The following is a 63,748-nucleotide window of genomic DNA, read 5'->3' on the forward strand; positions in this document are numbered from 1 at the left end:
CCAGCCATATCGAAAACTCCCTGAGCCACAGAAAGACTGAATTACTGCCACGCACAGCCCCCACAAACACCTTGAAAACTACTAGTTCCCATAGGCGTGTACTATCTATGACAGCCTCAGCAGTTAGCTACCAAAAGCTGGCAGACATGTTTACATTTGGTTCGTTTTATCAGTGTTATTTAGATGGAAAACGTGAGCTAAATGCTGTAGCTCGATAACTAGCTAACGTTAGCATAGAGGTAGTAATCTAGCTCTTTCACTTACCCAGTTCACTTCCATGTCAGTGATTTTTTTAAAGTGCAAAAACAGCGAGTAACGTTCTGTTTCCGTGCGCTTAACTCGGGTCGGAATTCCCCCCTATTACTTTTGTAATACAGTATAGCCTAAAGTTAAGTCTATTTTATAAACTAATGTAAAATTCATCCTTAAAACGTGACCCACCATATCTTTTCTGTCTTATGTTCTAAAATTTGAAATTGTGTTTTTTTTTACAGTGGATAAAAGTAAAGACTCTGACATTTAAAATGGCATATCATACACTGTAGTTGGAGGAAACAAGGGGAAGTAATGATGCTTTAAAAGTTGATACATTTATAATCTCATTTAGGATACAATAATCGTTAAAAAATGTTGCTGTGATTTTCACACTTGCTCTACATTAATCCTTGGGTAACATATATACAGAAAGGCATACTTTCACCTAAAGGCACTCTCTGAACATTGTCACATTAACAAACATAAAATCGCGTATTGTTGTATAATAAAGAACCTTTCGCATTGAACAGCTACAGTACTGAACAGCTAAAGTACAGTACAGCTACAGTACTTTAGACTCTAAAGCTTTACACCAACCCATCTCTTCACTTTGGAACACGTGACTGTGGCCATGCGCTAAATCGGTGAGGTAGTGCTTAAAAAAAACAAAGGAAAGATTTCAAACATAAAATACTTTATTAACTAGGTAGTAGCCTACAATAACAGTACCAGTCAAAAGTTTGGACACACCTACTCATTCCAGGGTTTTTCCTTATTTTTACTATTTTGTACATTGTAGAATAATAGTGAAAACATCAAAACTATGAAATCATTTACATTTACATTTAAGTCATTTAGCAGACGCTCTTATCCAGAGCGACTTACAAATTGGTGCATTCACCTTAAGATATCCAGTGGAACAACCACTTTACAATAGTGCATCTAAATCTTTTAAGGGAGGGGGGGGGGGGTACTTTATCCTAACCTAGGTATTCCTTAAAGAGGTGGGGTTTCAGGTGTCTCCGAAAGGTGGTGATTGACTCCGCTGACCTGGCGTCGTGAGGGAGTTTGTTCCACCATTGGGGTGCCAGAGCAGCGAACAGTTTTGACTGGGCTGAGCGGGAACTATACTTCCTCAGAGGTAGGGAGGCGAGCAGGCCAGAGGGGGATGAACGCAGTGCCCTTGTTTGGGGTAGGGCCTGATCAGAGCCTGAAGGTACGGAGGTGCCGTTCCCCTCACAGCTCCGTAGGCAAGCACCATGGTCTTGTAGCGGATGCGAGCTTCAACTGGAAGCCAGTGGAGAGAGCGGAGAAGCGGGGTGACGTGAGAGAACTTGGGAAGGTTGAACACCAGACGGGCTGCGGCGTTCTGGATGAGTTGTAGGGGTTTAATGGCACAGGCAGGGAGCCCAGCCAACAGCGAGTTGCAGTAATCCAGACGGGAGATGACAAGTGCCTGGATTAGGACCTGCGCCGCTTCCTGTGTGAGGCAGGGTCGTACTTTGCGAATGTTGTAGAGCATGAACCTACAGGAACGGGCCACCGCCTTGGTGTTGGTTGAGAACGACAGGCTGTTGTCCAGGATCACGCCAAGGTTCTTAGCGCTCTGGGAGGAGGACACAATGGAGTTGTCAACCGTGATGGCGAGATCATGGAACGGGCAGTCCTTCCCCGGGAGGAAGAGCAGCTCCGAAATAACACATATAGAATCATGTAGTAGCCAAAAAAGTGTTAAAACAGAGTTGTATTTATATTTGAGATTCTTCAAAGTAGGCACACTTTGCCTTGATGACAGCTTTGCACACGCTTGGCATTCTCTCAACAAGCTTCATGAGGTAGTCACCTGGAATGCATTTCAATTAACAGGTGTGCCTTGTTAAAAGTTAATTAGTGGAATTTCTTTCCTTCTTATTGCGTTTGAGCCAATCAGTTGTGTTGTGACAAAGTAAGGGTGGTATACAGAAGATAGCCCTATTTGGTAAATGACCAAGTCCATATTATGGAAAGAACAACTGAAATAAGCAAAGAGAAACTACAGTCCATCATTACTATAAAGCATGAAGGTCGGTCAATCCGGAACATTTCAAGAACTTTGAAAGTTTCTTCAAGTGCAGTCACAAAAACGATCAAGCACTATGATGAAACTGGCTCTCATGAGGACCGCCAGTAGGAAAGGAAGACCCAGGGTTACCTCTGCTTCAGAGGATATCTTCAATACAGTTACCAGCCTCAGAAATTGCAGCCCAAATAAATGCTTCAAAGTGAAACAGGCTTTCATGGTCGAATTGCTGCAAAGTAACCACTACTAAAGGGCACCAATAAGAAGAAGAGTACTTGCTTGGGCCAAGAAACACGAGCAATGGACAATAGACTGGTGGAGATTTGTCCTTTGGTTTGATGAGTCCAAATTTGAGATTTTTATTTATTAAGCACTCGCACCACAGTGGCTATTTTCAGAAGCTAGCTAGTTAAACCTCTACCGACCCCCCCTCCCGGATCCGGGATCCTCCTCATCAGAAACGCTGACTAGGGAATATCATATAATATAATTTCATGAAATCACAAGTCCAATACAGCAAATGAAAGATAAACATCTTGAGAACCCAGCCAACATGTCCGATTCTTTTAATGTTTTACAGCGAAAACACAACATATATTTATGTTAGCTCACCACCATATCCAAAAAAACACAGCCATTTTTTCACAGCAAAGATAGCTTTCACAAAACCCACAAATAGAGATAAAAATAATCACTAACCTTTGAACAACTTCATCAGATGACAGTCTTATAACATCATGTTATACAATACATTTATGTTTTGTTCGAAAATGTGCATATTTATAGCTACAAATCCTGGTTTTACATTGGTGCCATGATCATAAATGGCTCCAAAACAGCCGGAATAATTACAGAGAGCAACGTGAAATACAGAAATACTTATCATAAAACATTTATGAAAAATACATGTTGTACACATAGTTAAAGATATACATCTTGTGAATCCAGCCAACATGTCCGATTTTTTAAATGTTTTACAGCGAAAACACAACATATATTTATGTTAGCTCACCACAATAGCCCAAAACACAACGCCATTCTTTCACCGCAAAGATAGCTTTCACAAAACCCACAAATAGAGATAAAAATAATCACTAACCTTTGAACAACTTCATCAGATGACAGTCTTATAACATCATGTTATACAATACATTTATGTTTTGTTCGAAAATGTGCGTATTTATAGCTACAAATCCTGGTTTTACATTGTGAACATGGCGCCAAAATGCTCCAAATTGTCCAACATGGCGCCAAAATGCTCCAAATTAAATTTTAGAGAGTCACGTAATCTAACAGAAAAACTCATCATAAACTTTGCTGAAAAATACATGTTGGACATATAATTGAAGATACACTGGTTCTTAATGCAACCGCTGTGTTAGATTTAAAAAAAATACTTTAGTAAAAAGCACAGCATACAATAATCTGAGACAGTGCTCAGCCATTCTCCGCCATGTTGGAGTCAACATATTTGTAACGAGTATTACCGAAGGTGGCTTCCCTTCCTGTTCGAGTGGCGCTCGGCGGTCGTCGTCGCCGGTCTACTAGCTGCCACCGATCCCTTTTTCCTTTTCGTTTGGTTTTGACTAATTGATTTCACCTGTTTATTGTTTGGTTGTTAGGGTGGTGCTATTTAAGTTTGTTTAGCCCGTTTCTGTTTGTGCGGGCTTGTCTTTCTGTTTTGTATGAGGTTGTTCATTTTATGTTGGGGTTTTCCACAGTCTGGATTTGTTTTCCAGTGTGTACTTTATTCCAGTCGGATTTTTACGCCAAATGTTTTTGACGTTACCAGTTGTTCATCTGGTTGGACATTAAAGAGTGGTTTCCCCATTACCTTTGCTCTCTGCGCCTGACTCCTTACAAGTGTCCTCATTGAGCGTAACAGAAGCCCGCACCTACATATGGAGCCAGCAGGAGCAGCGACCACCCCTCTCCCCACGATGGAGGAGAGAGTCCTTCATCACACGTCCATCCTCCATCGCATCGGATCAGCTATGGATCTTATGATGGAGAGGATGGATCGTTGGGAGAGGAGTGGTCTCCCTACTACCCCACCTACCCTCCCTCCAGCAACTATACCATCTCCTCCAGCGGGATCCGGTACCAGCGCCTTGCGTATTACGCCTCCAAGTCAGTACGATGGAGTGGCGGCGGGGTGCCAGGGATTTCTGCTACAATTAGATCTGTAACTGGCTACCGTCCGACCAGCTCCCTCGGACGAAGAGAGAGTGAGTGTCCTCGTCTCCTGCCTGACGGGTAGAGCCCTAGAGTGGGCCAATGCGGTCTGGAACGGGCCCGACTCAGCGAGGGGCCACTACCCGGAGTTCACCCGCCATTTTCGGGCCGTGTTCGATCACCCTCCAGATGGCCGAGCGGCGGGTGAGAGATTGTTCTATCTACGACAGGGGACGAGGAGCGCGCAGGACTTCGCGCTGGATTTCCGGACCTTGGCCGCTGGAGCAGGGTGGAACGACAGGGCCCTGATAGACCATTACAGGTGTAGCCTGAGAGAGGACGTCCGCAGAGAGCTGGCTTGACGGGACACTACGCTCAGTTTGGATGAACTAATAGACATGTCTATCCGGTTAGACCATCTGCTAGCTGCTCGCGGACGTTCTGAAAGGGTCCTGTCCGTTCCACCTCCTGACCCTCCTGCTCCCATCCCGATGGAGCTAGGAGGGGCAGCATCTAGGGAGATCGGAGGAGGCTCCTCCTGTACCAGTTGTGGCCGAAGAGGGCACACTTCCGGTCGGTGCTGGAGGAGTCCATCTGGGAATCGAGAGGGCAGGCAGAACACTCCTCTGTCACCTCAGGTGAGTCAGCACCACACTCTCCCAGAGCTTCCTGTTGGTCACATGTTTTTGTTAATATGTTTCCTTAAATTTTTTCCCTCTCTCCAGCATAAGGCGCTAGTCGATTCAGGCGCAGCTGGGAACTTTATAGATCGCGGACTCGCTCAGAAGTTGAGGATTCCGTTAGTTAAGGTAGACCCCCTTTCCCTGTGCACTCCTTAGATAGTCGACCATTAGGGTCAGGGCTGGTCAGGGAGGCCACAATTCCTTTGGAGATGATTACGCAGGGGAATCATAAGGAACGGATTAGTCTGTTTCTTATCGATTCACCTGCGTTTCCGGTGGTGCTGGGGATTCCCTGGCTGGCTATTCACAATCCGACGATTTCGTGGAAACAGGGAGCTCTACAGGGGTGGTCTGGTGAGTGTTCAGGCAGGTGTGTAGGAGTTTCCATCGGTGCGACAACGGTGGAGAGTCCAGACCAGGTTTCCACCGTGCGCATTCCCGCTGAGTATGCCGATTTGGCTATCGCTTTCAGTAAAAAGAAGGCGACCCAATTACCACCCCATCGACAGGGGGATTGCGTGATAAACCTCCAGGTAAACGCTGCACTACCCAAGAGTCATGTGTATCCTTTGTCCCAGGAGGAGACGTTGGCTATGGAGACATATGTCACGGAAGCTCTGGGACAGGGATTCATTTGGCCCTCCATGTCACCCGTCTCCTCGAGTTTCTTTTTTGTGAAGAAAAAGGATGGTGGGTTGCGTCCGTGTATTGATTATCGAGGTCTCAATTCCATCACGGTGGGTTTTAGTTACCCACTACCTCTCATGGAATCATTCCACGGAGCACGGTTCTTCACGAAACTGGATCTCAGGAGCGCGTATAATCTGGTGCGTATTCGGGAGGGAGATGAGTGGAAAACCGCGTTTAGTACTACATCGGGCCATTATGAGTACCTCGTCATGCCGTACGGGGTAAAGAATGCTCCAGCTGTCTTTCAATCCTTTGTTGACGAGATTCTCAGAGACCTGCACGGACAGGGTGTGGTGGTGTATATTGACGATATTTTGATCTACTCCGCTACACGCGCCGCGCATGTGTCTCTGGTGCGCAAGGTTCTTGGGCGACTGCTGGAGCATGACCTGTACGTGAAGGCGGAGAAATGTGAGTTTTCTAAACAAGCCGTTTCCTTCCTGGGTTATCGCATTTCCAGCTCGGGGGTGGATATAGAGGGTGACCGCGTAAAAGCCGTGCGTAATTGGCCGACTCCGACCACGGTAAAAGAGGTGCAGCGGTTCTTAGGGTTTGCCAATTACTACCGGAAGTTTATCCGGGGTTTTGGTCAGGTAGCAGCTCCTATTACCTCGCTGCTGAAGGGGGGGCCGGTGCGTTTGCAGTGGTCGGCAGAGGCGGACAGAGCCTTCCGTAGGTTGAAGGTGCTGTTTACCGAGGCGCCAGTGTTGGCGCATCCGGACCCTTCTTTGGCGTTCATAGTAGAGGTGGACGCATCCGAGGCTGGGGTTGGAGCGGTGCTCTCACAGCGCTCGGGTGTGCCACCAAAACTCCGCCCCTGTGCTTTTTTTTCCAAAAAACTTGGGCCAGCGGAGCGGAATTATGATGTGGGGGATAGGGAGTTGTTGGCTATGGTTAAAGCCCTGAAGGTGTGGAGACACTGGCTTGAGGGGGCTAAGCACCCTTTCCTCATCTGGACTGACCACCGTAACCTGGAGTATATCCGATCAGCTAAGAGACTGAATCCGCGTCAGGCAAGGTGGGCCATGTATTTCACCAGATTTCGTTTTACGATCTCGTATCGACCAGGTTCCCTCAACACTAAGGCCGACGCGCTGTCTCGCCTCTATGACTCAGAGGACCGGTCCATCGATCCTACTCCCATCATTCCGGCGGCAAAGTTGGTGGCACCAATAGTATGGGAGGTGGACGCGGACATCGAGCGGGCGTTAAGGGAGGAACCTGCGCCTCCACAGTGCCCGGAGGGGCGTAGGTATGTACCGCTCGCTGTTCGTGATCAATTGATTCGATGGGCTCATGGTATACTCTCGTCAGGTCACCCGGGTATTTCGAGGACAGTGCGAGGTCTTAGGGGGAAGTACTGGTGGCCCACCTTGGAGAGGGATGTGCGATTCTATGTCTCTTCCTGTTCGGTGTGCGCTCAGAGTAAGGCTCCTACGCACCTGCCTCGAGGGAAGTTACAACCCCTCCCCGTTCCACAACGGCCGTGGTCCCATCTTTCGGTGGATTTTCTGACTGACTTACCTCCATCTCAGGCAAACACTACGATCCTGGTCGTTGTGGATCGGTTCTCTAAGTCCTGCCGTCTTATCCCGTTGCCCGGTCTCCCTACGGCCCTGCAGACTGTGGAGGCATTATTTACCCATGTCTTCCCGCACTACGGGGTGCCCGAGGATATTGTTTCTGATCGGGGTCCCCAGTTCACTTCCAGAATATGGAAGGCGTTTATGGAGCATTTGGGGGTCTCGGTCAGCCTTACCTCGGGGTATCACCCGGAGAGTAATGGGCAGGTGGAGAGAGTGAACCAGGAGGTAGGTAGGTTTCTGCGGTCGTATTGCCAGGACCGGCCAGGGGAGTGGTCAAGATACATCCCCTGGGCAGAGATTGCTCAGAACTCACTAAGCCACTCCTCTACCAACATGTCACCATTTGAGTGTGTGTTGGGGTACCAGCCGGTTCTGGCACCATGGCATCAGAGTCAGACCGAGGCTCCTGTGGTGGAGGAGTGGGTACAGCGCTCTGAGGAGACTTGGAGAGCCGTCCAGGAGTCTCTGCGTCAGGCGAGTAGACGGCAGAAGAAGAGCGCTGACCGTCACCGCAGTGAGGCCCCCGTGTTTGCACCGGGGGATAGGGTCTGGCTCTCGACCCGAAACCTGCCCCTCCGCCTGCCCTGCCGGAAGCTGGGTCCGCAGTGTGTAGGGCCATTTAAAGTCCTGAGGAGAATAAATGAGGTGTGTTACCGATTGTTACTTCCTTCGTATTATCGTATTAACCCCTCATTTCATGTGTCTCTCCTCAGGCCGGTGGTAGCTGGTCCCATGCAGGAAGGTGAGGTGCCGGAGGTCCCTCTGCCCCCTCTGGATATAGAGGGGTCCCCGGCGTACAGGATAAGGTCCATTCTGGATTCCAGACGCCGGGTGAGGGGCCTGCAGTACCTCGTGGACTGGGAGGGGTACGGTCCGGAGGAGAGGTGCTGGGTCCCGGTGGGGGATATATTGGATCCATCTATGCTGAGAGAGTTCCATCGCCTCCATCCGGATCGCCATGCGCCTCGGCCCCCGGGTCGTCCTCGAGGCCGGCGTCGGCGCGCTGCGGGAGCTGCGCGTCAGGAGGGGGGTACTGTAACGAGTATTACCGAAGGTGGCTTCCCTTCCTGTTCGAGTGGCGCTCGGCGGTCGTCGTCGCCGTCGTCGCCGCCACCGATCCCTTTTTCCTTTTCGTTTGGTTTTGACTAATTGATTTCACCTGTTTATTGTTTGGTTGTTTGGTTGTTAGGGTGGTGCTATTTAAGTTCGTTTAGCCCGTTTCTGTTTGTGCGGGCTTGTCTTTCTGTTTTGTATGAGGTTGTTCATTTTATGTTGGGGTTTTCCACAGTCTGGATTTGTTTTCCAGTGTGTACTTTATTCCAGTCGGATTTTTACGCCAAATGTTTTTGACGTTACCAGTTGTTCATCTGGTTGGACATTACAGAGTGGTTTCCCCATTACCTTTGCTCTCTGCGCCTGACTCCTTACAATTGTCCTCATTGAGCGTAACAATATTCAACAAAAATACGAAATAACATCATAAATATTCTCTTACCTTTGATGAACTTTCATCAGAATGCAGTGCCAGGAATCCTTGTTCCACAACGGTAAGTACAGTACCTGTAACCAACTGTCTAACTACCTAGCTATATACACTACATGACCAAAAGTATATGGACACCTGCTCGTCGAACATCTCATTTCAAAATCATGGGCATTATTATGAAGTTGGTCCCCTCTTTGCTGCTACAGCATAACAATCTCCACTCTTCTGGGAAGGTTTTCCAGTAGATGTTGGAACATTGCTGCAGGGACTTGCTTCCATTCAGCCACAAGAGCATTAGTGAGGTCGACCACTGATGTTGGGCGATTAGGTCTGGCTCGTAGTCGGCGTGCCAATTCATTCACAAAGTGTTCGTTGGGGTGGAGGTCAGGGCAAACTGTTGCCACAAAGTTGGAAGCACAGAATTGTCTAGAATGTCGTCTTAAGATTTCCCTTCATTGGAACTAGCCCGAACTATGAAACACAGCCCCAGACCATTATTCCTCCTCCACCAAACTTTAAAGTTGACACAATGCATTGGGGCAGGCAGCGTTATCCTGGCATCCGCAAACCTAGATTCGTCCGTCGGACGGATAAGATGGTGAAGCGTGATTTATTACTCCAGAGAACGCATTTCCACTGCTCCAGAGTCCAATGGCGGTGAGCTTTACAACACTCCAGCCGACACTTGGAATTGCGCATGGTGATTTTAGGCTTGTGTGCGGCTGCTCGGCCATGGAAACCCATTTCAGGAATCTCCCATTTTAACTGTAGACTCTTACCGGTGTATGAATGATGATGATTCACTGCTTTAGCCACAGAAGACAGAGCTGTGCCGATACAAGCAGCTGTATTCAGGACAACACTGGTATTGAAAGCTGCAGCTACACTTTACATAGTGCATGATGAAAATATGAGTAAATCCAATGGCTCTTTCAAATATCCGCGGTAGCAGAGAGCAGGATGTTCCATTTGACAGAGAAGCCCTTGAGTGACAGAATGGACTCTCTTTCTTGTGAATGTCCCATCCCCCTCATTATCTGTACCAGTGTGTCAATATAAGTAACATAATCAAAAAATCCCCATCCAAATCTGTCAATTTAAGGTAGAGATATGTTTTTTTTGCATGGGCTGTGTCTCAATCCACCGCATTTGCCTATTGCGGCTTTCCACATCTGCGGGGGAAGGTGGCCGAGCTACAAGCGGTGTTTGTCAGACCATATGACCACTCTACGGAAAAAAGAGACTCTGACGAACACAATGGTGATGTTTTGCTCCACGACCCCCACAAGTGTCACGGGACACGTCTGAAGTCGGTACCGTCGTCGTGCCAACGTCTGCCCGAACCGTTTGGGCTACAAACTAACGTGAGCCTGCTTTCAGGACCCGCTTTTGTTCCCACGTTCGTGTGAACTGCATTCACGGTAAATGCTGCATACTGTATGTCGGCTCAATTACCTTTAAATGTCAAGCACGTTGTAGTCGCAGATCTACAGTTGATTGGAATTAATCTCGGCCTTAATCTGTGTCTGGGAAACTGCCCCTGTGTGTGCTAGACTGTTAGTGATCACTTTAAAAAAAAAACTCTAAATGGTTACATTTGATACTTACTGAACTTTACACTGTTAAAATATCTACCTCAGGTGTTCCAAACATTCTAGGCTAAGAGATGCTGTATCTCTATTCCCGCTCTTGAATACTCCTCAGAACCAGGTAACTTTTACCACGCCACAGTTTCACCACACCACAGAAAAGTTTAGCGATTGTTGTTTCTGAATAAAAAAAATAAAAATAAAAAAAGTTTTTAAATGTGCCTTGTTTATCATAGCGGTATCAGGTACATGTCCCAAAACTGACCAGACTCTAGTGAAAGCCTCCATTCATTTGTCAACATAAACGAATGTCCTTAACAAGAAGTATGTGTCGAGAATAAAAACAATTGAAACGTAATCAAATTCAACCCTTTATTTGCAGGAGTTGCAGGTTGACATTGTCTAACTTTTTTCCAGTGTGTACATTAAGTCTGTAGTGAGGCCTTGTCCAGATCAAAAGGCTAAAATTTATACAACTGGCCTTCGCGGAAAACACCACGAAACCTGGGTTGCGTTCAGGATGGTGAAACTTACTAGACGGATTCCACAGATTCCATCTGAACGTTCCAAAGCATTGAGCCCTCCTGAACGCAGCCATGTTTCTGGTGTGTGATAGGCCTGACCACAGCCAGGGATGGGGCCCAGTTCCAAACATACACAGGGCATATAGGGGATTGAACGGCGAGAAGAGGGGTGAGGGATCGGTTTGGAATCGAGCCATCGAATACATCTTCATCTAGAAAAAGGAAAACATGGCTGGCGGCAAACCTTTTTGAAAACCCCTGGAGAACATCCATCTAGCATACAAATCAACCACTCACTACCTACTCTATAGTCTACAAATCATAGGTATTGCACATCAACTGAAAATAAAACAAAAATAAATGTATATACACATAGGTTGACTCAACATCGTTTCCACGTCATTTCAATGAAATGATGTTGCACCAACGTGGAAAAGACGTTGAATTGACGTCTGTGCGTACGTACAATACTAGCAGTCCTCTAACATTGATAATTGTACATTTCCAAATAAATCAATCAAACGAAAACTTTATTCACATCTGTTTCTTTAAGACCGTACGCTGTGGACTGTTATGTCAATCAGAAACTCATATAGGCGAGGTAGTTCATAGTAACCAAGTCCTCTAACAGAGACGGCACAGAGAGAGGAGCTAAGGCTTGACTAAGCTAACAAAACACTCTTGAGTGCCTCAACAGCAGAGCGAGATAGAGAGGGGTTAAAAACACAGACAACTGTAAGAGCACTTAAATCAAATCAAATGAATAGGGCTAGGGGTCCTGCCTGGTCATGTAACCTGAGGAAAGACTCCTGGCCCCACCAATAAAACATAAGCAGCCAATTTGTCCCAAATTGGTCCCTTACCGTTACCCATGGCCCCGACCCGTTGATGTTTGCAGAACTGTACAGGTGTTTATACTTATCCATAACTACTAGATCTGCAAACATCGAAGGGTGAGGGACAAGTAGGAGGGTCGGGGAGCAAATTGTAACTGGTTGAAGAAGTAAAGCAACAAAGAGGGGAAAGTGTCTAAAGTATTTGGGCCAGGTTATTTATTGCCTTCCCATACTCCCATATCGGTTCATTAACATTTGATAACAAAGCGATGTCCAGATCCAACACCCAGAAACGTTACAATTACAGTCATATAATAAATAAAGAGATGTTCCACTAATAGAAAAAAAGTTGTAGCCATGACTACAGAACACTACAGCTACGGGTGTCGAAATATGTTCAATGGTTTTTAGGATTCATATAAATAGAGATGAACACTAAATACTAGAAAATGAAATATGTGTTTGTAAGGAAACACTTTCTAATAGAGAAAAGGGGGAAAAAGCTCCATCCACTGTGAGATCCAAAAGACTATAACTTACAGCATAGAAATACTGTACACAGCTTGGAGGGACAGAAGCTGACACAAGAAAATAAATAAATAAATATAATAATTTACAGCATGTACACAATCGGCAATACAGAATATAGTATTAGGAGACAGAGAAATTAAAAGAAGCTGTACATAATTTTAAAAAAACATGTTTTTAACAAAGGACCCTTAAGTGTCTCATACTATGTATACTATGACAGGATGTGTGTGTGTGTGTGTGTGTGTGTGTGTGTGTGTGTGTGTGTGTGTGTGTGTGTGTGTGTGTGTGTGTGTGTGTGTGTGTGTGTGTGTGTGTGTGTGTGTGTGTGTGTGTGTGTGTGTGTGTGTGTGTGTGCGTGTGTGTGCGTGTGTTATCTGCAGCAGGCCAGTGCTCCCAGGGAGGTGTGGCTGTCCAGGCTGATGTCCGTGTCAGAGGTCATGGTGGGGTCACTTGGCTCAGTCGACATGGAGGATACGTCATTGGCCGAGGAGGAGGATGAGGCGGGCTGAGGGGAGCTGTCAATCACTGCTGCACCTGTGCTGCGAGAAACACACAGGATGACTGATACACCTGTACTAGGTACTAGCACGCGCATTTACAAACACACACACTGTCCTGTAAGATACACCTGTGTGGCACACACCATAGGGTGCCGGAAGAGCCCCTCTGAGTCTGTAAGGGGTGCAGCAACCCCCTTCTACAGTATCCAACTACATAATTCACCTCCCTCCTATGAGTTCACCTCCCTCCTGCATGCTCTCTTTCAGTAACAGCCTTTTACTTGTGGTGTTTTTCCAAGTAAAATGTAATACAATAACAGCAGAGACCAGCTCACATAAGTACAATAAAAAAAATCAGAAACAGTCTGTTAACTAACCTAAAGGAGGAGGTTGTCCTCTGATCACTCCATTCTGCTTGGTCCACTCGTCCCACTCATACACCTCTTTCCAGATCAGGTCTAGGAAGAGAGGGAAGGGAGGGAGGGAGAGAGAGAGAGAGAGAGAGATTTGCCCTCATGACAAGTATCAAAACACAGAAATCATCACCGGGGGAAGATCATAAACACCCATTGGAAGGGGGGGGGGGGGGGGGTCAGTATCAGTATGACCTCATCCTATTGGACCCTGAGCCATGCAAACCGGTGACAGTGATATTTACACCCAGCCTTTGAACCTGGCCAGCTCTGCAGCATCACGTTTCACACCATAACATAACATGGGAAAGTCGTTAACCAGTCAAATGTCAACATTACAGTGAAAATGTTGTCGTGAAAAGTGAAAGCTCCTCTGGTACAATGGAACCAAAAATGAAGTCCTAAAAGTGCAAACTCCAAAATCGAGCATATACGTTCAAGTATTTCAAAGTTGTTGACATATATGTATGTGACCCATGTCTAGTGAAAAGCGATAGTTGTAGTAACGTCTCTAACCTTTCCACTCCTCCACCGTATGCTCTCGCTCATCCAGCTGCTTGTCAGTGATCTTTGGAGGGGGCTGAGAGGGAAAAAAAAGCAAAAGAAAGACAAGAAAGAGAGAAGAGAGGGAAGAAAGGTTCATCCCTACATCAAACCATTGACCGTAGTTCACCCTTCTGACTAGGAGTGTCAACCGTTTCAGTCCAATTTCCAAGTTTCCCCTACAATAGATCATACCACTTGTTAAACACTTACTGCCTCCACTTCTGCTGGGTCGTACCACACGTTGATATAGGGGTGTTTCAGGGCCTCGTCCACCGAGATCCTCTTAGACGAGTCGATCACCAACATCTTAGACAGCAGGTCTCTGGCCTGGCTCGCTGGGAATGGAGAGAAAATATAGTTCAGACCAGCACAAGCATACACACAAACCCTACCCACACACATTCTCAGTCTCCAGTACCTTTCAACTTGTTGTGTTCTGAGTCTGCAGGGAAGAGGACGTCAGGGAAGAGCTTGTCGAAGCTGTATCCTGCGTAGCGCGGTCGGTTCTCAACATACGTCCTTACTGATTGGTTGAGCTTCATCAGGAAGTCCTGGGGCGGAGTCCCGAGCTGCTCTATCACTTTGTTCCACTGGTCAATGTCTAAGCAGGTGGAGTTAGGGAAAGAGTACACACAGATTTCTCCACAAACACACACTTTTACTTTGTTAGAGAACTACTTTTCCAGAACTATCTCTATTTTCTAGAACTATCTGTATGTACTGGCAGAAACTGAGGGGATTATTGGGGAGGGAGGATGGCTGTACTTGGATATGGTGGATATGATGGTGGGTGGAGTGCAAAAGCGGTGCTCTATAGAGCTGTGCATGATGGTATAAACATGGTAAAAACACACAGACAGGATAAAATGATATTACGGTAAAAGAGGAAAGGATACGGTCAGTGCCTGGGAACAACACACTACCTCTGACCATCTCAGCCACAATACAGCCCACTGACCACACGTCCACTACACGATGATCGGAGAGATGACATGCGAGCACAATGGAGAAAAAAAAAAAATAAGAACAGAGGAAGGAAATGAGAGAGTAGAAAATGTATGGATTACAAAAAAAATGGATATCACAAATAAATCAGATGAACGAAACAGAAAATGGCAAGAGTGATACATCTGATGAATGAAGGAGAAGCATCGAATGAGTAAATTGGGTAAATGAGAGTGAGAATGGATGCAGCAGGAAGCATCTGCAAGTCTCGAGCGCCGGAGCCCTCTGTCAAACGGGAAGGAAAAAGCAGGAAATCAGGACGTGCAATTCATTCTCCATCTCGGGAAACTGAGAGACTGGAGAGAAATGGCTCCACGGAGGTGGAAAACTGTTTTATTACTCAAGGAGATGATTCACAGCCAGAAGCACTAAGGATACAGTCCCTTCCTGGGAACAGGATTTTGTGACGGACCATTTCTGCCAGAATACACCCCACAGACCATATGTCCACTGTTTACAACATGGAGAAGAGGAGGGGAGGGGGGTGGAGACACAGAAACAAGCTAATTAGATTTGAGCAGTTAATAAAGAGACCATTGTTTCTGCGGTGGTGGTAAATGCATACAATCGTTATGGGTAGAATAAATATTTGATTGATTGATCGACAGGTACTGACCGTTGGCCTGGTAGCCCATCCCCAGTATGACCTCTGGTGCTCTGTAGTATCTGGTCACTACGTAGGGCGTCATCAGTAAACCTGTAGCCGCTGTCCGAGCCAAGCCAAAGTCCAAGATCTTTAATGTACAGTCTGACTTCACCACAATGTTACTGGGCTTCAGATCCTAGAGGAGGGACAAAGAGAGATCATAATTATCAACGTTGTCATCATCATCATCAATAGCAGCAGCATACTTTAAGGCCCAGACACATACACAGGACACTCTCTCTCTCTCTCTCTTTCTCTCTAGCTCTCTCAGGACCTGAGCCCTAGGTCCATGCCTCAGGACTACCTGGCCTGATGGCTCCTTGCTGTCCCCAGTCCACCTGGTCGTGCTGCTGCTCCAGTTTCAACTGTTCCGCCTGCGGTTATGGAACCCTGACCTGTTCACCAGACGTGCTACCTTGTCCCAGACCTGCTGTTTTCAACTCTCTAGAGACAGCAGGAGCGGTAGAGATACTCTGAATGATTGACCTGTTGCACCCTCTACAACCACTGATTATTATTATTTGACCCTGCTGGTTATCTATGAACATTTTAACATCTTGGCCATGTTCTGTTATAATCTCCACCCGGCTTAGCCAGAAGAGGACAGGCCAACCCTCATAGCCTGGTTCCTCTCTAGGTTTCTTCCTAGGTTCTGGCCTTTCTAGGGAGTTTTTCCTAGCCACTGTGCTTCTACATCTGCATTGCTTGCTGTTTTGGGTTTTAGGCTGGGTTTCTGTATAGCACTTTGTGACATCAGCTGATGTAAGAAGGGCTTTATAAATACATTTGATTGATTGATTGATTGATGGTAAAGGAACATAATGCTCCCCAAACAATGAGAGAGACAGATGGGGACATTAGTGAAGCTACGTAGGAGTATAGGAGTGGCGTCAACATAATATATTATAAAACCGTCAGCATCCATATTCCTCATCATATTAACAACAGTAATGAGTCACACCATTTTAACTACAATAGTATGGTGAGTCATCTTTCACAGATTTGCATGTATGCTAGCAGCTTAGTAGTATGACATACAAACCAGTTACAGTGTTATAGAATCAAGATTAATCTCAGAATGATCTCGATGGTCATTGGGATTTTACCATTCTTGTCTAAGGTGTACAGTTGAAGTCAGAAGTTTACATACACGTATGTTGGAGTCATTAAAACTCGTTTTTCAACCACTCTACAAATTTCTTTTTAACAAACTATAGTTTTGGCAAGTCGGTTAGGACATCTACTTTGTGCATGACACAAGTAATTTTTCCAACAATTGTTTACAAACAGATTATTTCACTTATAATTCACTGTATCACAATTCCAGTGAGTCAGAAGTTCACGTACACTAAGTTGACTGTGCCTTTAAACAGCTTGGAAAATTCCAGAAAATGATGTCATGGCTTTAGAAGCTTCTGATAGGCTAATTGACATAATTTGAGTCAATTGGAGGTGTACCTGTGGATGTATTTCAAGGCCTACCTTCAAACTCAGTGCCTCTTTGCTTGACATCATGGGAAAATCAAAAGAAATCAGCCAAGACCTCAGTAGAAAATGGTAGTCCTCCACAAGTCTGGTTCATCCTTGGGAGCAATTTCCAAGGTACCATGTTCATCTGTACAAACAATAGTACGCAAGTATAAACACCATGGGACCACGCAGCCGTCATACCGCTCAGGAAGGAGACGCGTTCTGTCTCCTAGAGATGAACGTACTTTGGTGCGAAAAGTGCAAATCAATCCCAGAACAACAGCAAAGGACCTTGTGAAGATGCTGGAGGAAACAGGTACAAAAGTATCTATATCCACAGTAAAACGAGTCCTATATCGTCATAATCTGAAAGGCCGCTCAGCAAAGAAGAAGCCACTGCTCCAAAACCGCCATAAAAAAGCCAGACTATGGTTTGCAACTGCACATGGGGACAAGGATCGTACTTTTTGGAGAAATGTCCTCTGGTCTGATGAACCAAAAATAGAACTGTTTGGCTATAATGACCATTGTTATGTTTGGAGGAAAAAGGGGGGCGCTTGCAAGCTGAAGAACACCATACCAACCGTGAAGCACAGGGGTGGCAGCATCATGTTGTAGGGGTGCTTTGCTGCAGGAGGGACTGGTGCACAAAATGATGGCATCATGAGTGAGGAAAATTATGTGGCTATGTTGAAGCAACATCTCAAGACGTTGAGATCAGTCAGGAAGTTAAAGCTTGGTAGCAAATGGGTCTTCCAAATGGACAATGACCCTAAGCATACTTCTAAAGTTGTGGCAAAATGGCTGAAGGACAACAAAGTCAAGGTATTGGAGTGGCCATCACAAAGCCCTGACCTCAATCATATAGAAAATGTGTGGGTAGAACTGAAAAAGCGTGTGCGAGCAAGGCAGCCTACAAACCTGACTCAGTTACACCGGGCTCTGTCAGGAGGAATGGGCCAAAATTCACCCAACTTATTGTGGGAAGCTTGTGGAAGGCTACCCGAAACATTTGACCCAAGTTAAACAATTTAAAGGCAATGCTACCAAATACTCATTGAGTGTATGTAAACTTCTGACGCACTGGGAATGTGATGAAAGAAATAGAAGCTGAAATAAATCATTCTCTTTACTATTATTCTGACATTTCACATTCTTAAAATAAAGTGGTGATCCTAACTGACCTAAGACAGGCAATTTTTACTTGGATTAAATGTCAGAAATTGTGAAAAACTGATTTTAAATGTATTTGGCTGAGGTGTATGTAAACTTCCGACTTCAACTCTACATGCTCCATTGCTCCAAATATGTATCCCAAATGGCACCCTATCTATCCCTCCCTATACAGTGCACTACTTTGACCAGAGCCCGGGAATAGAGCAGTGTTTAGATCATTAGCAGGTTCCTCTTGATCTCCTGTGGATTTAGCCAACATCAAAGCTCTGACATCATCACCTACTCTTTGTGGAGGAGTTACTGTAATCAGAGCTTTGAGCTTACTTCTCCTGGAAATACAAAAATGCCCCAGAATTTGTAATGACGAGCTACAAATCATAATGATGAGCTACATTACTGCTACATTATTAGCTTAGTGTTACCCTGTTAGCTAAGTGTTAGCACGTACAGCATGAGCCGATCGCTGCGTCTACATGTTAGCTTAGCGTTAGCGTGTATGAGCCCGCGTGAGCCTTACCCTGTGTATGATGCCGGCATTGTGGAGGTGTTTGATGCCACACAGCATCTGGTAGAGCAGGTAGGACAACCTCTCATGGTCCAGCTCCATCTGAATCACCTGGCACAGGTTGGCATCCATCAGCTCCATCACAATGTATCTACACAGGCAGGAAGTGAGATGAGAATATGCACACACAGGCACACATACGTAGGCGCCGGCACACACATCATGAGGTAACTGTGGAGCCAGCTGGATGGCTCGAACAGAAAGAGATATGCCGCCGGCAGAGAGATTTCACACAGTTATTCTGGTAATAGCCGAGTCATTCTGTCACGGATGACAGACAGGCCTGTTCAAAAGACCCTCCTGTGTCTTAATTCCGAACGGCATGTAACCATTTTACACTGTCAAAGGTTGATCGTGTTAATCAACACCAATTCATGTACTTACACGTCTGCAAATTCCTCGAGTGATTTCTGTGGGCTGAACACGTTTAATAAGCCGATGATCTGTAGAGGTAACGACATCAACACATGAACACAACAACATAAGTCACACAGGTTGCTTGCTAGATTCGTTTCCTCAATATACGAAAAACAGTCCACGTGTTTGTAATCAATTCAATTTCAAACGTATTATACAATAAAACAATAAAAAGTCCTGGATGCTGATTGACTGAAACCGCCTTCTAGTCCTCTGTATATTTACAATATAAGCTACCATGGCAAATGCCTGTTTACTGTTCTAGCTATCGAAGTATCATTATGCATTTATAACATATTATTCCTACTGATCCTGTCAAGCCAGGCCATTCATAAACATAATTGAGCATAATTATCATAGATTCTCATCTAGAATATAACAGAAACAGCAGGAAGAAGTAATTGACCAGTGACTTACATTTTTGTGATTGACACATTTCATTAACACCAGTTCTCTGTACGCTCTCTTGGCATGCGTCTGGTTCTGGAACGGCCGACTCAACTTCTTAATAGCCACATTTCTCTCAAGGTTGTGGTCATACGCTGAACTGAAAGGCAAGACCAAGAACATGGCAACACATGAACACATCCGTGACAATGGTGTGATACAGACTGTAGTAAATAGGGTAAATAGGAATTTAAATGGATGTCTGATTGGTGTTTCTTTTCATTGGGTCTTTTACAGCATATGACCTTGAAACATAACCTAACATGAGGACACTGTCCAAATGAATGAATTCCATGGTCCATTTTGCCATTGATGGACCAGCTTTGGCATTAGCCCATTGATTCAGCGCCACAGTGTTTAGACAAATTCAAAACATTGGGTTACTTTGGTATGTAGCTTTAAATTGTATGTTACCCTGGAAACCAATTGAATCTCAAATAAAAGTATTTCATGGGGCTAAATAAAATTCAAATAAATCTCAAGCAAAAAGGATTTGAAAACAATAAACTGCAACACTATATTTGGCATCCCATCGTTTACTGGTAATTACCTGGCACAAACCGCTGTTCAAACATTAATGAAGTAGTATATGACTGGCAGAAAAAAACTAAGGGGAGGAAAAAGTACCCAATTGTCATCCTTGAGCAAAAGTAAAGATACTGTACCTTAATAGGAAATGACTCAAGTAAAAGCGAAAGTCAACCAGTAAAACACTACTTGAGTAAAAGTATAAAAGTTTTTGGTTTGAAATATACTTAAGTATCAAAAGTGAATATAATTTAAAAAATGTACTTAAGTATCAAAAGTAAAAGTATAAATAATTTCATATTCCTTATATTAAGCAAACCATTTGGCACAATTGTTAGTGTTTTTTTTTATTTACGCATAGCCAGGGGCACACTCCAACACAGACATCATTCAGAAACAAAGCACTTGTGTTTAGTGAGTCGCCAGATCAGAGGCAGTAGGGATGAGTGTGTGAATTTAACAATTTCTGTCCTGCCTTCAAAATGTAATGAGTACTTTTGGGTGCTGGAGGGGCCTCCCGAGTGGCACAGTGGTCTAAGGTACTGCTAGCTGTGCCACTAGAGATCCTGGTTCGAGTCCAGGCTCTGTTGCAGCCAGCCACACCGGGATACCCATGGGGTGGCACGCAATTGGCCCAGTATCATCTGGGTTAGGGGAGGGCTTGGCCAGCAGGGATGTTCTTGTCCCATTGCGCATTAGCGACTCCTGTGGCGGGCCGGTTGCAGTGCATACTGACATTGTCGCCAGGTGTACGGTGTTTCATCCGACACAATGGTGCGGCTGACTTCCGGGTTAAGTGGCCATTGTGTCAAGAAGCAGTGTGGCTTGGCTGCGTTGTGTTTCGGAGTTCTCGACTTTTGCCTCTCCCAAGTCCTTACGGGAGTTGCAGCGATGGGACAAGACTGTAACTACCAATTAGATACCATGAAAAAGGGGTTAAAAAAAACAAACAAAAACTTTTAGGCGTCAGGGAAAATGTATGGAGTAAAAAGTACATCATTTTCTTTAGGAATGGAGTGAAGTAAAAGTAAAAGTTGTCAAAAATATAAATAGTAAAGTACAGATACCTCAAAAAACTACTTAAGTTGTACTTTAAATAATTTTTACTTAAGTACTTTACACCACTGCCACCAAATTAGATTTTGTTTTTTAAATGTATCGTGGGGCTGACATTTTCCATCAAGGCACTCTTGAAGAAAACAAATTGATGAACTTGTTGATTTAAAGCATTTATTTTCTTGCCATTTTTTTTAAAGCATGAACTTATTGATTTAAAGCATTTATTTTCTTGCCATTTTTTTTAAAGCATAACAAACAAACACCAAATGCATTTGGGCATGATGTCAGCCTTCATCTGAGGGTAAAGGTTGTAATGTCCACTTGGGGGCTCTATAAATCACATTACAGTGGCAGAATAACCAATAAGAAAACATGTCACATAAACATAATAACAGCATAAGGAAATTAAACAGGGGTGTGAACATAAAGTAAATTATATAAGAATAATTAAAATTATCCCCCAAAAATCATACAAATAGCATAACAAAGATATATACACAAAACGTACCATACCAATCGAACAGTTTGTATTTACTAAGGGGTGACATTCCCCCCCTTGGTTTTTTTCTGCCAGTCATAGACTACCCTTTTCAAAGAGTACCTTGTACCAAGTCTCCATGGCCTTATAGTTTTAACCCATTTGAGCCCACCAGCACATTGTTTTCTTCTTCTCAGTAATGAAATAGTAATTGCAAAGTGATTACACTTACCAGACGATTCCCTGTGCTCCTGAGCCGATGGGCCTTAGATTCTGGTAGCGCTTCAGAACTTTGAAGGTGGAATCTCCGACATCTAAACTATAGAACTCTCTCTCTTCTCCTCGCTTGTTTTTATTCATGATGAAACCTGGAGGAGCTACTTTCTGGGCATCCAAACTAGGCTCTCTGTACTATGGGCCCGCACACACACACAAGCACGCACACGCCCGTGCACAAACACACACACACACACACAGAGAAAGAGAAAAAGAGAGAGAGAGCATAACATATTTTTAGGATACAGAACACAGGTAGCTACGGTATGTTCGGAAGTGCATGTTTCTAGCTTTAAGATCGAATCCGCATTGTGTGTATATAAGATCGAATCCCAGGCCATGTGTGTATATGCCACAATCAAAAATGAATGGAGAAGATCAGCACGGTGCAATTTCCAGATCTGGGGTGCTTATCTTTCAATTATTCTGTTGGTTGAGGTACTGTATATACAGTGCCTAGTGAAAGTCTTCACACCCGTGAACAGTTGTCACATATTGCTGCCTTAAATTAAAATCTAAAAAGGAATATAAAAATATCATTTTTTTTCTACAGATCTGCATAAACTGCTCCACATTTTCAAAAGCGTAAGACAAATTGTAGATGTATGCGGAAATTAATAAAAAAAATGGAAAACAAAGATATCTTGATTGTGTAAGTCTTTACACACCTTCCTGTGTGAAGAGCAAATATTTTCATGAAAAAAAAATCGCTCAGTTTATTGAATGGTGTCCACCTGTTCGCATAAGTAGTGGTTCTCATTATTTAATAATAACTTACACTGTCTTTGTAAGGTCCCCCTGTTAGGTAGTGATATTCAAACCACGATTCAACCTCAGAGCCACCAATTAGTTTTAAAAACATGTCAGTGATTCATTTTTAGACAGGGGAGGTTCCAAAATATTTCATAGACACTAAAATACTTGGGGCGGCAAGTAGCCTAGTGGTTAGAGCGTTGGGCCAGAAACAGAAAGTTTGCTAGATCGAATCCCCGAGCTGAGAAAGTTAAAATCTGTCATTCTGCCACTGAACAAGGCAGTTAACCCACTGTTCCTAAGACATCGTTGTAAATAAGAATTTGTTCTTAGCTGACTTGCCTAGTTAAATAAAGGTTAAATATATATGTCGCTTTGGGTAAATAATGTGTAGGCGGTGTATCATATCACTGGGGATCTGGCTGTCCTTCCTAACTGAGCTGCAGGAGAGAATGGAAACTGTTCAGCCATATCACTATGTGGCCAAATATGATTTTAAAACAGCCACAGAGTTCATTGGCTGAGCAGAGAGAAAACTGTGCATTGATCAACAACATTGCATTCACTCCACATTACTGGCTTGTTTGAAAGAGTGAAAAAAAGAGGAATCTTCTACTAAACAAAAATCACTACTGTTTACAAAATGGCCCTTAAAGTTATACTGTACTTCAAGTCAGCATGGCAAAATATTACACTTTTTGGCCTAAATGAAAAACAAAGTTTTGGGTCAAATCCAACGCAACACATCTTTTGAAGACCTGCATCAGTCTTTTGAAGACCTAACACTGTTCTTTTTCCAGAGGGAAAATTACACATGTTTTAAGACATAGGACACACCAGCTTGCCAAAAGGTGCTGAGTGTTCCTGAGTAGTCCAGTCTCAGTGCTGTCATAAATCTGTTTCAAAACCTGAGATAAGACTTGAATATTGCTGTCCATCAATGATCCCCAAACAAATTGACTTAGCGTCAGCAATTTTGCCAAACACAAAGGATATATACTCAGAGGACTGTTACTAGCATGTTTAACCACTCGTTCGCATGTTTAACCACTCAATGGTAGATTATCAGACACTCAACAAGGTCTGATTTAATTATTACTGAAACAGGAGACAAGTGGTAAATATAATGATCCAATCCATTAGAAAAATTGGAGGCCCCTTACACTTCAGTGTTGTGATGCAAAAATTAGAGCAAAATGTACAGCGCATAGAATTAAAAAGGTATTGTCTGACATTATTCATTCTAAACAGACAGTTTTTTTTACATGGATGATACTTAGGAGATAATATAAAGGCAAGTTCTGGAAACAATAGAACACTATCAAAAAAATATGGGAAACCAGGCTTGCTATACATAGCTGACTTGCCTGGAGCATTTCAATTTGAGATAATTTCTTATAAAATGGGTTAAAATCATGTATAGTAAAATAGTAAATAATGGCTACTTCTCAGCAAGTATTAAACTGTCAATAGGAGTAAAACAAAGTTGTCCACTATCGGCATACATGTATGTCAGCTATTAAATTCAGGTCCAACAATAATATCAAGGGATTAGAAATGTGGTGTCATTGTTTGCTAATGATTCATGTTTTCTTTTAAATCCTCAGAAGATCTAGATATTTTTTTCTAACCTCTGGATTACAAACAAATTATGCTAATTACGTATTTTACCATTCAAAAAAAATCTCGCTTTTACATTACCGTGTAGTTTACCAATAAAATGGTCTGATGGTGATGTGGATATACTCTGTATACATATTCCGAAATAAATCATCTCACTCCTATAAATGTTTATAGATAATATCTTGCTACCATGGACAGTTAAATAGCTGTCTATTTGTGTGGAAAAAAATCACCCTGATTAACTCTTTAGTCATATCCCAGTTTACCTACTTGCTTATGGTCTTGCCTACACCTAGTGAACAGTACAAAATTATATGAGAAAAAAAATGAGAAAAAAAACACCTTATGGAACAGCGGGGACTGAGGCAACACAAACATTGGCACATACACACGATAACATACGCACTATACATACACATGGATTTTGTCATGTAGATATGTAGTAATGGTGGAGTACGGGCCTGAGGGCCACAATGTGTTGTGAAATCATTAAGGCAAAGTGTGACTACTTTGAAGAATCTCAAATATAAAATATATTTTGATTTGTTTAACACATTTTGGTTACTATGTGATTCCATGTGCGTTATTTAATAGTTTTGATGTCTTCACTATTATTCTACAATGTAGAAAATAGTCAAAATAAAGAAAAACCCTTGAATGAGTAGGTGTGTCCAAACTTTTGACTGGTACTGTATATATATTTGAAAAAATATATATAATATAAAAATATATGGAGGATTGGAAGTGATGCAGACAATTACATTGATGGAAGCTACAATCTATCTGAAAAATATTAAATCTGATCTACGCTCCCAACAACAACAAAAATAAGGATATATGCTGCTCCAAGAGTTGTGTAAAGTTGGTGAAATCTTACTCAACATAATTCACAGCTGTAATTATTGCTTCCCAATGTGCTTTGAACAAGTATTATTCCTGGGGTGTGAAGACATACGCAATCAAGATTTACATTTTGTTAAAATTTTTATGAATTTTTTAAAATGTATTTTTTATTTACTTTTAAGTGTAGAGTAGGTTGTGTAAATCAGTAGGAGAAAAATATAATGTAATCCTTTTTATATTTAAATATAAGGCAGCGAAATGTGACAACTGTGCAAGGGGTGTGAAGAGTTTCCCTCGGGACTGTAGCTGGATCTAAACAACGGATGGTGTGGGATGTTGATTCGTCGTGACATAAGACTACTTTCGTGGTCTGAGAACACCTGACAAAATGTGAAGCGGAATGTAATGTCCCTTAAACTTTACAAACAGAGGAGGTGGGAGTATACAATATCCTCAGAAGCCACTGGTCTGAGTGTGAACCATAGGTGGTCTACTTCTCTCAATAAAGTTGTATATGAAACATGAGGGTTCAAGAGGATGGGGTCATAATGATACTGACCCTCCAATGAGTGTTTCTCCCTCTTTCTCTCTCTCCCATCTTCTCACTGATCTACACTGAACAAAAATGTAAACGCAACATGTAAAGTGTTGGTCCCATATGTCATGAGCTGAAATAAAAGATTGCAGAAATGTTCCATTTGCACAAAAAGCTTATTTTGCTTTTTGTTCATTTCTCTACCATAAGCCGCCTCCAACGTTGTTTTAGAGAATTTGGCAGTACGTCCAACCGGCGTCACAACCGCAGACAACGTGTAACCACGCCAGCCCAGTCCTCCACATCCGGCTTCTTCATCTGCGGGATCGTCTGAGACCAGCCACCCGGACAGCTGATGAAACTGAGGAGTATTTCTGTCTGTAATAAAGCCCTTTTGTGGCAAAAAACTCCTTATGATTAGCTGTGTCTGGCTCCCCAGTGGGTGGGCATGCCCTCCCAGGCCCCATGTGGGCCCGCCCAGTCATGTGAAATCCATAGATTAGGGCCTAATTCATTTATTTAAATTGACTGATTTCCTTATATGAACTGTAACTCAGTAAAATCTTATAAATTGTTGAATGTTGCATTTATATTTTTGTTTAGTATGTTTTCTTTACTGTCTTAAGCCCAGTCTGAACTGGACTAAAACCCAGAAACATTGGCCAGATTTGACTACATAGAAAATACATCCTTTGTAACGTCTGCGTTCACCTCTCATGTCAGGCAGCCTAGTGGTAGCCTCGCGGTTAAGTGCATTGGGATAGTAACTGAAAGATTGCTGGTTTGAATCCCTGAACCGACTAGGCGAAAAATGTGTTGATGTGCCATTGAGAACTTAATCCTAATGCTCTGGATACGAGTGACTGCTAAATGACTAAAATGTAAATCAACGATTTCCCTCCATTTTGAAATACATCCTTCTTTACCATTGGAGGTAACAGCCACTAAGGGTTTCATTCGCTTTCACATATCTTATCAGCTCAAAACGGTGGTTTCCCAAGGAAGGGAGGACGGAAGCATGCATTGTGATTAGTCCATCATAATAGGGCTAAATATGTTTCAGCCCATGCTGTTTCCTCTGACATCCCGACTGTCCTGCTAACGTCACACTTGCGCATCAGCGACATCCCCCGCCGTGTCAAAGTAAACACTCAAATTCCACACACACACACACACCGCACAGTGTTACAGTAATTATTTATATCAATCATCAGACAGAAGCCAGGCATTCGTACGATCATGGTTCAGATGGATCAGGTGAGTGGATGGAGTCCTTAGCATACTGCTTTTAATTGTAGGTTATATACCTGCATGGGTAACATACTGTAAGTCTGAATGAATAAATGGACAATTGCTGTATAACGATTACAAACACACCAGGGTTAATGAATAAAGCATAAACATTATGTAGCCAAACTTATGCTATACCCAATTGAGCAAAAAATTCGACTTAGCTCTCGGATGATGTCAATTACTGTAAGATGCAGTTACCAGTGAACGGTAGCACCTGTTAATGTGTTACCATGACTATTTATTATGTGTAATCGTTGCGAGACAAAAGGATGCATACTGGCGATAAACGCAGTATCTTATCTGTCAACTTCAGTCAGTGACTGGCTGCACCAATAACAGCTCTCTTTCTCTCTCCCCCTTTCTATAGCTCCCCTCCTCCTCTCGATCCTTTCTCTGTCCATCTCCACTTGGCGTTATTAGGTAGTCTATCGAGGGCCCATGAGTCAGGCCGGCAGCTACACTTCTACAACCCTGCAATTAGCGACCCTCCACTCCAGTTTAATGACTGGTGATCTGTCTTCCTAATTAACATGATAAACAGCCCCTCAACACTGGCAGTCAACCCTGAGCACCACCAATACAGGAACTGACTGTAGCCTATATCTGACAAAACATCCACAATCATGAATCTCACCTCGAGCTATTAAAGGAGCAATGCAGTCAAAAATGTGATTTCCCTGTGTTTTACACATATTTCCACACTATGAGTTTGAATATAATACCGTTAAAATTGTGAAAATTATGATAATGCTATTTTAGTGTAAGAGCTGTTTGAAAAGACCACCTGAAATTTCGTCTTGTTTGCACGGGTGGGGTTTTTGGACCACCTGGCGACATCACCAGGCGATGTAAGTTAATACACCAATAACAAAGAGTTTTCCCTTCCCTCTGTTAAAGATGCACTATGCAGATATCGCTCCGCCATTTCCTGGTTGCTAAAATTCTAACAGATCTCTTAATTTCAGTTTATGTGACAAAACAAGCAAGTATAGTGTAGAGAATCATTGTACCAGGGGCCAACTTTCACTGGGGACGGGGAGGGACATGAAAATAGAAATAGCACACATAGAACAGATCTACCACGTCATAGACTTGCTTTCAGTGAGAATGGCAGATCTATAACACACATTTCTATGTGAATTTGGTTACATATTGCAGTTAGTTAATAGCAGCTAATTTTCAGGTTACATATCCCTCCCATTAGGCTCCTCCAACTAGGCCCTTCACTCAGGCCACTCCCAGATAGTCCGAGCGAAATTCTTGCTTGAGAAATGGCTTTTTTCTAAGAACCTATATTTGTTTCCTTTTTTACCATTTTAATTGAAAACAATTACATTAAGGTACTTAATTACCTAATTTCTGTTACCCAGAAATTATTTGATATTGACACAAAAAAAGCTGCATTGGACCTTTAATACAGTATAACTAAGCAATAAATAACATTGGAACATACACATAAACCGTCTGATTAAATTCCTACATTTCCCTCTGTATTTTTATATAGAATAATAGATTGTTCACCAATGTCATTACCTATATGGGCTTAATAACCTCTACGGGATCAGTGTCTCCCCCACGCGATGGTTGAGCTAACATAGGCTAATGTGATTAGCATGAGTAACAAAAAAAAATCCCAGGACATAGACATATGTGATATGGGCAGAAAGCTTAAATTCTTGTTCATCTAACTACACTGTCCAATTTACAGTAGCTATTACAGTGAAAGAATACCATGCTATTGTTTGAGGAGAGTGCACAATTATGAACTTGAAAATGTATTAATAAACCAATTAGGCACATTTGGGCAGTCTTGATACAACATTTTGAACAGATAGGCAATGGTTCATTGGATCAGTCTAAAACTTTGTACATACACTGCTGCCATCTAGTAGCCAAAATCTTAATTGCGCATGGGCTGGAATAATACATTATGGCCTTTCTCTTGCAATTGAAAGATGGTACAAAAAAAAATACCCCAAAAAATGCATGTTTTTTTCTTTGTATTACATTTTACCAGATATAATGTGTTATATTCTCCTACATTAATTTCACATTTCCACAAACGTCAAAGTTTTTCCTTTACAATGGTATCAAGAATATGCATATCCTTGATTCAGGTCCTGACATACAGGCAGTTAGATTTGGATATGTCATTTTAGGTGACTTTTTTTTTTATCCTTAAGAGGTTTTTAAGTCTTGAACATGGTATTGTATAAGTGGGTGGGTATACAGATAAGACCATAAAATAATATGGGCCTATTCTGGCACTAGACTACATGTAAATACTAGGCCTATACTTTCCACTTGTTATTGTACCTTAAATATATCGCAGGCATAGCTGTCTTCATCATAACATTGTACACTGAACATCGTGTTGCCAAGACTTCAAGAATGACAGAGGGAAGATCTTCAGGCTTAAATATCGACCATTCAGATTGTTTATAATCAGTAGTGATCAATTGCTTTAATGGCCCTGACAATCCCCGGCGTGTAACTACAGTCATGATAACCTTGGCCAGCCGACCCTTTATCGTTATATGTAGATGTGGCTGCCAGGTAAAAACAACACAGGTGCCTTGAAAACATGACAATAATATGACAATAACCAACCTCGCTACAATGTAGCAAGTGAGTCTATACTTCCAAAGCCGGCTTTTGGTAATAGCCTGGTTATTACCGCCTGTATGTAGCCTAGCCTATGCGATGCAGTATTGTGCTACACATAACAGGATAACTTATTTTGAGCGCTATCTACAGCAACATTAAATCATGGACACGTTGTGCAATTAGCAAAATACGATAGAATAAATTACACAATTATAATCTATTTACAACAAATAGCATCTGTAAATTGTGTGCGGTGCGGCGAAAACGACCCTCCCCCACAGCTAAACAATACCATGGACAGCGTCGCGGAAACATAAAGGCTTACCTCCGTCACCAAAATACAGAATGTCAGTTCTGGATTAGCCACAAAAGTCCGAGTCCTCGAAGATGAATTAAGTTTAATTATTTGGATAATAAATGATGGCTATTCTGTTGTCCTGCTACAAAACATGACCTCACGGAATGCACTACAATCTCTCTGCATTGACAGGCCGAGCGCGCACTGCAAGAAGGCATGCGTACTACGTCACTAAAGCCCTACGCATCCGTGAGATAGGAGCTACCGCCCTATCCTTTCCTTTTATCAATAAAAATACATACAAAAATATCCTCTTCCCTTTAAATGAATAAAATCAATACCAAAATCAATACAAATCTCTCTCTCACACGCACATTCTGGGCCTACCTCAACCATTTTGGCTGAATGCTGGTTTCATGCCTGTCTTTTTGGGATGGTACCATATCAAATGATTATCTTCCACACAACAGCCAATCCACAGACTTTGCTATTATATTTATACAGGCCTATTCATCCACCTCTGTTTTGGAATGTTCGGAGACTGATGGCAGACATGTTGTGACAGAGGCAGTAAACTGAGGGATAATGAAACGAGAACATTAAGAATGTCAGCTTTGGCACCCAGCCAATGAGTTAGTACCTTCACACTAAAGAGTCATGGCACTAGTTATTTACACAGTGACAGTGGGTCAAAAGTCAGATGGAAAGGGGTTAAAACACAAAGCACAGTGCAGTGCATTAGGGAAGAATTCAGAACCCTTGACTTTTTCCAAATTTTGTTTACTTTACAGCCTTATTCAAAAATCGAATCAATCTACAATCTATGGGCTCCCGAGTGACGCAGTGGTCTAAGACACTGCATCTTAGTGCAAGAGGGGTCACTGCAGTACCTGGTTGGAATCCAGGCTGCATCACATCCGGCCATGATTGGGAGTCCCACAGGGCGGCGCACACTTGGCCCAGGGTAGGAATTCATTGTAAATAAGAATTTATTCTTCACTGATTTTCCTTTTTAGACATTTTCACAAAAACGGAAATATCACATTTACGTAAGTATTCAAACCCTTTAATCAGTAATTTGTTGAAGCACCACTGGCAGCGATTACAGCCTTGGGTCTTTTTGGGTATGGCGCTAAAAGCTTGGCACACATGTATTTGGGGAGTTTATCCCATTCTCCTGTGCAGATCCTCTCAAGCTCTCTCACAGCTATTTTCAGGTCTCTCCAGAGATGTTCGATCGGGTTCAAATCCGGGCTCTGACTTGGACACTCAAGGATATCCAGAGACCACTTGTCTGTGTGCTTAGGTTCGTTGTCCTGTTGGAAGGTGAACCTTCACCCCAGTCTGAGGTCCTGAGCGCTCTGGAGCAAGTTTTCATCAAGGATCACTCTGTACTTTGCTGAGTTCATCTTTCCCTCAATCCTGACTGGTCTTTAAGTCCCTGCCGCTGAAAAACATCCCCACAGCAGGATGCTGCCACAACCATGCTTTACCGTAGGGACGGTGCCAGGTTCAATCTTGGTTTCATAAGACCAGAGTATCTTGTTTTTCATGGTCTGAAAGTCTTTAGGTGCCATTTGGCAAACTCTAGGTTGGGCTGTCATGTGCCTATTACTGAGGAGTGGCTTCATTCTAGCCACTCTATCATAAAGGCCTGAATGGTGGGGTGCTGCAGAGATTGTTGACCTTCTGGAATGTTCTCCCATCTCCACAGAGTAACTCTGGAGCTCTGTCAGAGTGACCATCGGGTTCTTGGTCTCCCTGAGACAGTTCTGTGTCAGTGGGACCAGTGGACGAAAAATAGGCTGAGTGAATGAGGAGCAGATGTTGTCAACCTTCTTTTCAAAGTGGTTGACAAAGTCATATGCAGGGAGGCAGGGGGTGGAGGATTAAGGAGGGAGAAGAAGGTGGAAAATAGTTTCCTATGGATAGCGACAGAAGCTTGACATTTAAAGTGATAGAAAGTGGCTTTCGCAGCGGATACAGAGGAAGAGAAGGTAGAGAGCAGGGAGTGAAAGGATAATAGGTCCTCCGGAAGTTTAGTTTTCCTCCATTATCACTCAGCTGCCCACAGCCCCGTTCTGTAGTCTCGCAATGAATCAATCAGCCATGGAGCAGGAGGGGAGGGCCAAGCTGGCCTTGGAGGAAAGGGGACAGTGAGAGATAGGATGCAGAAGGGAGGAGAGTAGGGTCGAAGAGGCAGGATCAGGAGACAGGTCGGATAAGGATTTAGCAGAAGGGAGAGATGATAGGATAGAAAAGGACAGAGTAGTAGGAAAGAGAGCGTAGATTGTGACCATCTGGGTAGGGTTAGGGTTGGAGGAGAGGGAGACAGAAAAGGAAACAAAGTCGTGATCAGAGACCTGGAGGGGGGGTTACAATGAGATTAGTAGGTTAACAGCCTCTAGTAAAGATGAGGTAAAGCATATTGCCTGCCTTGTGAGTGGGAGGGGACGGGAAAAGGATGAGGTCAAAAGAGGCAAAGAGGGTAAAGAAAGAGTTGAAAGAAATGAATCGAAGTCAGACATCGGGAGGTTGAAGTCGCCAAGTACGAAGAGCGGTGAGCCATTGTCAGGAAATGAGCTTATCAGGGTGTCAAGGTAATTTTAGGAACTCTAAGGACACCTGGTGGTGCGAAAGATGACTACAATTTTAAGCTTGAGGACACCTGCCTGAATGAGGAGTTGGACAGGTGCATGAGGGAGAAAAGAGAAAATCTCCACATAGGAGAAATTAGTAGCCCTGTGCCACCACCGCGACGACCAGATACGCTCTGACTATGAGCAAAAACATAGTCAGATGAAGAGAGAGCAGCTGGAGAAGCAGTGTTCTCTGGGGGCGATCCATGTCTCCGTCAGGGCGAAAAAGTCAAGGGACTGAAGGGCATCATATCTGCATTCTTGACCTCAGATCGGCAGTTCCAAGCGCTGCCAGAGACCAGGAATTTCACATGGGTTGTGCCCGCAGGGTACACTAAATTAGAAGGGTTGCAGCCAAGGGGTGGGGAGCGTCTGTAAAGCCTACAGGGAGAGGAGTGGACAGGTATAGAAAACACACATAGTTGCCAAAGCTACAAAAGAGCTAAATGAGATCTGAAAATAACTAGGTAAGATACTCAAGTGAGAGAGTGGTGTGGAACCTTCCTCTCTTCACTTCCTCAAACAACTCGGCAGATACCGTCTTAGTTTTGCAACGAGAACGCCACTGACACAGCCGCCTCAGAGAAAACAGTGGAGACTGAAGTAATAATTACTAAATGCCTTGCAGAGGTGAAAAGCACAACTCCCAGTGCTAATTGCTAACTGACTAGGAGAGGAGAAACCACCTCGCCTCCAATACAGCCACTGATTACCAAAACAACAACAGTCACGTATTGCTCTGCCCCTTAATCCTGGTTGACGCGTCAACAATCATCTGCAAGTTATGCGCAGTCAGCGGTTCACACACCAGGTAGGCTACTGGGAAGACAGGCAGCACTTAAAGTAGCTAGGCTCTATTTAGCAAAAAGACAGTAAGTACTAGACAACGACAGACAAACAATTGATTTAGCACTCCTGGGGATATCAGGAGTCTTCTAGCTATAGAAAGACTAACCAGTAACAAAATAAAACAATACTGTGTGTCTTTCTATGCATTTAATGTCTGTGGGTGAATTATGCAACAATTACTGTAAGCAGATGTGCTAAAAAAATGTGATGTAGATTTGTTTATGCCATTGCTTGATCTATTATACATAATATATCACATTATGGCCTAGTTGTCACGATCGTCGTAAGAAGCGGACCAAAGCGCAGCGTGGTTTGAATACATTCTTCTATATTTAATGAAGAGCACTTAAACAAAAAGAACAAAATAAATAAGACGAACATGACCGCTATATAAACACAGTGCTAACATGCAACATAACATAGACAATAACCCACAACACAAAACAGGCTACCTAAATATGGTTCCCAATCAGAGACAATGAATGACAGCTGCCTCTGATTGAGAACCATATCAGGCCAAACGAGAAAACCCCACATAGAAACAGACAACATAGATAATACCCACCCAACTCACGTCCTGACCAACTAAATAAAAACTAAACAAAGGAAATAAGGTCAGAAACGTGACACTAGTAGTCAAAATGATGACCAGTCGGTAAAATAGAGGACATAATTATGACCAACTGTTCAGAAAAATACATCATATTCGGGTCAGTAAAAATATATTTAAAAAATTCAAATAGTTTGTGACCAGAAAAAGACATACTGACATAGGTTTATGGTGCTTTCAAGACAACTGGGAACTTTAAAAAAAAAACTAGGTGAAATCATGACGTCAAGTGGTCTTCAGGTCGGAGAGTCGGGGCTCTAGAAAGATGTCTTCAACGCACTAAAGAAGGTTCAAATCGTCTTACCCGGAACACGTCTTAACACTTGTATTTATCCTTTTTCACTTGCTTTTTTCAAGTGTCAAATGTCACTTTTTGTACACGTGTTCTTTACACCTGTTCAGTGTGCATTTACAGGGGATTAGAACGCTTGTTATGGTCATTTTTACACGCATTCATTACACCTGTTCAGTGTGCATTTACAGGGGATTAGAACGCTTGTTATGGTCATTTTTGCACGTGTTCTTTACACCTGTTCGGTGTGCATTTACAGGTGATTAGAACACTTGTTATGGGCACATTTTTTTTACACGCGTTCAGCCTATTGGGTAAGGAATGGCGTTTTGTAGTTGATTTTGGATAATTGCCGAAAACAACTTATTTGGTAGCTTAACGTCACATTTTGTGATTTTTTAAAAACATTTATGTATTGAAAAAAGCTCAAAAAAGCTTCATAATTTATAAAGGTCATGTTAAATGAATGATATTATCTCATAGAAGAAAACATATAAGATCTCCTAAGCCCGTCTTAACCTGACCTTATTTTAGCCGTTTTGTCATATTTCTACCCTTATTACATTTACATTTGAGTAATTAAGCAAACGTTCTGGTAATATTTTGCTAAATGCATATACTGTAACTCACATCCCTGGGCCATGTTTTAGCATTTTCCTCACAGTAATACACATTTTCAGTCTTTATTGGTCTTGTTACACAAATTATTAATTCATTTCTGCCCAGAAAAAATCTATTCAGTCCCTCTACATTGAAGTAAATGGTGGCCAACTTGAAAATAGGCTGCTGTGACTGATTTTACACTGAATCCATGATGACTCTATGGAACTTTTCCAATGGGTCTCCTTGTTCTGTGGGAAGTTTGGTGTAGTTATCATCTAGGGTACCATGTAATAATAAAGCACATCCCAATGCTGCCCAATATGTCTCATAAATATCCCCCAGAATACATACAGGTACTGAATGACCTTTGACCCCCCCCCCTCCCAAGTTGGACCCATGGAGATGTCAATAACATTCCAAATATGTTATACCTTATTTCATACCTCAAGTTAATAACATATCAATTGCCTTATTTGTCAAAGATTGTTCCCTGTTAATACATTAATTTCTATTTTCTGCATATCAACAATTTTGCCTCTGAAGTAACAAGCTATAAGTCCATGTGAAAGCAAATCCCCTCCATTGTGTATTCATTATTTTATAGTAACAATAGGTTCCTCCAGCCTTTCTCTTGAATTGTGATTTCTTACTCATTCTAATGACACTATATATCCACTAGATGGGGGTGTTTTGACTAAAGTACCTACTTTCCAAAATCTCATCTGTTTGATTATTAGATTCATGTGTTAATAGTCACTACCCTTTCCAAGCCACAAAGCCTGGAGGAAAGGACCTGGCTGCAGTGGAGGAAGGACATGGGTCATTTCAAAGGCCATTTATTCTCGAACAGTGTTATAAATCAAATCAAGCTGTATTGATATAGCTTCAGACATGCACTTCACAGGAAAAAACTATGAAATTAAAAACTGAAATATTTACACAATAAACAAAATTATTATTATTTTAAACTAAAAGACTAAAAAAACACCCTAATGAAAAGCAAAGCTAAAAAGGTGTGTTTTAAGATCCACAGTTTCGGGCCTCATCAGGTTCTCCGGCAGGCTATTCCAGAGGCTGGAGGCATATTAACTAAAGGCTGCCTCTCCATGCCTCTTGGTCCTTTGACCCCCCCAAGGTGGATAGTTAAAAGGCTATTGCCTGAGGACCTGAGGGACTTACTGGGTACATAACTCAAAAGCATGTCTGACATATATTGGGGTGCACCAATCGTTGATTGATTTAAAAACCAATAGAAGAATCTTAAAATTAATTCTAAAACTCACAGGCAGCCAGTGCAGCGACCTTAAAACCGGTGTGATGTGTGACCTCTGTCTGGTCCTGGTCAGTACCACGCTGCAGCAGTCTGTTTGTTTTGCATTTGACCAATGGCTTTGTTGGGTAGACCAGACAGGAGATCATTACAGTAGTCAAGCCTGCTTGTAATAAAAGCATTGATGCGTCTCTGTATCAGCCTGAGATAAAAACGGACGTACCTTGGCACCTGAGGGGTGGTAAAAAGCTATTTCGGTCACATTTGTAATGTGTGATTAGAAGTTGAGTTCAGAATAAAAGATTACACCTAGGGTTTTTTACCTAGTGTTTTATCTTTGGTGGCCGTGAATTATCATGTCCGGCCCGATTCTCTCTGTGATTTGGCTCCAATAATTACCACGGTCTTGTCTTGATATAGCTGAAGGAAGTTAAACTTGCTTGAATGAATTAGTCAGTGGGCTTCTATATTTACATACTGTATATATATATATATATATATATATATATATATATATAAATATAAAGGCTTTTGGATAAGAGAAAATCAACCATATACAATTTTCCTACTTTGAAAAGCAACATCACAGAAGACACTCGTTTTCTACACTTGTAAATGCAAACACAACATGTGGAAGAATCACGTGTAAAAATGTACACCAAGGGATTAGAACGTTTGAATATTGTACTTTCAGACACATGAAAATGTGCCACCGCACACGTTCCGAACGCATGTGTAGTAAGGGGCCCATATGGGATCAATATCATGCCAAATGTATTCACAAATGTAAATCACCAATCCACGAATGGAAATCACTTTCCACTAATGTAAATCAGCAATCCACATACGTAAATCGCTATCCACAAATGCAATTCACTATCCACAAACACCTTTTGATTTGTATTTGTAAATCGATATATTGCATTAGAATTGTTTTATCACTGCAGATATGCGGGTCATTCCTAAGGGCCTTAAGTAAAATGACTGCCATAAAGATTTGCACATAGGAGGGAAATGCACAAACATGTGCATTGACGAGAAGAAAAATACAAAAAGTTCTCACGCGTGGAAAAAGGTTCTCACCCGTAGAAAAAAAGTTGTACCCATAGAAAGCGATTTCTATAAATCAGAAATTATAGTACGATAACCATAATATGTCAGCCATATGTGTAACCATAGTATGTCCAACGTAAATAATCAAAACCCTAGCCCTAGATTACTCTATATTTGCAACACTATTGCGGTGTACACCCGTTCATCCCCCAAATAGTTGAATTAGCTGGCCAGTGTGATAGTGTAACAGTATAACTTTAAACCGTCCCCTCGCCCCGACACGGGCGCGAACCAGGGACCCTCTGCACACATCAACAACGGTTGCCCACGAAGCATCGTTACCCATCGCTCCACAAAGGCCGAGGCTCTTGCAGACGTAACTGATTGAAATACTACTAGCGCGTACGCGCTAACTAGCTAGCCATTTCACATCCGTTACAATAGCACCACTAAATGTGAAAGATATGCCATACATTGTAAGTGATTATAATCCATCCGCTGTCTCATGTTGCACAGACGATGAGCATTAAGGAGACATAAGTATTCCTGAGGACTCTAACCGTTTCGCCAGGAGAGGCATGCAAAAGGTAGAGGGGAGGTGTAGGATATGGAATCAGACTTTGTAACAGGATTGCATTTGCTCCAACCTGGGCTTGAACCAGGGACCCTCTGCACACATCGACAACAGTCAAGTGCCCAGTTCGGGGCGGGGCTCAATGTGGGCGGAGTCAAACATTTGACCCCACCCACCAGTGTTTTTTTTGTCCATCTGAGGTTTGACAGTCACACACTGAATACAAACACACACGTTTGTGCAAGGTACATGTTGAATACAAACGTATTTCATTTTTGACGATCGTAAGAAATACTATATATTAAGTGGTACCAGAACATGTGTTTTAACACTTTTTGCTTCATGCTATACTTGAGACAAGCTACTGATATTGTTGCAGTGAACAGCTGTAACGGCTGTCGTAGTCGTTCTCCTCCTCAGACGAGGAGGAGCATGGATCGGACCAAGATGCGGATTGGTAAGTAATCATTATTTAATGGAAAAACAACAAACACTACAAAATACAAAAAACAACAAACGTGACTAACCTGAAACAGTCCTGTGTGGCCCAAACACTGACACAGGAACAAACAACCACAAAACACAAGTGAAACCCTGGCTGCCTAAGTATGATTCTCAATCAGGGACAACGATTGACAGCTGTCTCTGATTGAGAATCATACCAGGCCGAACACAAAATCCCAACATAGAAAATCAAACCTAGACCAACCCACCCAACTCACGCCCTGACCAACTAAAACAAATACATGACAAAGGAAAACAGGTCAGGAACGTGACAGAACCCCCCCCTTAAGGTGCGAACTCCAGGCGCACCAGCACAAAGTCTAGGGGAGAGTCTGGGTGGGCGTCGGTCCACGGTGGGGGCTCTGGCGCTGGTCGTGGTCCCCACCATAGTCAATCCCCGCTTCCGTGGCCTCCTCCCAATATCCACCCTCCAAGTCAATCCCACTATTCCAAAGAGCAGTAACAGACTGAGGGGTAGCACCGGACTGAGGGGCAGCACCGGACTGAGGGGCAGCACCGGACTGAGGGGCAGCACCGGACTGAGGGGCAGCACCGGACTGAGGGGCAGCACCGGACTGAGGGGCAGCACCGGATTGAGGGGCAGCACCGGATTGAGGGGCAGCACCGGACTGAGGGGCAACACCGGACTGAGGGGCGGATCCTGGCTGGCGGAAGGCTCTGGCGGATCCTGGCTGGCGGAAGGCTCTGCGGATCCTGGCTGGCGGAAGGCTCTGGCGGATCCTGGCTGGCGGAAGGCTCTGGCGGATCCTGGCTGGCGGAAGGCTCTGGCGGATCCTGGCTGGCGGAAGGCTCTGGCGGATCCTGGCTGGCGGAAGGCTCTGGCGGATCCTGGCTGGCGGAAGGCTCTGGCGGATCCTGGCTGGCGGAAGGCTCTGGCGGATCCTGGCTGGCGGAAGGCTCTGGCGGATCCTGGCTGGCGGAAGGCTCTGGCGGATCCTGGCTGGCGGAAGGCTCTGGCGGATCCTGGCTGGCGGAAGGCTCTGGCTGGTCCTGGCTGGACGGCTCTGGCTGGTCCTGGCTGGACGGCTCTGGCTGGTCCTGGCTGGACGGCTCTGGCTGGTCCTGGCTGGACGGCTCTGGCTGGTCTTGGCTGGACGGCTCTGGCTGATCCTGGCTGGACGGCTCTGGCTGGTCCTGGCTGGACGGCTCTGGCTGGTCCTGGCTGGACGGCTCTGGCTGGTCCTGGCTGGACGGCACTGGCTGGTCCTGGCTGGACGGCACTGGCTGGTCCTGGCTGGACGGCACTGGCTGGTCCTGGTTGGACGGCACTGGCTGGTCCTGGCTGGACGGCTCTGAAGGCTCGGAACAGACGGGCAGCGCTGGACAGGCAGACAGTTCAGACCACGCTGGGCAGGCAGACAGTTCAGGCAGAGCTGAGCAGGCAAGCAGCGCAGGCGGCGTTGGGCAGACGGCCGACTCTGACCTGCTGAGGCGCACAGTAAGCCTGGTGCGTGGTGCCGGAACTGGAGGCACTGGGCTGGAGACACGCACCACAGGGAGAGTGCGTGGAGGAGGAACAGGGCTCTGGAAACGCACTGGAAGCCTGGTGCGTGGTGTTGGTACTGGGCTGGGGTGGGAAGGTGGCGCCGGATATACCGGACCGTGAAGGAGGACCTGCGCTCTTGAGCACCGAGCCTTCCCACCCCTACCAGGTTGAATGGTCCCCGTAGCCCTGCCAGTGCGGCGAGGTGGAATAGCCCGCACTGGGCTATGATGGCGAACCGGGGACACCACCTGTAAGGCTGGTGCCATGTACGCCGGCCCGAGGAGACGTACTGGAGGCCAGATATGTTGGGCCGGCTTCATGGCACCCGGCTCGATGCCCAACCTAGCCCTACCAGTGCGGCAAGGTGGAATAGCCCGCACTGGGCTAAGCACGCGTACTGGGGACATCGTGCGCTCCATCGCATAACACGGTGTCTGACCAGTACGACGCCCTATCACTCCACAGTTAGCCTGGGAAGTGGGCGCAGGTCTCCTACCTGCCCTCGGCCCACTACCTCTTAGCCCTCCCCCAAGAAATCTTTGGGTGAGCCTCTCGGGCTTCCAGCCGCTCTGCCTTGCTTTCGCCTCGTAATATCTCCTCTCCGCCTTCGCTGCCTCCAGCTCCGCTTTGGGGCGGCGACACTCCTCTGGCTCTGCCCAGGGTCCTTTCCCGTCTAGGATTTCCTCCCAAGTCCATTCCTATTTTCCCCATTGCTGTTGTATTTGCCTTCCTTCTCCACTCCGCTTGGTCCTGTTTTGGTGGGTGTTTCTGTAACGGCTGTCGTAGTCGATCTCCTCCTCAGACGAGGAGGAGCATGGATCGGACCAAGATGCGGATTGGTAAGTATTCATTATTTAATGGAAAAACAACAAACACTACAAAATACAAAAACCAACAAACGTGACTAACCTGAAACAGTCCTGTGTGGCCCAAACACTGACACAGGAACAAACACCCACAAAACACAAGTAAAACCCTGGCTGCCTTAGTATGATTCTCAATCAGGGACAACGATTGACAGCTGTCTCTGATTGAGAATCATACCAGGCCGAACACAAAATCCCAACATAGAAAATCAAACCTAGACCAACCCACCCAACTCACGCCCTGACCAACTAAAACAAATACATGACAAAGGAAAACAGGTCAGGAACGTGACAACAGCAGATGTATTATTCTTGTCAGGTACTGTTAAAATTGTGTTGATAAATGTTATAACTTCGTAATGATATTATTTCATTGAGCATATATATTCAGTTACTGTCACGTTCCTGACCTGTTTTTCCTTTCTCTTGTATTATTTTAGTTGGTCAGGGCGTGAGTTGGGGTGGGTTGTCGATGTGTTTGTTCTATGTTGGGATGTTTGTGTTCGGCCGGGTATGATTCTCAATCAGAGACAGCTGTCAATCGTTGTCCCTGATTGAGAATCATACTTAGGCAGCCGGTGATTCACGTGGTTTTTGTGGGTGCTTGTATCGCGTGTCTGTGTTAGTACCACACGGGACTGTTTGCGGTTTGTCACGTTTGTTGTTTTGTATTTTGAAGTGTTCAGTCTATTGTCATTAAATATGAACACTAACCACTCTGCATATTGGTCTGATCCTTCTCGCCTCTCCTCCTCGTCCGAGGAGGAGGATTACGACGATCGTTACAGAACCACCCACCAATCTAGGACCAAGCGGAGTGTAAACGGGCAGCGACAGCAGCAGAGACAGACACAGGAATGGACATGGGAAGACGTCTTGGACGGCAAGGGTTGTTACACATGGGAGGAGATCCTGGCTGGAAAGGATCGCCTCCCATGGGAACAGCTGGAGGCAGCGAGGAGAGCGGAGGCAACCGGAGAGAGGAACCGGGGGTATGAAGGTACGCGGCTAGCACGGAAGCCCGGGAGTCAGACCCAAACATTTCTTGGGGGGAGGCACACGTGGAGTGTGGCAAAGCCGGGTAGGATACCTGAGCCAACTCCCCGTGCTTACCGTGGAGTGAGAGGGTGTCGTACTGGTCAGACACCGTGTTATGCGGTAAAGCGCACGGTGTCCCCAGTACGCGTGCTTAGCCCAGTGCGGGCTATTCCACCTCGCCGCACGGGTAGGGCTAGGTTGGGCATCGAGCCGGATGTCATGAAGCCGGCCCAACGCATCTGGCCTCCAGTGCGTCTCCTCGGGCCGGCATACATGGCACCAGCCTTACGAATGGTGTCCCCGGTTTGCCAGCATAGCCCAGTGCGGGCTATTCCACCTCGCCGCACTGGCAGGGCTACGGGGACCATTCAACCTGGTAGGGTTGGGGAGGCTCGGTGCTCAAGAGCGCGTGTCCTCCTTCACGGTCCGGTATACCCGGTGCCACCTCCACGTACCAGTCCTCCGGTGGCAGCCCCCCGCACCAGGCTGTCTCTCCGGGTTCTCTCTCCGGCTGCTCCCACCTGTCCAGCGCTGTCAGAGCCTTCCTCCTCTCCAGCGCAGCCAGTGTCTGAGCTGGCTGCCTGTCCAGCGCTGTCTGAGCTGCCTGCCTGCCCAGCGCTGTCCGTCTGTCCCGAGCCGTCAGAGCTGTCCGTCTGTACTGAGCCTTCAAAGCCGTCCAGCCAGGACCAGCCAGAGCCATCCAGCCAGGACCAGTCAGAGCCGTCCAGCCAGGACCAGCCAGAGCCGTCCAGCCAGGACCAGCCAGAGCCGTCCAGCCAGGACCAGCCAGAGCCGTCCAGCCAGGACCAGCCAGAGCCGTCCAGCCAGGACCAGCCAGAGCCGTCCAGCCAGGATCCGCCAGAGCCGTCCAGCCAGGATCCGCCAGAGCCGTCCAGCCAGGATCCGCCAGAGCCAGCCAGCCAGGATCCGCCAGAGCCAGCCAGCCAGGATCCGCCCCTCATTCCAGTGCTGCCCCTCAGTCCGGTGCTGCCCCTCATTCCGGTGTTGCCCCTCATTCCGGTGCTGCCCCTTAATCTAATGGGGGTTATATGGAGGGTGGCCATTGGGAGGAGGCCAAGGAAGTGGGGTTTGACTATGGTGGGGTGGGGACCACGACCAGCGCCAGAGCCGCCACCGTGGACAGACGCCCACCCAGACCCTCCCCTAGACTTTATGCTGGTGTGCCCGGAGTTCGCACCTTAAGGGGGGGGTTATGTCACGTTCCTGACCTGTTTTTCCTTTCTCTTGTATTATTTTAGTTGGTCAGGGCGTGAGTTGGGGTGGGTTGTCGATGTGTTTGTTCTATGTTGGGATGTTTGTGTTCGGCCGGGTATGATTCTCAATCAGAGACAGCTGTCAATCGTTGTCCCTGATTGAGAATCATACTTAGGCAGCCGGTGATTCACGTGGTTTTTGTGGGTGCTTGTATCGCGTGTCTGTGTTAGTACCACGCGGGACTGTTTGCGGTTTGTCACGTTTGTTGTTTTGTATTTTGAAGTGTTCAGTCTATTGTCATTAAATATGAACACTAACCACTCTGCATATTGGTCTGATCCTTCTCGCCTCTCCTCCTCGTCCGAGGAGGAGGATTACTACGATCATTACAGTTACTACCTATCCTGATTTATAATGCTATTTACTTTCCTCATGAGAATGGAGACAGACTATACCATATAGACATATTGACAAGCGGAATGTGCACTGTACATTAAGTTATACCAGCTCCAATAAAGAGATCAGAGACTCGGGTGACTTCTACGCCATCTTTACTAAACAACATAACACAATTAACACAGCAGACAAAAACAAGATTTGACCACTCCTCAAAAATGGCTTCACTCCTGCTCCTCAAAAGAGACGAAGACAGTCATTTTCTTGTTGTCAACTGCCTTCACATAGAACAATCTCATTTTCTCTCTTTAACTGGAACGAGAACATGAATGATTACTTGAGGATAATATTTTCCTCTTCATCCAGGCCATCATACAACCGTAGCTCTTTAAGGGTTGTAATGCGGTCTTCCCCGTCCATCCCAACTAGGGAGGGAAACGGTACCTTTAAATGTTTGGCGTTCCCACCACCTTGCTGCCTCTAGGTCAGTGGTTCTCAATCCTGGTCCTGGGGACCTAAAGGGGTGCACATTTCTGTTTTGCCCTAGCACTACACACCTGATTCAAATCAACAACTCCTCATCAGGCTTTGATGATTTGAATCAGCTGTGTAGTGCTAGGGCAAAAACAAAAATGTGCACCCCTTTCGGTCCCCAGGACTAGGATTGAGAACCACTGCTCTAGGGTGTCCCTGAGAAGAACATCTGCTTCCTTGACGAAAAAGGAAGAATAAATATTAAGAGTAGTACCTCATTGGGTGATCAAGACAAATTTACACCCCACTTTCACAATACCACCATGCAAACAAAAGCCACTATTACTAAAGGGGTTTTCAGTGATATCTATAACTGCGCAACAAGTCCTCACAACTATTATATCTTGACATGCATCAAGCCTTCAGCATTACACACAGTAGACTACATACCCAGTTCACAGCTCCCAGTTCACCATGCTACAAGCCTTCAGCATCACACACAGTAGACTACATACCCAGTTCACAGCTCCCAGTTCGCTGTGCATTTTGTTTTCAGTATAGTCTAGAACGAAAACAGATTGTGGTCATTAAAGAATGTAAGGGAACCTCTAGGGATGTGTGTACCTGAATGCACCTTACTTTAGCTAATAGTCTATACAGTGCCTGACCCTGCAGAGCTGGATGCTGATGTGACATGTTGTGACTTCTTGGGGGGGGGCGTCTTCTACATCAACCTGAAATATATTGGAGAGGGAGGGGTATTACGTCTTTAAACATTGGTTTAAGACTATACCACTCATCATATGAGGAGTTTTTTCTTTACATATTTAAACATTGGTTTAAGACTATACCACTCATCATATGAGGAGGGGGGGGGGGGGGGGTTACGTCTTTAAACATTGGTTTAAGACTATACCACTCATAATATGACACCTCCACCTCCTGTTTTCGCCACGCCTTTTTCGATCTTTCAACCTCTCTTCTTCAGACCTTAGTGAGTGAATGACATACATTAAATACATTCAATATGAAAATATATTCAGGTCAGTCTGGCTACAGTGAAACAAGTGATTTTAAGGATGCAAATGAAAAGTCTTTATAATGTTCAAGACTTACGGCATGGGAAAGTTCTGCAGGAGAACTAGGCACCACCATCGCCTAATTTGAGGCATGTTTTCCTTTTAAAAAAGAAAATCACACAATCCGATGGGTATCCCAAAAATAACTTATATCCACTAGTGATGAGAATTTATGGGTGCTCTTGAGGGGCCCATGTCTAGGGGGATGTAGCTTTATGGTGGCCTGAATTGGTTCCCAATCAGAGACAGCTGTTTATCGTTGTCTCTGATTGGGGAGCCTATTTAGGTTGCCATTTTCCATGTTGGTTTTGTGGGTAGTTGTCCATGTTTAGTTGCCTGTGAGCACTACGGTGGCTTCAAGTGTCGTTTGGATGTTTCCTGTTTTGTTGGCGACATCGGAAATAAAGAAGTACAGTATGTACGCTCAAAACGCTGCGCCTTGGTCCACTCCTTTAAACGGCCGTGACAGACACTCTCACTTACTTCCATGGTTTATATTTTCATCCATGTAGGTTAGGTTCGAATAAGATTCGCTTTCGTTGACGTTGATACCTTCGTCGTGAACCTTAACTTGGGTGACTTTGAAGGAGACGGGAAGGGTTCGGTTTAAATGCGTTTGACTCCGCCCACATTGAGCCATGCCCCGAACTGCACACTGCAGTCAGGGGCTTCTCACAACAGTCCCCCTCGAAGCATCGTTACCCATCGATCCACAAAAGCCGCGGCCCTTGCAGAGCAATGGAAACAACTACTTCAAGGTATCAGAGCGAGTGACGTCACCGATTGAAACACTATTAGCGCGCACCACTAACTAGCTAGCCATTTCACACCTCCTCCTTTTCCGCAGCAACCAGTGATCCGGGTCAACATCATCAATAGGATCAAATTTATCCAACCATGTAACGGCTCTCTTTCGGTGAGTGAGTTGACCAAGGCGCAGCGGGTTGTGAATACATAATGAACTTTATTTAACAAGACGAAACTAAACACACGAAGAACACATGAATAATTTTACAAAACAACAAAACGAACTAGACAGACCTAAACTATGAACTTACATGAAACGAGGAACACATAAACAGGTCCTGGCTGAGGGACTCTGGCAGGTCCGGGCTGAGGGACTCTGGCAGGTCCGGGCTGAGGGACTCTGGCAGGTCCGGGCTGAGTGGCAGCTCATGACTGTAGGGCAGCTCATGACTGTAAGGCAGCTCATGACTGTAAGGCAGCTCATGACTGTAGGGCAGCTCATGACTGTAGGGCAGCTCATGACTGTAGGGCAGCTCATGACTGTAGGGCAGCTCATGACCGGAGGGCAGCTCATGACCGGAGGGCAGCTCTGGCAGCTCCTGACTGGCTGGCGTCTCTGGCAGCTCCTGACTGGCTGGCGTCTCTGGCAGCTCCTGACTGGCTGGCGTCTCTGGCAGCTCCTGACTGGCTGGCGTCTCTGGCAGCTCCTGACTGGCTGGCGTCTCTGGCAGCTCCTGACTGGCTGGCGTCTCTGGCAGCTCCTGACTGGCTGGCGGCTCTGGCAGCTCCTGACTGGCTGGCGGCTCTGGCAGCTCCTGACTGGCTGGCGGCTCTGGCAGCTCCTGACTGGCTGGCGGCTCTGGCAGCTCCTGACTGGCTGGCGGCTCTGGCGGCTCCTGACTGACGGACGGCTCTAGCGGCTCCTGACTGACGGACGGCTCTAATGGCTCGGGACAGACGGGTGGCTCTAATGGCTCGTGGCAGACGGATGGCTCAGAAGGCGCTGGGCAGACAGATGGCTCAGACGGCGCTGGGCAGACAGATGGCTCAGACGGCGCTGGGCAGACAGATGGCTCAGACGGCGCTGGGCAGACAGATGGCTCAGACGGCGCTGGGCAGACAGATGGCTCAGACGGCGCTGGGCAGACAGATGGCTCAGACGGAGCTGGGCAGACAGGCAGTGCAGAAGGCGTTGGGCAGACGGCCGACTCTGCCCTGCTGAGGCGCACAGTAGGTCTGGTGCGTGGTGCCGGAACTGGAGGTACCGGGATGACGGCACGCACTTCAAGGCTAGTGCGGGGAGCAGGGACAGGGCACACTGACCTCTCGAAGCGCACTATAGGCCTGGTGCGTGGTACCGGAACTGGAGGTACCGGGCTGAGGGCACGCACCTCAGGGCGAGTGCGGGGAGAAGGAACAGTGCGTACAGGGCTCTGGAGATGCACAGATGGCTTAGTGCGTGGTGCCGGAACTGGAGGCACTGGGCTGGAGACACGCACCATAGGGAGAGTGCGTGGAGGAGGAACAGGGCTCTTAAAACGCACTGGAAGCCTGGTGCGTGGTGTAGGCACTGGTGGTACTGGGCTGGGGCGAGGAGGTAGCGCCGGAAATACCGGACCGTGTAGGCGTACTGGCGGCCAGATATGTAGGGCCGGCCTCATGACATTTGGCTCAATGCCCAATCTAACCCTACCAGTGCGGGGAGGTGGAATAACCCGCACTGGGCTATGCACCCGTACAGGAGACACCGTGCGCTCTACTGCGTAACATGGTGTCTGCCCGTACTCCCGCTCTCCACGGTTAGCCTGGGAAGTGGGCGCAGGTCTCCTACCTGCCCTCGGCCCACTACCTCTTAGCCACCCCCAAGAAATTTTTGGGTGGTACTCATGGGCTTTTCGGGCTTCCGTGCTAGATGCATCCCCTCATAACTCCGGTTCCCTTCTCCGGTTGCATTCTGCTCTCCTCAGTGCCTCCAGCTGTTCCCATGGGAGGCGATCCCTTCCAGCCAGGATCTCCTCCCATGTGTAGCAACCTTTCCCGTCCAAAACATCCTCCCAAGTCCATTCCTCCTTCTTGCGCTGCTGCTGTCGTTGCTGTCCGTTAACCCGCTGCTTGATCTGGGTTTGGTGGGTGATTCTGTAACGGCTCTCTTTCGGTGAGTGAGTTGACCAAGGCGCAGCGGGTTGTGAATACATAATGAACTTTATTTAACAAGACGAAACTAAACACACGAAGAACACATGAATAATTTTACAAAACAACAAAACGAACTAGACAGACCTAAACTATGAACTTACATGAAACGAGGAACACATAAACAGGAACGACCGAACGAACGAGATGAGACAGTACCATGTGGTGCAACAAACACAGACACAGTGACAATCACCCACAAACAAACAGTGAGAACACCCTACCTTAATATGACTCTCAATTAGAGGAAAACGCAAAACACCTGCCTCTAATCAAGAGCCATACCAGGCAACCCAAAACCAACATAGAAACGGAAAACATAGACTGCCCACCCAAAACTCACACCCTGACCATCACACACATAAAAACCAACAGAAAACAGGTCAGGAACGTGACAAACCAACTTTTTTCTATGACTACAGATCGCTTTCTACGAGTGATAACTTTTTGTCTTTATGGCAGTCATTTTACTCAAGACCCTTGGAAATGACCTGCATATCTGCAGTTATAAAAAAAAGTATATTGCAATATGTCGATTTACAAATACAAATCAAAAGGTGTTTGTTTGTGGATAGTGAATTGCATTTGTGGATAACGATTTACATTTGTGGAAAGTGATTTACATTTGTGGAAAGTGATTTACATTTGTGGAAAGGGATTTACATTTGTGGAAAGGGATTTACATTTGTGGAAAGTGATTTACATTTGTGGAAAGTGATTTACATTTGTGGATTGGTGATTTACATTTGTGAATACATTTGGCCTGATATTGATCCCATACCTCTCACTTTGCCTCTTTCTCTCTTCTGAAACTATATCGTCAAAGAATGCCTCTAAGCGAGCAAAACTGCGCCCCTCTGTATGTAGCGCATGTATCTGAATCTGTCTGGACAGAAATAGTATGACATGCCATACTCTTTTGGTCCGAACAGCATCAGAGACATGGTCTACACATACTGAGACAGAGACAGAGGGGCAAGGAGGTACGGTAGGGTGGGCCAGGCCCCCTAAGGCTCGCCCATAACGCCAGCCCTGAAAAAAAGCTGTCACACCATTGGAAATTTGAGGCTGTATGGTCCATTTTGGGACTTATTGTTAACAGTAAGCCTTCCATATGATTTCACCAAAACATGTTTTCATTGCTTTTTATACTTAAATTGTCAAAAAAGTATTGTTATTTACATACTGTATATACAGTGGGGAGAACAGGTATTTGATACACTGCCAATTTTGCAGGTTTTCATACTTACAAAGCATGTAGAGGTCTGTAATTTGTATCATTTTTATCAACTGTGAGAGACGGAATCTAAAACAAAAATCCAGAAAATCACATTGTATGATTTTTAAGTAATTCATTTGCATTTTATTGCATGACATAAGTATTTGATCACCTACCAACCAGTAAGAATTCCGGCTCTCACAGACCTGATAGTTTTTCTTTAAGAAGCCCTCCTGTTCTCCACTCATTACCTGTAGTAACTGCACCTGTTTGAACTCGTTACCTGTATAAAAAACACCTGTCCACACACTCAATCAAAACAACCTCTCTACAATGGCCAAGACCAGAGAGCTGTGTAACAACAACTGTTGGCACAATTATTAGAAAATGGAAAAAGTTCAAGATGACAGTCAATCACCCTCGGTCTGGGGCTCCATGCAAGATCTCACCTCGTGGGGCATCAATGATCATGAGGAATGTGAGGGATCAGCCCAGAACTACACGGCAGGACCTGGTCAATGACCTGAAGAGAGCTGGGACCACAGTCTCAAAGAAAACCAGTAGTAACACACTACGCCGTCATAGATTAAAATCCTGCAGCGCACGCAAGGCCGTCTGAAGTCTGCTCAAGCCAGCGCATGTCCAGGCCGTCTGAAGTTTGCCAATGACCATCTGGATGATCCAGAGGAGGAATGGGAGAAGGTCATGTGGTCTGATGAGACAAAAATAGAGCTTTTTGGTCTAAACTCCACTCGCCGTGTTTGGAGGAAGAAGAAGGATGAGTACAACCCCAAGAACACCATCCCAACCGTGAAGCATGGAGGTGGAAACATCATTATTTGGGGATGCTTTTCTGCAAAAGGGACAGGACGACTGCACCTTATTGAGGGGAGGATGGATGGGGCCATGTATCGCGAGATCTTGTCCAACAACCTCCTTCCCTCAGTAAGAGCATTGAATATGGGTCGTGGCTGGGTCTTCCAGCATGACAACGACCCGAAACACACAGCCAGGGCAACTAAGGAGTGGCTCCGTAAGAAGCATCTCAAGGTCCTGGAGTGGCCTAGCCTGTCTCCAGACCTGAACCCAATAGAAAATCTTTGGAGGGAGCTGAAAGTCCGTATTGCCCAGCGACAGCCCCGAAACCTGAAGGATCTGGAGAAGGTCTGTATGGAGGAGTGGGCCAAAATCCCTGCTGCAGTGTGTGCAAACCTGGTCAAGAACTACAGGAAACGTATGATCTGTGTAATTGCAAACAAAGGTTTCTGTACCAAATATTAAGTTCTGCTTTTCTGATGTATCAAATACTTATGTCATGCAATAAAATGCAAATTAATTACTTAAAAATCATACAATGTGATTTTCTGGATTTTTGTTTTAGTTTCAGTTGAAGTGTACCTATGATACAAATTACAGACCTCTACATGCTTTGTAAGTAGGAAAACCTGCAAAATCGGCAGTGTATCAAATACTTGTTCTCCCCACTGTACATTCAAATGGCAACACACTAAATGACTAAGAAACGGACCCCTTTTGAGGCAATGGTAGAGAAGTGCCATATTTTTTATACATCACTCTGATAGAGCTTACAATCTGTTCAGGCCATGTGCTCCAGCCATGCCTTTTGTACTTCCTCATTGCAAGAAAATGACACAGTATTGTGACACGGTATTGGCACAGTATTGTGTCACACGAAGTGGACATCGCTTTAAGGGACAAAATGTAATCTATAAAAAAAAACGGATTTGATTTCACGAATAGACTTGGGAACTATTGTGTATGAAATAAGCTTCTGTGATAGAACTAAAAGAGTAGGTGAAGGGAATTGAATACTTTTTTACAATTAATTTACTTGAAGTTCAAAGTTCCACAACCTTACCTGGGACAGGCACACCATTTGGGCAATTCTCACGTTTGGTTCAAAGTTGTAGGAGAACAAATAATACACTGCATGAATTTACTCACAAAGCTTTTAGCATTACATCACCATTTTTGAAAAATGTAAGTTATATTTGTGTTAGCCATCATGGACAAAAAAAGGGGGGTCCCCTATAAGTTCTCAGAAGAACCTGTTTAAAAATGTGCTGTGTGCAATAATAGTGTTTAATATGATTTTTGAATGAGTACCTCATCTCTGTGCACAACATATACAATTATCTGTAAGGTCCAGTGGCGACCCGTCATTCAGGGCAGGTGGGGTAGAGCCCCACCAATTTTGAGCCCCACCTGTTTAGCCAACAATTATTTTATTATTAGATTTTTTTGGCCTGTTTTGCATGTCATTTTTCCATTAATACGCATCACATATCAGTTTGCAAACAATGTATAATTTTTTTTTTGTTGTTAGTAATAAAGCTGGATACAAACATGGTCTCTTTTTTGATTTCTTGAGTAAGGCAGCTCCAAAATGGCTCAGTGTTCTGTCACTCATAGGGACACTACATAACAGCACAATCTACGGGTAGAGCCCAAAAATTCAAGCCCCTTGGGTGCTGCCACAGAGTTACATTAGAAGTGCCCATCCAAGAAGGCTCAAGGTCATTGGTCAGAGATAAAATTGATGTAAAATCACATTATATCCACCATAGCTTTGATTGGACTGATCATGTCAACATCATACTTTCGAGATCTTAACTAGAAAGCTAAACAACCTGTCATCCTCATGAATCACGTCAACCATTTTACCTCCGTTTTGCCAGCATGTTACACGTGCAACCAGAGGGAAAAAAAACTCTATACCACTTTTACTCCACACACAGAGACGCGTACAAAGCTCTCCCTCGCCCTCCATTTGGCAAATCTGACCATAATTATATCCTCCTGATTGCTGCTTCGAAGCAAAAAATAAAGCGGGAAGTACCAGTGACTCGCTCAACATGGAAGTGGTCAGATGAAGCAGATGCTTAGCTACAGGACTGTTTTGCTAGTACAGACTGGAATACGTTCCGGGAATCATCCGATGGCATTGAGAAGTATAGCACATCAGTCACCGGCTTCAGCAATAAGTGCATCGATGACGTTGTCCCCACAGTTAAAAAAAATATATATATATATATATTTCACCTTTATTTAACCAAGTAGGCTAGTTGAGAACAAGTTCTAATTTACAACTGCAACCTCGCCAAGATAAAGCACAGCAGTTCGACACATACAACAACACAGAGTTACACATGGAATAAACAAACATACAGTCAATAATACAGTAGAAAAAATAAAAGTCTATGTACAGTGAGTGCAAATGAGGTAAGATAAGGGAGGTAAGGCAATAAATAGGCCATGGTGGCGAAGTAATTACAATATAGCAATTAAACCCTGGAATGGTAGATCTGCAGAAGATTAATGTGCAAGTAGAAATACTGGGGAGCAAAGGAGCAAGATAAATAAATAAATACAGTATGAGGATGAGGTAGGTAGATAATGGGTTGTTTACAGATGGGCTGTGTACAGGTGCAGTGATCTGTGAGCTGCTCTGACAGCTGGTGCTTAAAGCTAGTGAGGGAGATAAGAGTCTCCAGCTTCAGTGATTTTTGCAGTTTGTTCCAGTCGTTGGCAGCAGAGAACTGGAAGGAAAGGTGGCCAAACGAGGAATTGGCTTTGGGGGTGACCAGTGAGATATACCTGCTGGAGCGTGTGCTACGGGTGGGTGCTGCTATGGTGACCAGTGAGCTGAGATAAGGTGGGGCTTTACCTAGCAGAGACTTGTAGATGACCTGGAGCCAGTGGGTTTGGCGATGAATATGAAGTGAGGGCCAGCCAACAAGAGCATACAGGTCGCAGTGGTGGGTAGTATATGGGGCTTTGGTGACAAAACGGATGGCACTGTGATAGACTGCATCCAGTTTGCTGAGTAGAGTGTTGGAGGCTATTTTGTAAATGACATCGCCTAAGTCGAGGATCGGTAGGATAGTCAGTTTTACGAGGGTATGTTTGGCAGCGTGAGTGAAGGAGACTTTGTTGCGAAATAGGGGTGTGTGAGAGTCTAGTGCAGCAGGAGGTGGGGAGAATCCTCTTGTCGTCAGAGCTCGACCGAGACTCTACGCTACCTCAACTCCATCTTCACCCTGTTCCCCGGTCAGGCCTGGAGGGCCACTCAGAGCGCTCTGCAGCTACACTGCAACATAGAGGGCTCTCTGTCCTCTAAAGCATCCACAGAGGTCTGGAAGACTGTCCTCAGCCCTGTACAGGCCCATACTGTCCCGACAAACCTTCCCTACACCAATGGCAACAGCCAGCCTAAACTCAAGTCACCCAAACCTTGCTCCAGCACTGGCCCTAGTTAGACCCAGCCATAGCTCCAACTCCAGCCCTACTGCCGCTAACTCGGCCATTCACATCTTCGAGCTCCTGTGTCACTCCGTCTTCCACTTCCAGCCCAGCTGGCTGCCCAGGTTCCTGGAGCTAGCCCAGAAGCAGCAGTCATCGGCGAGCTTCGAGATGGGTCTAGGCTTGGGTGGCTCCATCTGGGGCTAATCTGGAGGTAGGGGATCAGCTGAGAATGGAGAGAGCCTGTCCCTGTATAAACGCGCCCTGTTGACTCTGCCTCTGCCCTGAAACAAGACCCAGATTATGAACAAAACCAGGACTTGGAGGTGGATCTTCTCCTGGTGAGTGGTAGACCCAACACGGTCCTCCAGGCTCTGAGAATCTTGATGGGGAGACGGCAGTGGGAGAAGGTCACGCAAGTGGCCCAGAGGTTCTGCAGGCAGAGTCCCTTACTGATCTTTACTACATTACTGTATGAGGTGGCCCAGCATCAAGACTTGGATCCATACCTAGACCTCCTATGGGCCCTGTGTCCTGAAGAGCTCACGGTCACGGCCATACTCAACATGGTGCTGAAAAATATACCCTCATCATCCTCCTTGAATGTCCCTCCCTTCTCTTCCTCTCTCTCCTCTTCCTCCTCATCCTCCTTTACCTTTGCTGATCCCCAATCCAGCCAGTTGACCATTGGGTTGTTGAAGACGTTGCTCAGTGGGGTTCTACAGAGAGCGACCAGGCCCAACCAGCGGAATGCTGACGTCCTCCAGTCGCCCTCGTTCCCCCCACCCACGCCCCCTCGCCAGGCTAAAGGACTGCCCAGGGATACTACCGATCCCAGTATAGGCTTAGCTCAGCAGCACAATCCTGATGTCAGCAACACGGTGGCCATCTTGGATCAACACAGCCCTTCTAAACACAGGACTGTCTCCGGGGGCAGGGTGACCTCACTTCCTTACCCCACCTGAGAACACACACACTTGACTCTCACCACAAAACCCCCGTCTGACTCTCCCACAACCTGTCAACCCTTATCCTGCCATACCCTAAACACACACACACACACACACACACACACACACACACACACACACACGGTCTCTTTCTGCTCTATACAGAATAGAAGAGCTCTACTTTGGACATTCCCAGCCTTACTTGGTTGGGGAGATATCTTCATTTTACTCTACTTGATGTGCAGTTAGCTTGGCTACAGCCAAAGCATATGAGTAAAAATAGCTGAACTATTGATACCAGTATTGACATTTCTGTTGATTGGTGTGTGGTAGTGGGTTGTTAGATTGAGATTGGTTGGCTATTGAACAACATTAAACTCACATCTCTTCAGTGCTTCATATACACTGGAGCAGGGCTGTGCCCGAACAACTAAGTCGGTCAACAAAACAAATGTTTCTCCTTTAGGCAGGCTTTATGAGTTTATGTGCTGTTGTCAATCATAGGCAGATTAATGGCCATAGCTGACAGCGTACATTCCGAACAAAATATCACTTTAAAGTTATTCCAGGTTATTAAATGACTACTAAATCTTACCATTGTACATACCTCTCTTTGACTTTCATTTTGTATTTTAAAATGCGTATATACACGTGGTGTTATTCAAGTATTATTGTGTGATCAGGAATGCACACCGAGTAGAATGCTGTCTTGCATTTGATAGGCTATTAATGTTCTTTCGATTTAAGTCTATTATAAACTGGGTGGTTCGAGCCCTGAATGCTGATTGGCTGACAGCCATGGTATATCAGACCGTATACCACGGGTGTGACAAAACATTTATTTTTACTGCTCTAATTACATTGATAACCAGTTTATAATAGCAATAAGGCACCTCTGGGGTTTGTGTACCACACCTCCATATACCACACCTCCTCGTGCACTTCCAGCCAACTTGACACAACTGTGGGAAGCATTGGAGTCAGCGTGGGCCAGCATCAAGGTGGAACGCTTTCGACACCTTGTAGAGTCCATGCCCCGACGAATTGATGTTGTTCTGAGGTCTAAGCGGGGTGTGCAACTCAATATCAGGAAGGTGTTCCTAATGTTTGGTATACTCAGTGTATGTATTGATGTTATTATATGTGCATGTCACAGAGCTACCATTCTTGTCTGTAGTGTGGATGAAACACATTAAGGTTTTTCCCAATTGCTAAAACATAATTTTGCAAACTAGGCTGGTTTTATCAAAATACTTAACACAATTCACAAAACCACACACCCAAACTGCAAAATACCTCATATATCCTGCAAAATGAAGCGCTGCAACCAAAATACATATAGCATTATCAAAATCAAACGTTTGCACGAAATGGCACACACTTCATTCATATTACCAAATTTTTGTCAAACCAACTACACACTGTTGGGCATAATGAAAAGCACTCTCATCTTTAGTATGCTTTGCCATAATACTAAAATAGTTCAAATTGTAGAAAATTCTTCAGATGCACAGAAATATTTGCAGATACACACACATGCAGTTGAAACAATTTTTTTTTTTACCAAACAAGTCAGTGCAACATATGCACAGCAGATATATTTACATTGGACTGAAAAAAAATATGCTCACAAAAAAAAACAGTAAACTGAAAAAGAAGATTGCAGAAAAAATGTGCAGAAAAAAAATATTTAAAAAATTTTTTTAGGCAGCATCTTTCCGCACAGCTGGGTCTGGCCACAACGCCTCGTCCACATCACAGGCAATATCTTCCCTTGCCAGACATCGAGGGAAGAAACGCCTTGAGTGCCTTATCCATCCCTGAATCGCACCCACATCAATCTCATCACATGCCTTTTCCATAGCCTGCACAAGAGGCATGCGCACAAAGGGCTGCCGGTCGTATACCTTCCACCGCCGGAAATAACTCTTCTATGGTTCAGAAATGGTGAGTATGGTGGGAGGTATTGCACGAGAAATGGTGGGTGGTCAGCAAACCAGTTTTGGACTGTGGCTGCACGATGAAAGCTCACGTTGTCCCATACTACAACGTACCGGGTTCTTTGATGATCTGCATCATTCATACCCTCTGGTGCTATGAGAATGTTGTGGAGTCTGTCCAGAAATGTGAGAATATGGGCTGTGTTGTATGGTCCAAGGTTGGCATGACGGTGGAGGACACCATGCGTATTGGAGATGGCAGCGCACATTGTGATGTTCCCACCACGTTGGCCAGGAACATCTAGAATGGCTCTGTGGCCAATGACGTTTCTCCCCCTTCTTCTGGTCTTTGCTAGGTTGAACCCAGCCTCATCTATAAAGATGCACTCATGTGGGATTGCATGAGCATCCATTTCCAGTACTCCCTGAAAACAAAGAACAAAAGCAGTCAATATGGTGTTATCCAGTACACTGGGAAACCATGTTGCGTGTAGTGTACTGCAGTCAATATTGTACTTACATCCACATATGCTCGTCTGACCTCTTTGTTTCTTTGAGAGTTTCTCTCAAACGGCACCTTATAAAGTTGTTTCATTCTGATTTGGTTTCGCTTGAGAATGCGAGCCAATGTGGACAGACTGACTCGTTGAATGTTGTTGAATATGGTGTTGTCTTGTTGTCTTTTAATTTCTCGTAATCTGATTTCATTATTTTCCAAAACCAAGTTTACAATGGCAGCTTCCTGTACCCCGGTGAACATTTGGGCCCTTCCTCCACCATGGTTGTGTCTCTCAGTCCTTTAAAAAAACAAAAAAACTAAAATATAGGGCTTGGACAATGCAGCCTAAAGATATTTCCCCCACAGTAGAGTAAATTCTACAGGAAATTTGTGCAGTTAGTGTATGACATCAGCCATTCATGAAGTAAACAGGTGTCACCCAACTGATACACTATGACATGGGGTGTACTACATAGTGTGAAAGAAATGTTGGTTACATACCTGTACTCCAGTCTAACTGTTCGGATGACACAGGCGACATTCTCACCCTCCCTCTTCCTCTCATTCTCACCCTCCCTCTTCCTCTTCCTCTCTCTGCAACGGCTTCCATTGTTGTTGTAAAACAAAAGGTGCTCACCTGTGGTCTTTCATAGTGCTTACTTCCTGATTGAAGTGGTAACAATTAACCATTGAGGTGTTTGGCCAGGTGGCACATGTATTGGCCAATTAGCTCATGTAGTGTCATTTCGAATGGCAGTGTTTTGAAATGGCAAACATGTGACTTTATGTCAGATTGTTGTGTCTTATGCAGAGAACCGTGTGCAGTGCATTTAAAAAGTGCCATTTTGAATTGCAAAATGTGTGTAAAGTAGAAAATGTGTTTAGACTTTTGGTGACTTGAGAAGAGGTTTTGCTCTCTGTGTGTCAGTTTAAATAATTGCGCTGTGCATGTCATTTTAGTGTGTTAGCAATTGGAAAAAACTGTAACTGCCCTCTTTTTTTATTTGTATTTTTTTCTCATCAACTTGCTCAATATTAATTTATTGTTGTGGCTTGTAGGCACAAAAAACAACATGTTTTCAAATGGAAAATGTTAAAGCTACAATTAACATTCTCATGTTCAGGTAGTGCCTCCTGTCGTTCAAAATGCTATCTTCTATTTTGGGCCAACTGTACACAACCCGGTTCTGTATTTTTTTGCTTTTGCCAACTGTGTCAAATCATCCCAGGTGTTCTACTGTATAAAGCCCTTTGTCAGCCCGTTGTGATACAGTTATCGGACCCTGATTCTGTGTTGAATGTTTCATTTGTTTTGAATATTTTTAACCCTGTAGCTTTAGGGGGTTTAAAGGTTTAGTCTCTGGTACGGGACTTCTGGGTTTAGTTTGTTACTCATAAAATCAGTCAACAGTCATGCTCAACTTAAACTATCTTTTACTGAACCGTGTCTGTTTGACAATAACATTGACATAGTGACACCTTTTCTAGCAGCAGTGGAAAAAACATCTATGGCGAAACATATTATTCGAGAAATGTATACAGCTCTTCAGTAAAAAAACTGTGCCCATTTTCTTCTAGCGGTAGATGGATATCCTATGAATAAAACACAATAAAATATTCCTACTTCTTAAAACACTCTCTGCGTTCTCTCTATTTCCATTCTCCTCTTAGCCCTCTCTCCAATCTCTCCCCTGTCCTTCTCTCTAGTACCTTTCTTCAGTCCCACCTAGTACATTCCTACCAAACTTCCCTGTAGAGTAGAGGTGACTAACCGTCTTCAAGCACCTGTAATTGAATTAGGGATAACTGTTATGCCCTTGGTTTGGGTCTACCCCAACCCCACAAAGGAATATCGTGCACACACACCATGCAGACATGCACACACCACGTGCACACGCACACAGACTAGGCACGCTGCACCAGGTCACGTCTCCCTGCATGTGCCCAGTAACACTAATGTCATTATAGATGTAAGACCCTCCTAACATTTTTTCTCTCTTTCTATCCACTGTTGGCATTCTCTCTTTCTTTTGTTAGCGTTCCTTGTCACCATCTCTGCTCTCTGTCTCCTCTTTCTCTCCCTCTGATAGCATTCTCCCCCTCTGTCTTCTGCCACATGGTTCAAACACACATACAGACAGATGAGCTTTCCCATTGTCATTATTCTAGAACATCCTATTTATTGTTTATTTGTCATGCCTGGGTTAAAGGTTAAAGTCTGGAGATCAAACCTTGTATATGAAGCACGATGGATAAAGATCATTGTTTTAAAATGCCTAAATTATTGTTTTCTAAAATGTGTCTTTTTTTGTATACCTTTTGCTGTGATTTTGAATTTAAACTGATTCTCTAAATGTGTTGTGCAGTGCAGTAACCCGAGGTACAGACAGATCCGGGACTCAGGCTAACAGAGCTGTGGAACCACCTCGAAAGAATATACATTTTTAATGAGGCTTGCGAAGCAACAGTCCCCACTTTAATTCTTAGACCTTCTTCTTTCTTTTAATTTGGAAGGACACTCCTACACTGTTTAAGCTAGAAGCGGCATTCAAACTTTTTAAAACAGTGCAGGTCAGTCTGGAATAGTGTGCTTGTATACAACTTTTAGATTTATTTTAAACTATTACGCTTTTTGCCCGTTTTTTCCTCCATCCACTTTCATGGGCTTTTCTCAACACTCTAAAAGGCCCCATTTTGTGAAATCATCACTTTCAACATTCCATTCACTTTAAATGCAACAATGTAACTTTTGACACAAATCAGCTACTTTGACCACTTTGCCAACAACTTAGACCAAAAAAATGAGCATATGAACTCTTCCTCTACTACTTTGTTTTTAAAATCTGAACGCAGAACAAAAATCTTATTCCGATAAATTACAGCTTTTTTAGTAACTGCGTCAACAACATTTTCTGTAAAAAAAAAAATATATAAACAAATTACGTTTAAAACAACATCTTCGTCTACTTCTATGCTATTTAATTAAAAAAATATCTGCAACGGATCTAACGATACAGCTGTTTTAGTAATGCATTAAAACATTTTCCCCAAAAATGTTTTGAACACTCCCCTAACAAGTCAGACAAATTTAGAGTTCTTCCTCGACTTCTCTGCTTTTCACATCTGAAAGCAGATTAGGAGTCGTTTTTACCAATCAATAGGTAGAGCTGTTTTAGTAACCCATCAACTGCTTTCATTATACAGTTTAAGTATTCAGACACCTTGATGTTTTCCACATTTTGTTACGTTACAGCCTTATTCTAAAATGGATACAATAGATTTTTTCCCCTCATTAATCTACACAATACCCCATAATGACAAAGCAAAAACATCCCCCTTTTTTCAGTTTTCACACGCAACAGTTTAGACATGTAGTTTTGAAATTTTTGTTATACAACTGCCCCACAATCAGGGAAAAAAATACGTCTAAAAATAATGTCTGTCTCTCCGACATTTGTAACATTGTTTCAAATATTCAAATTCGATCTCCAACTGTCCCATAGCAAAATGAGTGAGCACATTTTCTATGCCAGGCAAATCACTCCTCGTTCGCTCATTGTAATGGATGTCTCCAAATAAATATCACTAGAAAACAGCTTAAACAATGCAAATGCAACTACTTTGCTGTTATTCTGGCTGCACTTTTTGACGTAACTGTAAATTAGCCGTAGTTGACTAGCTAGCAAGCAAGGGATAAGATCGTTGCCAGCCAGTATGGTAATGGAACATTTAGAAAGAACGACTGAGCAGCGTCCATAGATACTGAACGACTGGGTCGCGTCTCAAGCATCCGAACCGATAGAATGAACACCAGTCAGGCATGAGTAGCAAGCCTAGAGTTATGTCCGGACTTGATCTTGTGAAAGTCATCAAAATAACGTTTTTAATGTTAATGTCAATCATTATTTGAATATGTCGGTAACCCGTTGTATAAAAGTGATAATGCCCTCGAAGCCGGTGTTTGGAGGATATATTGGCACGGTTTGCCGCCTGAGACGAACAACACCGGTGCCAATATATCCTCCATACACCGGTTTCTCCGGCATTATCACTCAAATACAGTGCCTTCAGAAAGTATTCATACCCTTGACTTATTCCACATTTTGTAGTTACAGCAAAGATTTCAAAATGGATTAAATATATTGTTTTCTTTCTTACCCATGTACACAATATCCCACAATGTCAAAGATATCATGTTTTTAGACATTTTTGCAAATGTATTAAATGAAATACAGAAATATCTAATTTGCATAAGTATTGACACTCCTACATCAATGCATGTTAAAATAACCTTTGGCAGCGATTACAGCTGTGAGTCTCTTTCTGGGTAAGTCTCTAAGGCCATGTCGAGACTTGACAGTTATGCAGCTTTTGTATTCTGAGAATGGAGTTCTGAACACCTCACCTGTCTACATTTACATTTGTCCACCATGTCCACATTGTGTCCATTCCCGTGCTATAGTCAAATGACAGTATGCATTGTACAAACGGTGGAATAGGCAGAATATGATAATAAAACAACTGATGGTAGTAGCTAATGTAAGTAGCCAGCTAACCTCTAGTTAGCCAACAAGCTAGCCAGCAACGCTAAAGGGATTGCAAACAAGTTAGCATAACTCTAGCCAAACACATTTTTTATTCTAAATATTAGCTAGCTGGCTAGCATTTGAGGCCAGCAAACACATTCCCCACATGCTAGGAACGTATGTCCTCCAACGTTATAATGCAAAGGTGCCTCTCGTTTTCTAGAGACGTGGGAGGAGTGCTGATGACGTTGCCCACTGTATGCACTTTCGGTAGCCTGATTGCATCCAGACTGAGGAGAAATCCGCGCACAGATCTGAACACTATCAGACCACTAAAATACTTTTGTGCCTCTATACCAGTCTTTTCAATGCGAGCTTCGTATTCTGCTATTAGAAGTCGCATGTAAGTGTAACGTGTAGACACAACCTAAGAGCTTTCGAAAACGTGGATTGTACAAAAGTTGCACGTTATTCTTTAAAAAATTCTTCAAACTCTGTCAAGTTGGTTGTTGATCATTGCTCGACAGCCATTTTCAAGTCTTGCCGTAGATTTTCAAGCCGATATAAGTGAACTTTAACTAGGCCGCTCAGTAACATGCAATGTCGTCTTGGTAAGCAACTCCAGTGTATATTTGTGTTTTAGGTCAGGGGTTCCCAATCTTTTTCAATCAGGCCCCCTTTTGAACATTGGACAACATCCCGCACATGTGCATGCCACATCTATTTCTATGAGCACAAGCACTATTCACACCCCTCTTTTAGGTTTAAAACTTATTTCCTGCCATTCTTAAAATGTTGTCATGAGATGCAGAGAATATTTTGCTGTTTTTAAAGCTTATTTTCTTGCAATTCTATACATTTTGCCATGTCTAATGTGTATTTGTGTGATATTTGAGGGACTCAAACATTACAACATAATCTATGGGCTAAAAAACATTAGCTGACATGGACTAGTTGATGTTGACATTTCAAACAAGTTGTAAATAGCTCCCCCTGCCGACCCCTCGCACCCCTTGCCCCACAGTTTGGGAACCACTGATTTAGGTTGATGCCCTGCAGAAAGGTGAATTTGTCTCCTGGAAAGCAGACTGAACCAGGCTTTTCTCTAGGATTTTGCCTGTGCTTAGCTCTATTCCGTTTCTTTTAATCCTAAACTCCCTAGTCCTTGCCGATGACAAGCATACCCATAACATGATGCATCCACCATCATGCTTGACAATATGACTAGTGGTACTCAGTGACGTGTCGTGTTGGATTTTCCCCAAACATAACGCTTTGTATTCAGGACCAATAGTTCATGTTTTGCCCCCAAAAAAATCCAGTTTTACTTTAGTGCCTTATTGCAACAGGATCCATGTCTTGGAATATTTTTTACTTTGTACAGGCTTCCTTCTTTTCACTGTCATGCAGGTTAGTATTGTTGATCCATCCTCATTTTCACCTATCACAGCCATTCATCTCTGTAACTGTTTTCACTCTTGGTGAAATCATGGTGAAATCCCTGAGCGATTTCCTTCCTTTCCCCAACTGAGTTAGGAAGGACGCCTGTATCTTTGTAGTGACTGGGTATATGGATACACCATCCAAAATGTAATTAGTAACTTCACCATGCTCAAAGGGATATTCAGTGTCTGCTTTAAAAAAAAAAAAAAACGATTAAGTGCCCTTTGCAAGGCATTTGAAAACCTCCCTGGTCTTTGTGGTTGAATCTGTGTTTAAAATTCACTGCTCTACTGAGGGACGGTAACAACTATCTGTATGTGTGCATAGAGATGAGGTAGTCATTCAAAAATCATGTTAAACACTATTATTGCACACAGTTTATTGCACACAGTGAGTCCATGCAACTTACTATGTGACTTGGTAAGCACATTTTTACTCCTGAACGTATTTAGGCTTGTCAGAACAAAGGAATTGAATACTTATTGACACAAGACATTTCAGATTTGTTTTAAATATGAATTTGTAAAAAATGCCAAAAAACATAATTTCACTTTGACTTTATAGGTTGTGTGTGGGCCAGTAACACAAAATCTCTATTCAATCCATTTTAAATTCAGGCTGTAATACAACAAAATGTGGAAAAAGTCAAGGGGTGTTAAAACTTTCTGTAGGCACTATATCCTGTAAATTGGTAATACAGCCTAACCGACTGAATGTGGCGCTCACCAAATGTGTCCTGCTGAAGCAGACACAGTGAGACTCCAGAATGCTACCGGACAGACTGAGTTCCTTCAGAGAGCTGCTGACCCTCACACATATCTGCTCTAATGCCGTCACCACCACCGCTATAGATACAGCAGTCAGGACCATGGGATGGTGTGTGAGACGGGGCGATGAGCTTTTCCTGATCACACGACTCGGCCAGGAAAAACTGGTCGCCTGCTCTGAGAGCCAAAGATGAATTTGTTCTGTGCCCAAATTCTCCATCCTTTTCCTTTAAGTTGTTCAAGGAAATACCCCACATAGATTAAACAGCATAGGGCTAGTGTAAGCACGGGTTATTACACCAATCCTATGCTTTTAAATCCATTTGGGGGAGTGCATACT

General features: G+C 44.3%; 1 protein-coding gene and 1 pseudogene across 3 annotated transcripts; one reads left to right on the forward strand and one right to left on the reverse strand.

Moving 5' to 3' along the window:
* Positions 1–10,881: 10,881 nt before the first annotated feature.
* LOC129836067 (mitogen-activated protein kinase 8-like) lies at positions 10,882–30,111 on the reverse strand. Of its 3 annotated transcripts, none has more exons than XM_055901825.1 (12): positions 29,920–30,111; positions 21,897–22,075; positions 19,570–19,699; positions 19,120–19,178; positions 18,688–18,826; positions 15,495–15,660; positions 14,770–14,841; positions 14,292–14,474; positions 14,084–14,208; positions 13,844–13,907; positions 13,292–13,372; positions 10,882–12,948 (listed from the first exon to the last, which is right to left on the reverse strand). In XM_055901825.1, exons 2-12 carry the CDS (start codon positions 22,022–22,024, stop codon positions 12,785–12,787), a joined length of 1,311 nt encoding a protein of 436 aa, XP_055757800.1. In that variant the 5' UTR covers positions 22,025–22,075; positions 29,920–30,111; the 3' UTR covers positions 10,882–12,784. The 3 variants fall into 3 exon arrangements, with proteins under 3 accessions (XP_055757800.1, XP_055757798.1, XP_055757799.1); XM_055901823.1 differs by lacking the exon at positions 14,770–14,841 and adding an exon at positions 15,257–15,328 and having other exon boundaries at positions 29,920–30,110; XM_055901824.1 differs by lacking the exon at positions 14,770–14,841 and adding an exon at positions 15,257–15,328 and having other exon boundaries at positions 12,841–12,953; positions 29,920–30,110.
* Positions 30,112–51,979: 21,868 nt separating this feature from the next.
* LOC129835912 (BLOC-2 complex member HPS6-like) lies at positions 51,980–54,248 on the forward strand (annotated as a pseudogene).
* The last annotated feature ends 9,500 nt before the right edge of the window (positions 54,249–63,748 follow it).

The sequence above is a fragment of the Salvelinus fontinalis genome, chromosome 37, assembly GCF_029448725.1.
Source record: "Salvelinus fontinalis isolate EN_2023a chromosome 37, ASM2944872v1, whole genome shotgun sequence".
Taxonomy (NCBI): Eukaryota; Metazoa; Chordata; class Actinopteri; order Salmoniformes; family Salmonidae; genus Salvelinus; species Salvelinus fontinalis.

Coding starts and splice junctions, on each gene's coding strand:
- LOC129836067 (XM_055901825.1), bottom strand. CDS start 22,024: ATGAATAAAAACAAGCGAGGAGAAGAGAGAGAGTTCTATAGTTTAGAT. Junction 19,179..19,569: donor AATGTGTCAATCACAAAAAT/GTAAGTCACTGG, acceptor TTACCTCTACAG/ATCATCGGCTTATTAAACGT. Junction 13,908..14,083: donor ACCCAGCAGAAGTGGAGGCA/GTAAGTGTTTAA, acceptor TTTCCCTCTCAG/CCCCCTCCAAAGATCACTGA.